Source organism: Eucalyptus grandis, chromosome 7 (assembly GCF_016545825.1).
Source record: "Eucalyptus grandis isolate ANBG69807.140 chromosome 7, ASM1654582v1, whole genome shotgun sequence".
NCBI lineage: Eukaryota > Viridiplantae > Streptophyta > Magnoliopsida > Myrtales > Myrtaceae > Eucalyptus > Eucalyptus grandis.
In genome coordinates, this window is record NC_052618.1 from 58,350,014 (window position 1) to 58,419,949 (window position 69,936).

At 40.7% G+C, this 69,936-nt stretch overlaps 7 protein-coding genes and 1 non-coding gene across 21 annotated transcripts; 1 reads left to right on the plus strand and 7 right to left on the minus strand.

Moving 5' to 3' along the window:
- Positions 1-4,492: 4,492 nt before the first annotated feature.
- LOC104454530 (nudix hydrolase 16, mitochondrial) lies at positions 4,493-10,272 on the minus strand. The gene is made up of 4 exons (XM_010069417.3): positions 9,864-10,272; positions 7,970-8,084; positions 6,529-6,612; positions 4,493-5,180 (listed from the first exon to the last, which is right to left on the minus strand). Exons 1-4 carry the CDS (start codon positions 9,932-9,934, stop codon positions 4,923-4,925), a joined length of 528 nt encoding a protein of 175 aa, XP_010067719.1. The 5' UTR covers positions 9,935-10,272; the 3' UTR covers positions 4,493-4,922.
- An 11,856-nt stretch (positions 10,273-22,128) lies between these two features.
- LOC104454532 (thioredoxin-like protein CITRX2, chloroplastic) lies at positions 22,129-24,879 on the minus strand. Its single transcript, XM_010069419.3, has 4 exons — positions 24,597-24,879; positions 24,126-24,248; positions 23,484-23,564; positions 22,129-23,102 (listed from the first exon to the last, which is right to left on the minus strand). Exons 1-4 carry the CDS (start codon positions 24,834-24,836, stop codon positions 22,986-22,988), a joined length of 561 nt encoding a protein of 186 aa, XP_010067721.2. The 5' UTR covers positions 24,837-24,879; the 3' UTR covers positions 22,129-22,985.
- A 1,244-nt stretch (positions 24,880-26,123) lies between these two features.
- LOC104454533 (trihelix transcription factor ASIL2) lies at positions 26,124-28,242 on the minus strand. Its single transcript, XM_010069420.3, has 2 exons — positions 27,397-28,242; positions 26,124-26,783 (listed from the first exon to the last, which is right to left on the minus strand). The coding sequence occupies exons 1-2, from the start codon at positions 28,012-28,014 to the stop codon at positions 26,379-26,381; spliced, it is 1,023 nt and encodes a 340-aa protein (XP_010067722.1). The 5' UTR covers positions 28,015-28,242; the 3' UTR covers positions 26,124-26,378.
- A 2,472-nt stretch (positions 28,243-30,714) lies between these two features.
- TRNAN-GUU lies at positions 30,715-30,788 on the minus strand. The gene has a single exon. It is a non-coding gene; the product is annotated as a tRNA-Asn (tRNA).
- Positions 30,789-34,128: 3,340 nt separating this feature from the next.
- On the minus strand, positions 34,129-35,751 carry LOC104454534 (U-box domain-containing protein 11). The gene is given in 2 exon segments (XM_039316462.1): positions 34,129-35,296; positions 35,299-35,751. Coding segments are annotated over 2 exon segments (975 nt in total). The 5' UTR covers positions 35,480-35,751; the 3' UTR covers positions 34,129-34,502.
- Positions 35,752-38,083: 2,332 nt separating this feature from the next.
- On the minus strand, positions 38,084-40,818 carry LOC104454535 (aspartyl protease AED3). Its single transcript, XM_010069423.3, has 3 exons — positions 40,284-40,818; positions 39,220-39,694; positions 38,084-38,773 (listed from the first exon to the last, which is right to left on the minus strand). Exons 1-3 carry the CDS (start codon positions 40,767-40,769, stop codon positions 38,415-38,417), a joined length of 1,320 nt encoding a protein of 439 aa, XP_010067725.1. The 5' UTR covers positions 40,770-40,818; the 3' UTR covers positions 38,084-38,414.
- A 16,131-nt stretch (positions 40,819-56,949) lies between these two features.
- LOC104454536 (hydroxyproline O-arabinosyltransferase RDN2) lies at positions 56,950-61,976 on the minus strand. 14 transcript variants are annotated; one of them, XM_018859765.2, is made up of 11 exons: positions 61,685-61,976; positions 61,061-61,111; positions 60,840-60,912; positions 59,977-60,536; positions 59,359-59,426; positions 59,043-59,244; positions 58,736-58,833; positions 58,537-58,606; positions 58,343-58,414; positions 58,029-58,142; positions 56,950-57,372 (listed from the first exon to the last, which is right to left on the minus strand). In XM_018859765.2, exons 4-11 carry the CDS (start codon positions 60,394-60,396, stop codon positions 57,310-57,312), a joined length of 1,107 nt encoding a protein of 368 aa, XP_018715310.2. In that variant the 5' UTR covers positions 60,397-60,536; positions 60,840-60,912; positions 61,061-61,111; positions 61,685-61,976; the 3' UTR covers positions 56,950-57,309. The 14 variants fall into 14 exon arrangements, with proteins under 14 accessions (XP_018715310.2, XP_018715308.2, XP_018715304.2 ...); XM_018859763.2 differs by lacking the exon at positions 61,685-61,976 and adding an exon at positions 61,427-61,677; XM_018859759.2 differs by lacking the exon at positions 61,685-61,976 and adding an exon at positions 61,427-61,677 and having other exon boundaries at positions 61,061-61,185.
- Positions 61,977-67,699: 5,723 nt separating this feature from the next.
- Positions 67,700-69,679, plus strand: LOC104454537 (NADPH:quinone oxidoreductase-like). The gene is made up of 3 exons (XM_010069425.3): positions 67,700-68,205; positions 68,311-68,505; positions 69,183-69,679. Exons 1-3 carry the CDS (start codon positions 68,118-68,120, stop codon positions 69,485-69,487), a joined length of 588 nt encoding a protein of 195 aa, XP_010067727.2. The 5' UTR covers positions 67,700-68,117; the 3' UTR covers positions 69,488-69,679.
- Positions 69,680-69,936: the final 257 nt, after the last annotated feature.

The window sequence follows — 69,936 nt, forward strand, 5'->3', positions numbered from 1 at the left end:
CATATCTAGATTAAAATTACAGTAAGTGACGTGATGAATGAAACGGTGTTACTTGTTAAAAAATATTTATATTTGTTGGGATGTTTAATGACCATTATGATCGTACCTGCAGTATAAGCTATATAATATTTTCTGGTTTTTGAATCTTCTTGCATGAAACCTCTTGGTGGACTTATGGTTGCCTGAAAGGCCATCGTGGCTAATAAACTCCCCCTCCCTCCCATTTTCTCCCATGAACTCCCTCATTTTCTCTGATGAGCTGCCTCTAGGAGGCCAGGTTGGGATGGGCAAGTGCTTGCACTTTCTTGTTTGTTTTTTCTCTCCTCTGCTCATGTTGCCTTTTAAATAAATTCATTTCTATGCCTATTTTACTTTTTTGTTAGTCTAATTTGAGAAAATTCATTTCTCCTTTGCTCATTTTGCTTTATTGTTTAGTAGCCATTAGGGAGACGCCGGAGAAGATTGGCCAAGGACTCCGATACGAAATTTGCGTCATCAACAACGGAGATTGGTCAGTAACACTGCAGATTTATTGGGATTCAAGTCCTATTGCCTCGGTGGCCATTCTTTATAAATGGAGAGATGATGAATGGGGAACTAAAATTAGGAAAAGAGAAACAAAGGGAAAGAGTAAGAGAGTTAGATTAGTCAAAAACTTATTTAGAATAGCCGTAGTTGCAGAAGCAAAGAGGGGAGACTAAAGTATAATGAGATCAACAGTTTATATTCCATATGAATAATACATATTTATTCAAAATAAAGATTTATGTACAATGCTTGGCATTAGGCCAATATAATTCGATAGTAACATAATCCATAACCTGACAATAATAACATTTCATAATCTCATGATAGAATGCATAAATTGGCAAAATAGGAGAACATATATCGTTGCAATCCATACGATAATCGCAATCCCGACTCTTTTATACATGGAATTCTTTTTCATCATTCAAGGTTAATACCAAAATTGGTATGTTATAAGTCGCCGTGGCAAATATTATCGCATTCCACATTATTAGGGTTGCGAATTTTGTAAATGGTCAACATTTTAAGGAGACGCCACTTATCAAGATTAAAATAATGACAAGTAACAGGATGAATGAAATAGTGTTATATGTTATGAAATATTTATATTTATCGGAATACTTAATGGTAAGTTGTATAATGTTTTCTGGTTTCTGAATCTTCTTGCGTAAAGCCTCCTGGTGGATTCATGGTTGCTTGAAAGGCCATCATGGCCAATAAAACTGCCACGACCATCAATGATGCGTATATCTTCCCCTCATTTTCTATGATGAACTTTCTCTAGGAGGCCAAGTCACGATAGAGTGCTTATGCTTTCTTGTTTATCTTTTCTCTCCTCTACTCATGTTGCCTTTTAAAGATATTCATCTCTCTGCTTGTTTTACTTTCTAGTTAGTCTACTTTGAGAAATTTATTTCTCCTCCACTCATTTTACTTTCTTGTTTAGTAATTGTTGGGGAGACGTTGGGGAAGATTGGCTAGGAGGTCCAATTCGAAATCCGTGTCGTCAACAGCGGAGATCGGCCGGTAATACTCCGTAAATTCATTGAGATTCGAGTCTGTGTCGCTTCCATGGTCATTCTTAGCAAATGGAAAGATAATGAATCGAGAACTAAAATTAGGGAAAGAGAAACCAAGGTAGGAAAGAATAAGAGAGTTGAAGTGGAAAACTTATTCAAATTGGCCGTTGTTGTGAAAGCAAAGAGGGGGAGACTAAAATATGACGAGATAATCCCTAGATAGAATGCACAGATTGGCTCACCAAAAGAATAAATATTTACTACGATTCATACGATAACTGTGATCCTGACTCTTTCATACATGAGATTCTTTTTATCATTTAAGGTCAATACCAAAATTGGTATGGCGTAAGTTGCTGCTACAAATATTATCACGATCCACCTTACTAGGATCGCGAATTTGTGAATAGTCACCATTTTAAGGAAACACCACTTATCCTAATTAAAATCACGGTAAGTGACGTGATAAATAATGCGGTATTACATGTTATAAAATATTTATATTCGTCGGGATGTTTAATAGCCATTATGGCCGTACCTGCGGTATAAGCTGTATAATGTTTTCTAGTTTCTAAATCTTCTTGCGCAAAATCTCTTGGTGGCCTCGTGACTGCCTGAAAGACCATTGTGGCCAATAAAATTGCCATAACCATCACCGATTCATACATCTCCCTCTCATTTTCTCCCATGAACTCCCTCATTTTCTCTGATGAACTCCTAGGAGGCCAGGTTCGGATGGGCAAGTGCTTATGCTTTCTTGTTTGTCTTTTGGCTCCTCCGCTCATGTTGCCTTCTAAAGAAATTCATCTCTTCGCTTATTTTGCGTTCTTGTTAGTCTAATTTGAGAAAATTTATCTCACCTCCGCTCATTTTGTTTTCTTGTTTAGTAGCCGCTAGGGAGACGCTTGGGAAGATTGATTGAGGAATTCGATTCGATTCGTATTGTCGACAACAAAGATCAGGCGTAATACTTTGCGGATTCATTGGGATTCGAGTCCGTTTTGCTTCCATGGCCATTCTCTACAAATGGAGAGATAATAAATGAGGAACTAAATTTAGGAAAAGAAAAACGAACTTATTCTAGCTGACTTTAGTTGCAGAAGCAAAGAGGAGACCAAAATATGGTAAGATCAATGGTTCATATTTTATCTGAATAATACATATTTATCAAAATAAAGATTAACGTACACTACTTGGTCTTAGGCCAGTATAATCTGATAGTAACAATCCATAACCCGACAATGATAACAGTTTATAATCTCAGGATAAAACGTATAAAATTGGCTTTCCATAAGAATAACTATTGCTATGATTCACACGATAATTGTGATCCCGACTTTTCATATGTGGAATTCTTTTTATCATTCGGGGTTAATACCAAAATTGGTATGGCATAGGTCATTGCAGCAAATATTATCGCAATCCACAATATTAAGATCACTAATTTTGTGAATAGTCGCCATTTTAAGGAGATGTCGCTTATCCCAAAGTAAGTGATGTGATGAATAAAATAGTGTTACACGTTATAAAATATTTATATTCATCGGGATGTTTAATGGCCATTGTGGTCATACCTACTCTATAAGCAGTATAATGTTTTCTGATTTCTGAATTTTTCTACGCAGAACCTCCCGATAGACTCACGGCTGCTTAAAGCCATCATGGCCAATAAAACAATCACAATTATCACCTACGCATGCAACTCTCTCTCATTTTCTATTATGAACTCCCTCTAGGAGGCCAACTCGGGATGGGCGAGTGCTTATGCTTTCTTGTCTTCTCTCCTATACTCATGTTGCCTTTTACAGAAAGTCATCTCTCCTCTGCTCATATTGTTTTCTTATTTAGTGGCCGTTGAGGAGATGCTGGGGAAGATTGGTCGAGGAGTCCAATTTGAAATCGGCGTCTTCGACAGTAGAGATCGACTGGTAATACTCCACGGATTCATTGGGATTCGAGCCCGTGTCGCTTCCGTGGCTGTTCTTTGTAAATGGAGAGTTGATGAATGGAGAGCTAAAATGAGGAAAAGAGAAACCAAGGGAGGGAAGAATAAGAGGGTTAAATTAGCGAAAAACTTATTCTAACTTACCATAGTAGTGAAGCAAAGAGGGAGAGACTAAAATACTTGGGCTGGGCTAAGGGGCCCAAGCTTCACCTTAACAAAAAATGGTTGCAAATTTTACAATGGTCCATAATCACATATAGCATGAAAAAATGAAAGGAAAATTTCAAATAAAAGCATGAAGTGCCATCATTTTCTTCAATAAGGATATGAAATAGATTTCTTTTTAAATAAGAGCCTAAAGTAACTCTTATCTATTTTAAATAAAGGCCTAATTTTTCGACTAATTAAAGGTATTCTATTCATTTATCTTTTTTTTTGAATTTTTCCCTTTATTCTTTCATTATTTTTGGTTTTTCTTTCTTCTTCATCAACTGGTGATGTCAAAAAGAGTTAGGCAAAGGTCACCTTTGCCCGATCTGGCGAGTACAACCCTTGTTGGCCACTGGAAAGGTATGACCTCGCCTTGGGGCGTCGGGGCACCCTCGCCAAATCAAGGCGACCCTTGCCCAAATCTAGGAGATGGCCTCACTTAGGCAAGGCAACCCTCCCTTTGGGGGAGGCCGCCCTCGTGGCCATCAACGAGGTCAGCCCTTGCCCTAGGGGAAGCCACCCTTGCTAGCAATCGACAAAGGTTGCCTTAGTAAGATCTAACGAGGGGGGCCTTCCTCGCGGTCGTTGAGGGTGAATAAGCCCTCACTCACGGCTGCAAGCCCTCGCCAAACCACCCCCAACCCACAAAAAAGGAAGAGAAGAATAAAAATAATTTAAAATTATAATTATAATTGGACGAAAACGCCCTTAACCGGTCTAAATAATTAACGGCCGATTACCAACGAGGGCATTATTTGGAATTTTCCCTAAAATGAAACATGCGAAATAGGATCTCCCCTCAGTAGTTATATTAATTGTATAGAGTTGTTGACTCCCACAGTCCACAAAATTAGAGTACATCGGAAAATCTAATTGACGAAGCTTCTCACTCTGAAGCTTTCACCAACTGAAAAAATGATGCTAAGCCAAAAGAAAATCGAAGATAAGAGTGAACTGCACTTGGGTGGCTATACTGCAATGACCTCTAAATGGATTGAGCAACCTGATCATCAATATGATATTTAAATGGACTCTGAATAAAGGTAATCAGACATCAGCATGAAGAGACCTATGGGATGGATTAGACCTAAAAATAGAGAGACCTTCTAAAGCAGCAGCAGCAGCGACAAAAAGATTTGCCCAAGGAATTCAAACAGATTCACCGGGTTAGAAGCCGATTTTTATGCGCCTCTACTTTTGTAAGTTAAGAAGTCAAAGGTTCAATCAAAAGCTTCCTCACTGTTCACAGCATGCCACTTCAGGAAGCCATCCACAAGTGCATCTCTCATCCATGGATACCGACAACTCTCAACAGCTTCGGGAATAGTCAGCCAGCTCCTCTGTCGGATACTTTGCTCTGGCCATGATTCAAGCTCCTCCCTTACAAACAATGCAAACATTGCTGCCTTACATAAACCTTCAGGACAAAACTCGTCTTGGTGAGTTTTACTCTTGAAGTCATAATGCCCTAAAAGATCCTGAAAACAACAGAAAGACTTGGTTGCACAATCTAAGAAAAATCATGAATATGTATCCCCTTTTCATTTGTAAAAAGAGATGATTCAGAGCACAAAACAGACACATAGCAGCTGTCTAGAAGTGCTTAACCTAAAATGAAGTCTCATTCGCAACGGATGTATGTGCACATCCATTTGCAAAGAGAAATCCACAGAACCAAAGATGCACAGGAGCAGAGTGAAGTGCCCCGCACCTACATGCTACCACATGGCCTCAAAGAGGTATTTCTCATCGAAACAGCATGAGCTAGGGGTGTGCATGGTTTGGGCGGGCAGTTCCCGACCTAGAACCGGGAACCGCCCGTTAAGGACCGGTTCCGAAAAATTGGAACCGGCGGTCCGGTCCGGTTCCCAGGTGGATCAATGGAACCGATCTTGATGCGAAACAATTTTGGTTTTCAACATAGAATGACTACGTGACATCAAAGTAAGCCAAAGAAAGAAAAACCAAATTTAAGTACGTGGAGATGCGGACGGCAGGAGAAGTAAACGCAGTGAAATGGTGATAGGATTAGGGGCCGAAGACGAAGGGAGTAAGATGAGATCTAGGGTTTCTTTTAATAATTTTTTTTTTTTTTTTAATATTAAAAGGTTCTGGTCTGGTTCGGGTGGGCAGGCGGGTGGATCCGCCCATGGGACCGGAAACCGGACCGGTACCCACCCGTTCCCATATATTGGAACCAGGAACCGGACCGGTTCCCTCAAGAACCGCTGGTTCCGGGCGATTCCCAGGTATTTTGCACACCCCTAAGCATGACCACTGCATGCATGCATATGTGTGTGTGTGTCTGTGTATGTGAGAGAGAGAGAGAGAGAGAGAGAGAGAGAGAGAGATGATAACTTTCATTGTTGTAATGGTCATTTATTTCACACCTTCACATACACCACAAAACTCCGCTTAAAAAAGATCAAGAACACTCCTTTTCCCCATCCAGGACAAGAAGAGTATGTGCAGTTAAGGATGCCAACATCCACTGTGCACAATATGAAATTTATTCATTCTATTTTTTTCGATAACTGCACTGCCTTGCAACAGTCATTGTTATCATCATAATAAAATAACGTGGAACAGACCACAAATATGTAGTGAAATTATCTCAAGCTACAGTTAAAAGTCCAATATGAGTGACCTCGACCTATTCTGCTACACAACATCTTACAAATGCAAAATGAGGAAAAAAAAATCCAAAAAGTCACATAATCTTCAGGTAACTATTAGAATCACAAAGTTGGTTTTCACGCAAAATCTTATAAAAGAAATAATGAACCGAAGATAAGAAAGATCAACAGAGTTCATAGAATTTAATACCTTCAAATCTCCTTTCACACCAGCTTCTTCAATTGCTTCCCTCACAGCAGCTGCCTCTACAGTTTCATCGTTCTCCCAGCCTCCCTTATAAAAATAAGAAAAGCTCATGAAAAAGAGCGAAAATCCGACACAAGTGAACAAGTGATGGAGCTTCGCAGGATGACGTTAAAACATATTTATTTTCATAAAGCAATAACTCACAATCCAACAGAGCTTCCATCAATTCACGACTCACGAGTAAATGAGAGCTATAATGACTTATGGTGCAAGAATTCCAATAACCAAAGAGAATTAAAGAACATGACTTCCCAGAAAACAGTATGCATGTTCAAGCTATGTTCTCGGTCTCCAGGCCTGAAAGCCCTGGAGTCACTATGTAAATTGCAAGTGTTTATCCACAAAATCATAAAGCAATTAAGGAATGAGCTGAAATCTAAGTAAATCTGTGACATGCTTGCAGACAAGTCCATTGTCCCCCAAACCGAGATGAAATCAAGTGACACAACCCATGTCCAGTCTTTTCGAAATGAACTTCTGTTTATTTTTCACTAAAAGATGTTATCGTGGATCCACAATTCATGGCTTATGAAAAAACAATCAAATAATCCAAGAATGGGATTATTTATCTCATTAAGGTGTGAGAAGTTCGTTGCTTAAGACGTAACTCCATAGTAATTCAAAACAAGGTGTTTGCATTCGAATGGCTTATCACAAATATTGGGCATGCACTCAAGAACGTCACACCAGTCATGGTACATAAAGCTATAAGTCAGAATCAACAGCATGCCCATCATATTCATCATAATACTAGTCACATAAGGTGATAGAAATGTGCATTTCCAGAATGGATTAGGAAGTCAATAAGTGATGTGTTCAGCAAATTCCAAGATTCGTGCAACTGAGGTTCTGGAGACATTCATCAAACCAGATATTAACCGGAAGGAACAACTTAAAGTAACTATGTACAACAGTAGAAGTGCTTTTCCTTGCAATAAATAGCACACTTGTGTACCTCTTGAGTAGTCCATACACATTAACAGAACGTACCAACAGAAACAAAAGAAGATGAGACTATGTATCATTTTCATTTTAGTTTACATCAGGTGCAGCAAAGAAATTTGAGAAGAAAAAATTTAAATACTTTGGTGGGATGACCATATTCAGTTCAGTGTGAGCTTAGCCATTAATGAAGCCAGAAGGCTTTAAGGTGCATTTAGCCATGTCTCCCAACTTATTGTGTCAAACAAATAAAACCTGTTCTTTCGAATGAGAAAATGTGGTCAGCAATATTCTCAGCTCCTCACTTGGAATGTTACACAACAAAAGCATCTACACAACCGACGACTGAACATTTTCTATCCAATACAAAGCTCTAGATACCCTTATCAGGATCAATACCCAGGACTGCTGTATTCAGAAACGAGTATAATTAGCAGTATACCTTTGGAAACAGAAGACCCGATCCGCTAGTTGAATTGATCATGAGCACCTCAACAATCTTTTCATCGGTGTCACTCGTACAGTCTATGGATTTTCTATATCTATAAGGAATACACCTGGAAAAGGAAGCCACTGAGTTAGTTATCCCTTCAAACTGATGCACCCATAAAATAGGAAAAATCAGAGAGGAATCTCCTCTACGTTTTCTTTTCTTCCTAAACAAAACACTGCAGAAAAATGAAGGGCGGTCATCCTAGAATTAACAGACATGCTGTAGTAAGCATATGACAATTTTGTATGATGGACATATAGTCTTGCCAAAAAGGAAAGAAGAAAATAATCAATAAAGCAGGATCCACAACTGCCCCCTAAGAATGAACCTCCTAAGTTCGATCCCACCATTATTACTTGATTGAAAGTTATGAAAGGTACAGAGTGAGTACAATCTTACATTTCCAAGTATAATTCCACATGTATGCAAGTTAAAAAATTATCATCTTTTCGCTGTTCATGCTACTTATCCACCTTCAATCCAAACTCCAGCGCCAAAAGCCCCAGTGGCAAAGAAAAAGGACAAAACAGAAGTCTTATGAAGTGCAAGAGAGGAGTTTAGGTCTCGCAAAGCAACAAACATCCACGACGGAAGAACTCATATTCAGTCATGGAGCAGTACTCTGAAGCACACTTATTATGTAACATTTAACCAACCTTCTACAGCTTCCCACATTCATCCCAGATTTTTTTCTCCTTTTGCAAACAAAGAATACCCTTTGCGTCAGTCATAAGGATGCTATTTTATGCCTAGAAAGAGCCACATTCACTTTGAAAAAGAGGTAGCACTTTCCAGTTCCCCAATATATCCTTCATCTAAGCAATAGCCCTACGACCACATTTGAAGCAGTCCATTGTTCATGATATGCGCCATAATTAAGTGGAAACAAAACCTACCATAACCATCTTTTAACTGTGTCACCAAACACTAAGATGGTCCACAGACTTGGGTATGTAGAGATTCACGCAGCCAACATTTTCGCCTTCCCAAGAGTGTCGAATTCTCAACTGGATGAACCCATGGGGGTGGACTTTGGCACTCCGATACCGAAGAAGGTTTAATATTGACCAATATACGTTTCATTGGACCTCCCTTTACAGAGTCAAAGTACATGTTAAAGTTACATAAAGGTGGAACGGCATAATAAAGAAACGCGATGCTCCAAAAACACGATGATCTTCTAATCCGCAATTGACTAAACTCGAGGATATTTTAAGATCCAATTCATGACTTACTTCACCAACAAGCTCAATTGAGCAAGCATCAGAGATCCTCAAAAAAAAAATGTCAGCATCTGTGACCACGGACGAAAGAAACCCGTTCCTCGAAGCCACGGACGCAGAAACCCGGCCAGTGTCCTTTCTCCAACTAAGAAAGGCTCGAAAGACCTTTATGACAATGACACTACCCAACATCGTCAAGCCTAGGTCTGGTATGAAGTAAAGTAATGATCGATCAAAAGGAAAGAACATCGGAAAGTCAAAAACAGACGTTGCAGGGCGCATCAAATCCAAAGAATTGAATCTCGACAAAGAAAAGATCGGGAAAAGAAAAGGGGGGAAAAACCGAAAATGACCGTCGTCGACACAATCAGGGCCCACTCATCCCCAATGAAAACGACCACGACGCCAATAACATAAACCGCGTAACCTAACGCAGCGCGTTAAACCGAAAAAAAACAATGCAAAGGACAAACATCCGTCGTCATCCAACGGAACGCGCAAAAGCTTCATCCCTCGTGCCAGATTCACGCACATCGGGAGGGGCCGGGGAGGCAAAACCGAAAATGGAGCGCGCTAGAGAGAGAGAGAGAGAGAGAGAGAGAGAGAGATTCGATGGTTACCCGGCGACAAGGCGACAACCGGCCTCGTACCGTTGCTGATGCCGACCCGTGCGCGCCACCAAATCGCACATGCTAAGGATCGAACGAACCGGAGGAGGATGAGGAGGAGGGGAGAATGACGTATCGGATCGACCGGGTGGGGGGACTTTCAGCAGCGATCCCGATTTCCGTATCTAATCGTCCGCATGCTCGCGACGAGGGGAGAACACGAGATCCCTGCGTCCGCCTCGATGGTCTCGGGCAATGCGGGCCACCAGCATTATCCAGAAGCTTCGGGCTGTCGATTCCCTCTCTAGGGTTCGTTGCTTTTGCGAACGACGCACCACCGAAAATATCAGCGAGAAGCGATAGCGATAGCGCGAGTTAGAGAGAGAGAGAGAGAGAGAGGACAAGGGGGGGCGTGGGGATTGGTCCAGAGGGAGAGGAGGAGGAGAAGAGCGCGGTCGAGCGGAGATCAGACGGTGAGGGGGGACGGTCAAAAGGCCACGTCGGGGCGAGCGATGGGCCCCAGCAAGTGGGCCCCACTTTTAGAATCCGTCGTGCGAAGGGAGAATCTCGTGCGTCGCGGCGTATCGCGTATCAGGTGAATCTCCCCCGGTATATTCACGACGCTCTCCCACGAGCCTGTGGGGTATTGCGTCGCGGCTAATACATATGGAGGTGTGCCAAGACAAAGAACTCTATCGTTATGAGATCACAAATATTCAAAATACTGACTTAAATTTTTGTTTCCATGACATGACTCGAACTTGTAATCTCATGATTATCAGTACTTTGTGAAGTACAGTACAAAAAGTTTTATTTTTATTACATATCTTCAATGAAACATAAAAATCTCAGAAAATGTGATTGCAAAAGAGGATCCACTTTTTCAGATTTTCCAGTATTTTTCTGGTTGCAAGAAAATCTTAAATCGTCTTGAGCCTTTAATTCACATAACTTGAGGGACAAACTTGATTGCTGGCCAACGTTACGAATAAAATAGATTCGGAAAAGAAGACAAGCAATCTGCTCGTGACTGAGTTGCTTGGTATTTAAGGAATAACCTTGATCACTTTTGAAGACCCGAAAGTGTCAGAGAATAGAAAGCTAGCTGTGAAATTGGGAAAAAGTGTGTCGTTTTCTTGCACATATGTCGTGTAATTACAGCCTATTTATAGCACATGAGGTCTAGATGACGAGAGGGAAAGAAAAATATATAACAAAGGAAAAAGGATTCCCTAAAAATACAATATTTTAATTTTCCATCGGTGCATCAGTCAACATCAATTAAGATCAATCAATGAGACGATATCCTTGATAGGATCAATTAGCACGGTATCTTCAATGGAAAGTCTAGGCGATGTTGTTTCTTTGACTTTTTTTTCCGGCTTGAAAGATGCTTGTTTCAACTTAATTGATCAAATTAGCCTTTTAACTTTTTCGATAAACCGGGAATACAAGTAATAAATTGTCATAAACGTGGAATTGTATATTTTTTTTTATAATGAAAAATGATTTCATCACAATTTCTTCGAAGGATCCAACAAATAGATGTAAAGATGATGTTCCTGATCCAAGCCCACTGAAGAAATGCAAATTTCAAAGATTCTGCTCATTCTTCGAAGTTGTCTATTGACGGGAAATGCTCACCTCTATTTAGACAAGGAAAGTAATCGATAGAAAAAGCATGTTTTTGACATAACGCGCAGATGAGATATCCTTGTTCTACTGGTATTCTACTAGAGTTGGTATTTGTACTTTTTGATTGATTGACTAAAGGCATTGAATGATGTTGAATGAAGGCCTGATTGAGGGATTGAATGAAGGCTTGATTGAGGGACTGAAGGAAGGACTTTCTATCACTGTATTGCCAGCCGAGTGACCTGCCAATGCTACTAAGTGAGTGCCAGCACGTAGCTGTGCTGTCAATCAGAAGGGAGCCGGCGCCTTTCGAAGCACTTTCTATTGTGCACTAACCTTTGATTGCAACTAGTGCGCTTAACTAAATAAAAATGGCTTTTCTCACTTGTTTAGTAAAGTCAAGTTTTTGGCTTTATCTTGCAAGTGATGACGATGTCGAGTTGGACTAGTTAAGGGGGTGCATGACCAACTCCAATTTTTATTCTAGAAACAAATTTTCTATTCTAGACTTGTTTCTTGAATAGAAATCCGTTTGATAAAATTATTTCATTTTTCTATTTTTAAAATAAATTTTTTTTTCTAGAAATAGGTTTGGATAAAAATCAGAAGTAAAAATTTTCTAATTTTCTATTTTTGGAACAAAAATGAGAAATAAAAATTATTCTCATCATTCGCCCTTGCTATGAATCGGTCCTCCATCCATCGCCGCTGTCCGCGGGACACCGGTCGCCGCCACTGTCCGTAGGTTGCCGGTCGCCGCCACTGGTCGCTGGTCATTTCTGGCGGTCACTTGGTCATCGCCGCGCCACTCGCCCACGCCTCCATCGCTGGTTGTCGATCTACCGCCATCCGAAATGAAGAAATTTTGTATCGTTATTAAACGAATTTCTATTTTCAGAGTAGAAATTTTATTTTGTTATCAAATGGATATTTTTACTTAGAAACTCATCTAGAAATAGAAATAAAAAAAAATTATTTTTATTCTAGAAATTAATTTCTGATCATAATGGTTATCATTCGCGCCCTAAGCTCTTTTCTTGCGGAAGTGATAAAGGGCTATTCACTCTTGGAGTAAGGGCATTAGGGTTAGGTGGAAAAGGAATGGGCTTTTTTGGGCCTTCTCTTAAGCTTAAAAACAAAGTCTTTTAGATAAAAATTTACTGATTGCCCCTTGGGATATAACTCTTTTAAGTCGCCCCTCTATCGTTGGGGGGCTTATGCACTCCATGACTTTCTTATGTTATGGGGTCTCGAGGACTGAATTTAGCTGCCAATAGATCATGGGTGGACTTCTTACGGTCGACTCGAGCATTGGTATTAAACCAATCCGGGAGAGGGGAAATTGATGTGTCTAGATCCAATCTCAGCCGTTCGGGTGGTGACTAAGGTCGCCTTTACCAAGGGCTTCGATTGGGTGGACGAATGCTGCTACGTAAACATGGAAGCAGCAAATCAATAGCGGTGCAGATTCATAAAAAGGCACCCTTTGTCTGGCCTACAGACGAACGAGATTTGTCCCCCTCAAAATAAAAAAAAAAAAGGGAAAAAAAGAAAAGAAAAGGAAAACAAGAAAATGATGAGGATATGATTACAAAGCTAAAAGCTCCGTGCAATTCTAGGATCTGTCATCTTTTTGGCTCTACAACCCTATACTCCCATAGATCAGTCCAATATTCTCTCGTGAACAATCCTCCATATTAGGTGATAGAAAATGGCAAAACTACCTAATAAAACCCCTAATTTTAGATTCAATGTCGATTATGTCCTGAAATTTTTTGTGTCTACAAAAAATTCACAAACGTTCACTTCAGTCTCAAATTAGCCTCATATCCAAAAATAACCATTGCTTTTTTCAAAACTATCAATATTGTAAAGCTGTTGTTGTTTCATATGAAGGTGAGAGTGCTGGTGAAAATGTAGTTTTGATAATGAACCTCTAAGGGGTGCATGACAATTGCCTATTTCTGTTTCAGAAACAATTTTTCTATTCCAGACCTGTTTCTGAAATAGAAATCCGCTTGATAAACTTATTCCGTTTTTCTATTTCTAGAATAGATTTCTATTCCAAAAATAGGTTTGGAATAGAAATCGAAATAAAAATTTTCTATTTTTCTATTTTTGGAACGAAATGAGAAATAAAAAATTTTCTTATCGTTTGTCAACCGGTCCTTCATTCATTGCCGCCGGCCATCGTCTGTCGATCGCCGGCCCCCACCCCAGTCGCCGCTGCCCGCCGGTCGCCGGCCGCCGCCGCCGCTAGTCGCCGTCGTCCGAAAGGAAGAAGTTTTGTGTCGTTATCAAACAAATTTCTATTTTTAGAGTAGAAATTTTGTATCGTTATCAAATGGTTATTTTTGCTTAGAAACTTTTCTAAAAATAGAAATAGAAAAATCTATTTCTGGAACAAAATGGTTATCATGTGCGCCCTAATTAGTCCTATATTGATATTCGAAGAAAATTATAGCAACTTTTGGATGCGGGGCGAATTTGTGACTAAAGTGGAAACTTGTGATTTTTTTCATACAAAACAAAGTTCGAGGGAGCATTATTATTAGACATAAAGTTGGATTTTTAAAGAAAATTAGGCCAATAAAAAAGGATGGCCCTTTTAGATAATCGAAACTCCAAATGGCCAACTAATCTTTACTTAATTAAACTCTTATTTTATTTTCGCCTTGACAAACATGCATGCTCACATGCATTTGATTCCATAAGAAATGAGAGTGACATTTGTGTAGACACGACTAATATCTTAAACCAATTTCAAGTCTTAAATAAAATTATTAGCAGTTTTTTGCTCAATATGTTTTTATTGCGAATTTATGCCTTTTAAAAAAAATATAATTGCTAATGTTAATATGAATAAATATTGTTGTCGTAATTGGATACACCAACTTAACTTTTAGAATTCCAACTCCCAAGTTCCAACCCACTTAGCTAATGAGATTTTCAGAGTTATCTGCCTGAGGTTTCTTTCATCTCGGCAAAATATCGCGTGGGCGTGCACGTGCGAGGGACCGCATTTGTTTGCGTTGTCGCTTGGAGGTAGGCCCTACCAAAACGTGGATTGGGCCTCCTTAGAAAGATAGAAAGAAAGGTGAACGTCTTTTTCCTTCCATGGCGCCCAAAGCTTGTAGTGTGGTGATATTGAGTCGACCAAAGATAATTGTTCAAAAAATTCGATCAATTTAATTATAGACCTTTTAATTACGTTTTTAATCCTAAAAATTTTGATAATTTATCAATTTAGTCTTAAACCCTTTAAATCTTTTGAAAACTTGTTAATTTGATTTAGAAGTCTGCAACGAAAATTACTTGGACTGAACAAGACCCCCGGATTTTGGGCAATTCTCAAGGGTGTCAATCTGGTTCTTAGTTCTAGGGTGAGAACTTGACCGATTGAATTGCCTAGACTGAACCGATATTGAAAGTTGCCCGCTAGCTCAAAGCCCAAATGAGCCTAGCATGAATAATAGCCCCCTCGGAAGAAAAATAAGTAGAGCCCTAGAGAGAGTAAAAACCCACAACAAAAGGAAAGTCCATGCCACTAAAAATGAAAGCCCTCTCTCTCTCTCTCTCTCGTTTGCAAGCGTGAAGCAAATAGGAGTGCATTAGTGAAGCAAATAGAAGGGAATCAAACGCACGTGGAGACAACGCTATAACATAATCCACCCTCTTTATAAGTGTTAAATCATTTAGTTGGACAAGGATTTTAGAGAGAATTGTCCAAGAAATGGATCAGATCGGGAATCGATCACCTCTAATTTAGTAATAAACTTATGGATAGTTGGCTGGAAGGAGTACATTGACGAATTGTTAAAATATTTCGGACTAAATTGACAAATTATAAAAAAAGTTTAGGATTTAATTAGCTTTTGTACGATGAGTTTAGAATTTTTTGGACACTTTTCCCGAGTAAACCTAGTTTTTAAGCAACGGGGAATTTGTATGCATTCTTAAGCAGGTTTCATGCTTCTGACAAAAAGAAAGGCAAGTTTGATGCCTTGACAATTACGTGGAAAAAAAAATCTATGGATTTACGTTGGGGTAGAGCTAACCGTTTAAATAATTTTGTATCATGAGCAAAATATAGAAGAACTAATCAGTCACTGCTAAAATTGTGTAGTGTCATGTTGGGTTGGAGTTAGCTATATTTATGGCCGGGTTCTCTGAACAAATTCCTTTAATGCTTGGGGTCATAATTTGTGTGGAAAGTTCTCGCTCTTAGCATTAGATATGTTCGAATCTCGAATTGAATAGGTGGTTGAGGAAAAAGCATACTTATAGTCCTCGCCGTGGTGGTTGAGGAATAAGCATACTTATAGTCCTTGCCGTGGACAACAAATGGCATCGAACATCACATACTAGGCAAGAAACATGACACGGGGAAAAACAAAGGGAGCATGCGAGAAACGTTGAAGAAAAGGCTACCGTGAAAGAAATAGTGCTGGAAAAGGATGTTTTTACTCATATGTTTCATCTTTTCCATGGGTTTATTTGAAGTTTAAATGATGGTTTTGCCTTTGGAGCGAATTGATTCTTGTCACATCGCATTATATTCGCATCCTGCTTGGTGTCCTATTGTCAAATCACATTCGATTCTAATAAGTAACAACAACATGAATTGGGAAACTAATCCTGGGAAGGCATAAGGGTTAAAGGGCGATTCCAAGTTTGAAATTTGGAGTAAGCAAAAGCACCACCACAAAAAAAAAAAAAAGTTGAGAAAGATGTGATAGGTCCGATGTTAATGCATCGATAGCATCTAGTTGTGTGTATCCAAGAAACACATGGGCATTTACATATAAATGTATACTCACACTATAAACATTACAAAAACAAATCATTACTAATGTTTGAATGCCTATTGATGAAGGTCATTGAGGAAAACGTTGGGTTATTTTATCACGCAGAAATAGTTACGGAGCATAACCCGGATGCTTATTAAGCATATAGTCATAGAGCATAAAGAAAGGGGGGTCTATTGTTCAAGGTCCAATATCATTTCTTAAATTTAGGTGATTCTAGTTCTCATGCACCTGCTGCTGATATCGGTGTCAAATTAGTTATGCACATTTAATTGTGAAATTTGTTTTGTTCAAGAAAATGAAAGCCGTTGCATTAAAATGGAGAAAGAATGAGCGGTAACCAAACTGGAAATTACCAAAAAAGAGGTAGCCATTAAAGATAGATTAACTCATCTAATAATTACAGTGTTCCCAATGTTAAGTGCTGTGAGGTAATTTTAGCGGTTAAGAATGGCGTTTGTGATGCGTAGATTTTCCCGAGCTCCCCTAGGTCGATTCGAACCTCTTGCAGTGAGATGGACTGCATCACAAACAACGAAATCTCCTAGGCTGCTTGGTCTCAGGACGACCCTCCAATGCATGGTGCATGGCGGCCCGGCCATGATCGTCACCCTCCCTCGAGTCGACTGCACTGGCCTGAATTCCTTTTGGTTGCGCAATCCTTATTCTTTTCTCGACGTGAATTCCTTCCAAGATCTCTCACTTCCTAAGACCTAACGATATCGACAGAGGCCCGACAAAGAGGGCAAGAATCTTGGCCACATAAAAATCTATATTTGAGGGAACTGAGAATGTGGTTTGGTCTTCTCGACACGATCCCCCATCACCACCACCCCCAAACAGTATCGAGCCGCACCGAGAATTTGATTGGCGTCTGGCGTGCGTTGGGAAGAGAGAAGCGTAGGAGCTTTGAACACATGAAAAAGAGAGGAAAAGGAAATCAAGGTACATTGCACGCCGAGCGAAGAGGAAAAAGCACGCCTAAGTGCAGAGAGTGCAATCTCGCCAACTTGCACATGTTCTTCAATTAAAGCAAAGCTACCAAATTGGCAGATATGGCCGTACCAAGCTGCTCGTATTCACTGAATTGGGACGCCACGCGAGCGCCGTCCTATCCGTGAGGATTTCTTATTCCTCTTCTCCTCTACGATTCTTGGAATTAGGGAGACAGGGAGGGCGTGAGAGTCTTTGAATCTCATTCTTTATTCCGGAATTTGACGAGCAAAAGACATCACTTGCCATTGAATAGCTGCTTTTTGGTCGACTGGCAAGAGACGGTTGCGGCCCTCTGGCCAAGTACATTGAAGTTTAAACCCTCGAGAGATGCGTTTTCCATCTCCCGCTTTTTTTTTTTTTTGGGTCAACATCTCCCGCTTGATTCACCGACCAATGGATTAGATACCCCGAAGCTCAAAATGCCGGGAAAGTCAACAGAAAAGAAAGAACGAGAGGAGAAATCAAATGCATCTGTACATAGTAAGACCACCAAGGTTTACCATTGCACGGAACACAAGTCAGTCCGATAGAATAAAACTTGAATAAAATCGATCTATAAAAGTTCGGCTGCCTACTCTTTTACAGGAAGTAATAAACGGATGGAGCGCACATGGAATTGTACATTATCTTTTTTCGCACATTCTTGCTCCTTTTCCGTTCCTTTGGAAATAGCATCCTAAGCAAGCAAGATCACAAGTTGTCATTTTTCTTCCTGATGCTCCACAAGTAGTGATCAACTTGGTACCTATTTGCACGTAATGCTAGGCTACTCCCATTTCTATAACCTCGATTAAGTCCCCGCCCCCCCCAAAAAAAAAAGAAGACCTGTATCACCTTGCTCTGGTTTTTTGTAATTTTTCTTTCTACACCATATAACATAGAAAAATATCTTTTGTCGCCATAAACAGCTCCGTCGCATCTTACGTTACTGGGACAAGGACCGGTCTCCTTTTTCTATCACCATGTTGCCGGAGAACAACTTGTCATCGCATTCTATTCTAAGGAAAAAAAAATGAGATGCCATACAGAGAAATAAGACAAAACGATAGTACCAAGTAAGAGCGGATTACATTCTCCAATGCCATGGAAGATATTATTTTTATGAGACGAGAGAATTGACAGGTAAAAATTATTGAGAACTGATGTTGATACGTTGAGGTTCTGCAACGGATCGCGATCGAGATGGATCCGTAGGGATCGTGGAGCCTGATCCTGTCCGATTCGGACCATTGCACGATGCCGGGTTTTCTGGCAATTGACGCAAACCGATGAACCTCCTCTCCTCCCTCTGGGACCCACGTCTCTCCCTTTCGCTGACCGTTGATGCGTCATTCTACCGATTTTCTTAATCAGGATTTGTTAATGACGTTTCATAAGCAATCGAATAGATAATCTCATAATTCTCGAAAAGACCATCCTTTTTAATAACAAACGGGGTGATATAAAAAAAAAAACTAAATTATTATACCATCACAATTTTATCTTAAATTAATGTTTGAATTTCAAAAATCACAAATTAATACACTTATGATATATTTATCCTCAATTTTTTTGTCAAATTTTATAGTGAAAATGCGGAGTTGGATAATAAATGAAAATAATTTAATTGAAATGATAAGTCCACAATTTGTCGCAATTATACTCATTTAGAGTTTTTAGCCTAGTATGTTTGTCACAATATATTGGTTTGAGGTTCTTTATGGTATTAATCATAATAACTCATAAGCGTAATTGCTTATTATCTCCCTAAAGATAGAAACTCTCTGTTTTGATGAATGTTGAATAAGTATCACTTGGATTCGACATGGTGTAGCAATATTAGGGGAGATACAGGGGAAAAGAAAAGTTAGGCAATTTCCCTTGAACAAGCTGCGTAAGCCGCATACTATTCCAAGGGAATTTTCCATAGGATTGGTTTAATTGGCAATAACGATGTGGTTTCCCAAGCATTGTTTGTTTGTTTGTTTTTTTTTTTTTAAAGTAAGTAATGAGAAAGTGGAGAGGAGCTACCTAGGTTAACAACCACGACTTGACTATTGGAGTTCCATTCTAAGTTCTAACTACCAAAATCCAATTTGAACTCTTAGACTTTAGGTTATGATCGAGGACAAACGAACATTGAAATTGCTGGATCAATCGTGTCAGATAATTTTAGGAAACGATTATTTATCAATATATTAACATGTCGATGATGCATCGAACCAATCTATTTTGTTTAGATTCACATCGTAATATATGATAATCAAAATTTCATATATAAGAGAGTTTCATTGATAAGTGAGGATAAAATTATATATATTATGCACCCGTCCTCTAGAATATAAACTAAAAAGACAACATCACATAAATGAGCGAGGCATGAGGCACGATGGTTACTTGCTTGCGCACGTTCTTTTGGTGACCAACAGTCAAAATATGTAGAGAAACTTAAATTCCAAGATTGGAAAAAAACCATATTTACTTTTCATGCAAAAGCGTCACGCCACCAACTATATATACCCCAAGCCAAAGCCCGTCCCACTCCCACCTTTAGAAAGGGCCGCCTTCTTCTCGTTCTTGCTTGCTCTGAAGCTTCCTCTTCCTCTTCCTCTTCCTCTTCTTCTTCTTCTTCTTCTTCTTCTTCTTGTTGCTTGCTAGTTCTTGTTCTTGTTCTTGTTCTTGATTGCTCCATCTGTCTCTCCGTCATCGACGATTTGACCCGGAAAACCGAGACTTTCGCGGACGGAGAAAGGAGGAGGGACAATTCCAGAGACGGGGCATGGTGGTCGGAGGAGCATGGTAAGGGGCGCGACAGGCTTGGAGACCGTTCTGGTACTGGCGGCCCTCGCGGCGTTCTTGGTGGTGCTGCCTCTGGTGCTGCCGCCCCTCCCTCCTCCGCCGCTGGTGCTCCTCCTCTTCCCCGTCGGCATCATGGCCGCCCTCATGTTCTTGGCCTTCTCCCCCGCCGACGTCGCCGTCCACCCTGTGGTCCGACGAACCAACCATTTTTAGGAACGCGCGTACGGCTTTGTATTCGAGAGCACGTCCTCAGCGTTTCCGCAAGCATCACGCTCGGAATCGACTCTGTTCGAGATTGACTCCACAATTTACGACGGAGAGGCTGCCGACTGCGGTTCCATTTCACTTCGTTATCGAGACCGATTGTTTTGTATCGTCTTGTAAAGAACCAAGATGGCAGAATTTTTCCTTTGCTCTTCTTATTTTTTTCTTCAGATTTATCTCCATTCCCGCTTACTCTTTTGATATTCTCATTTAAGTCCCTTTCACTTTCGATTATGGGAAGAGGCAGATGGGAGGTCCTCGTTTTCGCCCTGCGAAAAGGAAACTCGTCCCTCCCTCCCTCTCCGTTTCATCAATGGGACGGGGCTGTCCAATCAGTCAATCGATTTAAAAGGAGTGGTTTCGCATCGTTCATGCATTGGAATCGCTCCGTATTTGGTCAGATGCGGGGGCATGACGGAAGCCCCTCCGCAAACGCGAAGGGTCATAATTAAAAAAGCATCTGTCTTTTACAAGAAAGTCGAGGGGCTTCTAGGTTCGGGTACCGAATGGGAGAATAGCCACTGCATCGAGACCGAATGCGCACCGTTTCAATTAGTCCCCTTCACACTGTGAAACGTGGGGACTCCGGGAGAGAATGTGACCACATGCATGTTCCCGGGCAAAAAAGCAGCTCTTGTTCAATGAATTGGATGAGATCATCGGTTGATATTTTGCATCCGTCTGTTTCGTCTTGAAAAATGTTATTCAACAAGTTATTTTCAAAGAAAATGCCAGTATTTTAATTCTAAAATAAATTGAGGGAGTGTCCGTTTCAAAGAAAATTCCATGATTAATGGAAACATCTTTCGAGAAATTATTTTTTTCAGAAAATTTTCACTCCTTTCAGATTAGGAAATTCATTTTTCTATCTTTTACTAAGCATACTTTCTTTGACCGTAAATTGTTTTCCATTGACGATCATTTGAAGCAAACTAAGTGCGTGAACATTCAAAGAACTAATTTACGAAATTTTTCACTCAAACAAACATGCTACCGTTTGGAATGAAAACCGTTTTCTATTTCTACCAGAACTAAATAAACTATGTTTTAAACCTATAGACTAGATATCCCTTCAATTTGGACGACAATTTCCGATGGATCACCAACTCTAAAAAATACTTACAAAGTTATCTAAAAGCATCTCGTCACCTTAATTAAATGATCTACATATATTCCTCTCTTTAATTTGTTGCTTGTTATTGATGTCTCCTCTCTTTCGCGTGATGTAATTTCCTTAGCAAGGTCACGGTGATTTGGAGTCAAGTTTCTATGAGTAATTTACACAAACGTCTGGTGTGCTTAATGAGACTAGCGCAAATACCATTCCAGCTATCGTCTTAGGACTACCACCATCGAACAAACCCAGAAAATCTCCCCAAAAAGACGACGACTCAGATTGGAGACTGGAGAGAGAGGGTATTCACTGAAAAGGAAGGAGAAGCAGTAGTCACTAAGATGGAGAATAAAAGATGTGGACCAAGCAAACTCATTCGTGTCTAGGAAAGATGTTTCCGGTTTTTAATCTCAGAAGTCATTTTCCTGACTTTATAATTTGTGTTTTCCAACAGAGAGAAAACTATACCCTTGACTAACTATGCCAACAAACACAGCAAAAAGTGGATTTTTTTTTTTTTCTCTGGAAATCATTTTTCTCAAAATAAGTGGAGCTTTAGCAATTGCAGACAATACACTAATCGTGGATTCGCTCTTCCATCATTTACATGTTAATTTTCTTTTGCAACCATTCTCGTTCATTTTCCAGATCACTTGGGATAAAGAAGAGGACTTGTACAATCTCGACAACGATTTACTCCATTCATCCTATTGCAAGGAAGCACAGCATGCTTAAAGAATGAAAACTTCTTCTACCTGTCCCTACCTGATCGCCAAGAACTGGACCCATTTCTATGAACCGAAGGTACAAGTAAACCATACATCCAACAGACTCTTAAGTATGGAAATTCAATTGCACTTACACTTTGATAAGCAAGCCATTAATATCCAGCACCAGTGGTTCCTACATCAGCGTCATCAGGTCGTACACTTGCCGACATGTGCCATTTCCCTGCTCAGCATACAACTGATCTCAAGCTAGATGAGCATTCCATCTCCCCAGTCGTCCACTAATAACAACAACATTTTGAGGAACTCATATCCGCTCATTTTGAACCAGAAATTCATTTCAGTGCAAAATAAGCAGATCTAGTAGTAATGTCCTCTAACCCAGAGCCATTAACAATATTTTGGTATCTGCGGGGAATTAAACAAGCAAAACAGAGAGCATGATTTATCCGGTATCTGCCGGGATGTAAAAGCAATCTTCAAATTGCATATTAAACTATCTAAACTACCTTAAAGATTGTTGCCGTCCCTAGTTACTAAATAGATCTTAATGGCCAGATGCAAAATACAACCAACCAATATTCCGGGGCCACGCCTTCCATTGGGCTGAATGCCCAAACCTCCTAAGTTTAGGATCTAGTTCATCAAGTATAACAACAAAAGGTGGTCAACTCCAGATCAAATGGCCTTATACCTACCTTCATATTAAAAGGATATCACAGAGCAAAATCGCACATTGGATCTGGAGCAGCTGGAGCAGCTTTGTCTCTAAATCCTAGAAGACATTTTATCAATCATTTTCCTGATGCCTTCACATTTCATTGTCTAGGATATCGCGCATCATCTGAATAGGGATGAGACCTTCTGTTCGAATAGCATCTTTGTTGGGATCTGGACTGATGAAGTACAAAGTCGGCAGGCCACGTACCTGGAGTTTCAAATGAAATTCATAAGCAGCCAATTTTTTTTTTCGACTGGAGATTAACTGACCTTAGCTTGTCCTGAATCTTGATTCATCAAAATTTATATTCATTTCTGAAAAAATCTAGCAAATCATTTTTAATTCTTTTGACTTAACAGCAAAAAGGGGGAGAAAGGAGCAGTTTAATAAGAGGAGCCTCATAACCTAGCAAGGTTTTCAATGAAAAGCTGTTTCCACTTGTCATTAAACAACATTTATGGACCAAGAGATGGGTACTGACATCAAGTGTCTTATGATATCACCAGATTGATGGAGATCTCAAGCCAAGAGTTTGAATGCAACAATCATAAGAAAAGGTATCCGACTAGTATCAATGGCAATTATTACCTGCATGTCTCGGGCAAATTCATACTCATTGTCTGTATCAACTTTCACAATCATGGCATTATTCTCATACTCCACTGCAAGCTGCAATAGGAAATCAATCGAAGCATTTGGTCCTAACCTCAATGTAACTTGTAGCAAGCATCTTATAAACTATTCACTAATTTGAAGTAGCTTGGACATAAATAAGTATCTTGTCCCCAAGCCTGTCAAGGGGAGAAAAATGGGGAAGACAATACAGCAACTAGAGAAATCGAAAATGTTGCCTTACTAAGGGAAGATGTCAATCTTGAGACCGATCAAAAGCATTTATAAAAGCCAATGAACTGATATTTAATCAGCATGCCTCTCGATTCAGGTCTATCATGAATGCTTTGCGTCTGTTGAAGTGGTATATCAATAAAAGAAACTCCCAATAGAAACCAATTCATCGAAGAGCATTGCCATTCTGAGAATAGCTGGCACTAACTTGCTAAAAAATTAAAAGGCAACATACTTGTAGCATCTACAGCCATGATCTTCCCAATAATGGAACAATATATTTCCCTCCGCAAAGAACGTAAATGAGAGTAATTAATCAAAATAAAAACAGAGATGACTCGAGATTGAAATTAACCCACAACAAGACATCAGATTTGAACCTACCATTTCGAGTTCTTGTGCCATCAAAATGCAGGGTCCACACCATGTTGCATAGAAATCAATGATGAGGGGCACGTTCCTTTCTCCCCTCACAAGCTCCTGCACCTCCTGAGCCGACAATTTTTTCTTCCAAACCAAATGAAGAAGCACATCAATGTAAAAGATTGTACAGTCTGCCAAAGAACAGCCACGTAATTCGCCCCAAGCCCAAGCAAAACCAACCATACAATTTAAATGAAAACGCGGCTATATATCAGCTCACTAAAGATAATAATTTTTTCCCTTTTCATAGGCTAACAAGGGAGAAATCCCAAGTTCCAAATTCCATAATCAGATGGCTCCCCTACCTGCTCGTATTATCTTAATCCGGCATTCAAGAATTTCCACTTTTCCACCGAAAAATTCGGGATTACACATATTCATGTAAGCACTGATAGGAACAAAAGAGACCCGCAATCGAACATGGTAACGTACCACAAGATAGTCTTCTCTTACGTGCTTCCCTTGAGGTGGTGTGCAGAGCAGCTTCCTGGGTGCAGTGGATAGCGTAAAGACTCTGTCTTTAATTCCTGGAGAAGACGAAAAAAGCGAACTTTGTCCGAAATTCCGGGTGGAATCTTGGAACGGAGGAAGACGAGGCGGTTTGGAATGGGATGATGAGACCGGCTTGCTGAGAAAGACCGCGATTGGAGAGTGTATTTGGAGAAGACCCATTTCCTATGTTGGATAGAGATAGAGAAGGAGATGGAGGTTTTGGTGGGGTTTTCAGTTTTCTCATGGTTTATCCAATTGGGCGTGTTTGGTTGCGGTGTCTGGTCTATCCTACGCCAGGAAAAAGAGAAGTCCTGTCCGTCCACCTGTAGAGGTTCCTTGAATGACCAAACAAGTATAATTCTGATAATGATTAATGACTGCTGCTAATCTGATACTGGTTGTTTAGATCTAGAATAGAATAAACCGAAAGCCGTTTCTCATTATCTGGAATCAGAATACTTCGAAGATTTTTTTTCGGACTTCTCTGTAGAGACCCAGCATTTTATTTAAAAATATTTAATCTAAAGATTGCTGAGAAAATGATATTCTCAGCATTTTTTGACTCATTTGGTTTTGGTAATTGTAAATTGATGATATAATTAGGACATTGGTTTTGAGGTAATTAACAAGTCTAATTTGCCGGAACCGAGATTCAGAGCAAGATCAGTGATAGTACCGGCAGTATATTTTCTCATCAAAAACTAGCACGCCTTTTCTTTTTTCATTTTCTTTAATATATATTTGAGAAGTGTTGCATCATACAGGAACTTGTGTGGTGTCCCAGTAAGAAAGCAGAGAGCATTGGCGAAAAAGTACACTTTCCTCAGTCAAGTGCCCGGATTAAGCAAAGACACCACTTGGCACTTCAATTTCTTCAAGGAGACAGAAGGCTGAAAGGATGGCCTTTGCTCTATCTGGGGCAGTGATACTGAAATTGACTCATAAGATATGATGAAGCAGTGATCAAATCAAAAGGTGAAGGAACTCAAAATCCCTCTGCTAAAATCCATCCCGTGTATCTTTCTTCCTAATTCCCTGTTTTATAGAATGCATTTAGATCAGTATGACTAGTCAGAGACTTAGAAAGGGTTGTCACAATTTTCAATTAGGATGCTTTCTTATGAACTACGTTGCAGATAGGAGAAAAACTAGGTACTTTAGTCCTCATCTCTGTCCATCAATGGTTTAACGAGCAATCCAGAACATGCAACTCCAAGCAGATTCTCTATGAAAAGCAGGAGAATCCAAAACCAACAGAGCAAAGACGAGGAGCGAAGAAACAGAGGCGACATGTTTCATAGCAATTAGTTCAGGAAATTCGCTGTGTATCGAGCTTGTTCAGCCTTACGTGTGTATCCACGTTTGGCTCCCTCTGGCTAAATGCGCTATCTTGATTTCACATAGATGCGGGCAAAAGTATCGGAATGAAATTTCGTACTTTTTTTTTTTTGGGGGGAAGAACTTATGTAGCGTGCTTCTAAATCAGTTTGCATAGGGTCTAATATACACTGCAATATGTCGTTGAAAGAGAACATGGAAATGAGGCATAGATTTTCTTACACCAAAAGAGAGGTACGATGCTGAGATTTAGCCCATCATCACCTCATCTTCCGGTCCTCCTTGCCATTTTCACAGTGTCAGTACACAGAGTCTAGGTGATCTTTACATACATATTACCATAACACAATCATAATTATCATCATAAGCTTCAAATAGTCCACCTTAGTTTCTTCCAATTCTTAGGGAAGAATCAATCCCTTTGTTGCTCCCAGCAAAGAGCTTCGCGATTTCCAACTGGGTATTAGCGATGATCTCAGTTCTTTTGAGATCCATCTCGCCCCGCCTCGCCTCGGCCTCGATCCTCATTTTCTCCAACTCCTTCATCGTCTCCATCCTCGATTGCTCGGATCTCACAATGACTTCTGCTAACCACCGTATGCTTTCAGCAATCCCATACTCCTCTCTCTTTCGCCTCTTCTTGTTCTTTTCCATCTTCATCACCGTCTTATGCTTCTTTGACCTCGACGACTTTTGCTTATCACTGTAAAGGGCCGGCGTGCTGCTATCTGTCTCCACTGGATTCTTGTCGGACACTTGATCCGATAATTTGGTTCCAGCTCCATCTTCCTACATTGACATAAAAGACATTTCAACAAGCAATTATATTAGTCGTATATCAAAACCAACGAGCATGACTTGAATCGATTTTATTAGAGACATTGCTAGTGAAAACATTAGAGTCAATTGGGCTGATCTCAATCAACTCAAATGCCAGAATGCATATTTACTAAGAACAAGTTTCTGCTAAAGAGAAGAGCCCTCTCTTGGCGTTCCGGTACCTTAATTTATATACTTCAGGCATAAACAAATTCATTAATTTGCATATATCCAAATATTATCATAAGTACATGCTTTTACTGCAGGCCTTTTTGTCTAAACAGAAGTTTATACATTAATATGTGTGTACATGGAAACTGATCTTGTAGTTTTCCTGGGCTGGGCATTGATCCCCGTGATGAATACGCTCAAGTCAAATCAAGATAGCACTATATACCGGAAATTAAAATTTGGGTTCTATCTGTTTATTGGCCTACACATCAGTTGTTACAGAATAGTAAATCATGCAGAGACAGAATGATATTCAAGTTTCCTGGGGAGAACAGGTAAAACGATACTCGCTCAGCTATGATAAAATGAAAGGAACACATGTAAACATGAAGTGGCTTGGCACTCTTCGTACCTTGGGCAACTTGTCAACTCCATTGGATCCATGAGAATTCTGGGCATTACCAGGCGGAGGCGGTGGCGGAGGGCCTGAAAGCGGCAGCAGTTGTGGCACGGCTGCAGCAGAGGACGGCTCTAACAATATCAAAGGTGGTGGATTAGAGGCCAGCGGCTGAGAAAACGGTGGCGGGGCCAGAGGCAGCTGCGGCGGCGCGGTACCCCGGAGGAGCATATCGAGACGCGGATACAACGGCCAGGAGGACGTGTCGGCGGTAGCGGACTCCGTCCGGTACCTCTTCTTCATGGACTCGATCTTGTTCTTGCATTGCGTTTGAGTCTTGGGCGACTTCGTGGAATTGGCCCGGGAAGAGACGTGGCGCGCGACGTCCTCCCAATCATGACCCTTGAGCTTGGCCCTATTCCTGAGCACCCATTTGGTTTCGTAGGCCTCGAGGAGGCTCGAGACCGCGCCTTCGCTCCACTCATCTCTCTTCAGCCTATCGCCCCCGCCGCCGCCGCCGCCACCGCCGAGAGCACCACTAGCGGTGGCTGATTTCCTAGGGGACTCTTCCAACTTGACGGTGCTGTTGTTGGGGAGGAGAGATGGGGGTTCTTGGTTACCTTCTTTATCCATCGTCTCTCCCCATGCTAGAAATTCTCCCTCCCGTGTGTTTTTGACCTTTTACTTAGCTGCTAACATCCTGAGGTAGCGACCCCAGAAAAGCTCGAGAGAGGGGGCTTTGTATGGTAGTGGGGAATAGAGACATGAGAGACAAGAACCACTAGCATTATTAGAAGTGGGAAAAAGCGAGGCTAGCCCTAGTGGCCAACCAGAGGAGGAGAGAGAGAGAGAGAAAGAAGGAACCACTAGCATTAGAGAATGGAGGGGAGGGAGAAGGAGGAAAAGATTAGTGTGTGAGTGGGCAACCAAAGGGAAAGGGGGGGTCACTTTTGTCAAATGAGTTAATGATAGTAACCTCTTAACTTTTTCTTTCTTGCTTTATGGGGGTGCCTCTGATATTTCTCCATATTTCCCCTCCCTTTTTCTCCTTCATTTCCCCCATGTAAGGATACCTACAAAAAAATAATTTGTGTATATTGTAGATTGGAAACTTATCCAAGCAAGTGGATCTATTTGAACAATCATTGCTCGTAGAGTGATTAAAAGACAAAAATCATATATTTGATTCATAATTTCTTATTGATCTAAGAAAACCTTAATTAATTTATAAAGAATGAGTGAGAATTCACTGATATTTGGCTTTGGTGTAATATCGTGTTTCCCTGCTCACATCTGAACCCATGGTAGGCCTACAATGACAAACTAGCTTAGTAAGGCCATTGGTGTTCTGTTGACGCTTTAAACCGAACATTTTAGTAGCAATGTGAGAAAGGTCCATTATTTGTCTAAATCATTTTTCTGAAGGAAAAAAAAAAACAGTAACTCCTTTTAAACGCATTGAATGAAATTGCAGATCAATGGTCGAACTTTACACTATTCATCATTTTATATTCTAAAAGTACAACCATCTAAAATTAGGATGTAATTGCATAATTACCTTGAGATGTCAACACATAAGTACATTTACACTTTAGATGGCTCAATTGCAATTGTCTTTCTTCTCCATTTTTTACCCTTCCTTTCCTTCCCCGAGACACGCATCCGCAGTAGCTCCTTTACCTGTCCCCGCGCAATGCCACCGGCCCGTGTTGCTTTTGTCGCCCCCAGCCCTCTCTGCCTAAGCCTCAGGTTGGAGTCGCTTGAGGTTAGGCCACTGCTTGCAGTGTTCACAACCCCAGTGGTCATGAAGTCGTGGTTGCTGTGACCTCTCTCTCTCTATCTTCATTCTCCGTGTGTGCGTGTGAGAGACAAGGCACTTAGTGACGAGGCGAATAACAATGGTGGAGGCGGAGGGGGAGGAGGTGGAGGTGGAGAGAGAATTCTGACATATGTTTTTCAAAAAAAAAAAATTAGAAAAGAAAATGAGCAGGTCAATCATCTTAAAGTGATGGCATGTAACGCATTTGCCTTTTAATCACGATAGATCCATATCAAATCATTCTTTTCTAAGGCATGCTCATATTTCTTTTGTTGCAAGAAGCCATCCTTAACTTTTGCCTCTCTGTATATCTTCTTTGGCAATTTTTATAATAACAGCTTCATTTTTAATACCCTTGGACGTGAGAAGGTATGTAGATATCGAGCAAAATCTTGTTAAAGCAAAGTAAAAGTTTAATACCTTAACTTTAAGAGATCTCTTAAGGAGTGTAAGTCTAACATATGGGCTAATTAAAACATATCAATTGCTATGCACCCTTCTAATTATTCGACATTAGACTTTTCTAACATAACTCACATGTATATCTCGACATATTAAAAAATATGGTTCTTCTTCCACCAAGCTCACCGATACGAGTTGCTGGGTGAGGGTTTTAGAGAATGCGTAAATGCCACGATTTGGAGTTTTGGAATTTAAACGAGAAAGAAAAGAGAAAATAAGCACGCGGATTGCTAGAGAAAACCGAGTAACTTTTACGGTGTTGATGGTGGTGGTGGTGGGCTGGAGTTGTTTTTGGCAGTTAGCGTCGATATCAAGCGAGGGACGGATGGAAGAAGCGTTGTGGTGGCGGTGGTGGTGGTGGTGGAGGGAGGAGGTGGTGGTGGGCCACTCACGTGGGCGTGTCACCCACTCCGTCCGTCCATATCACCACCACCATCCGCCAATGCGCTGCCGCCACTGCCGCCCTTTCCCTCTCTCTCTTCCCTCCGCTGCCTTTTTCCACATCCACCCCTTTTCTTTTCTTTTCTTTTTTCTGCTCTCTCTCTCTCTCTAAGAGCTTCTGCTTTTTCGATTGCCTTTTTGGCACTTTTTGAATGCTTTTCTTCTCTTTGCCCTTTTGGTGGATTCATCGCCACTAAGGTTAACAGGACGTTTTTGGGAGTGGGAGTGGTGGCTCTCCCTCTCCTCGCCAATATCTCGGGCCGGGATTGGTTGCTTTCATCGGCCAATTGGAAAGCGCCATCTCGGCTTTACATTCTTTATAGCGAGCTTGCTTATGTTCTTCCTCAACTTTGTGTTATTTCTCTTTCTCTTTGGGACCCCAAAAGGAGGGGAAAAAAACAAAGAAACAAGTGTAGGTTCTCTTTTCCAACAGGAAAAACGCACAAAGTTTAAGTTCAATTGGATCCCCGTGGAGACGAAATTAGACATCTTTTGGTAGTAGCTCTACCTTCCATCAAAACTTTTCCCTCTTTTGGGAACAAGTTTTTGCCTGACAAACCTTGGAGTCTAAGGAAGAAGGACAGACAAAAAGGGAAATAGTGACGGGAAAACGCTAGAAGGAGGGCTTGAACCTCCGACCTTGTGGTTAACAGCCACACGCTCTAACCAACTGAGCTATTCCAGCTTTTGCTTGGTGCTTTCCTTACTGTCATATGTATCTTGAAACGCTGACCTAGAACTTATTTAACTCTCGGTGTCAATTTTCTGAAGTGAAAAGCTAAAGAAAGTAAAGTCGCACTGATTAAGCAGCTGAATAGGTTTTCCTCAAACTGTTCCTTTTCGCACGCTGCGTAGAAAAATCACAAGTCACGCTACCTGTGACTCCGAACGTGATTGGAAGTGTGAAATACGGGCATTAGCCAAAAAGATAAAGTTAGTACAACTGTCCATTCCCAGACAAAAGGAGATGGAGAATTGAATTTAGCGAGTCGGAATTGAGGATGTTGGCCTTGGTAAAGCGAGGGGGTACTTGAAAAGTCATTGAAAGGTTGTTGAAAAAAAAAGGAAAAGTGCCTTGTGGGGGCGCTCTTGATGCTGCTTCATAGTCAATAATGCAAACAAACACGAGGACTAGCAAAGGTCATGATGGGGCATCCCCTTCGTGGGGTCTCTCATTGCGAGAATGATTGATCGAGATCCCATTTACATTTTCAAGCTGTTTTGACAAGGCCAAAGGCGCACTGTATACTGCTACCGTAGGTCTTTTTCTTGTAATCTTCAGCAGCATAAAGAGGAATTCGTTTGCGGGAGAACCATTTTTGTCTACCATCTCCCGAGTTCTATCTTCAAAGGTTCCAAGAACCCGTCTCGGTTACGACTCGAAAGAGTAAAGAACACGAGTAAAGAACAGAGAACACTGGCGGTCGCTCGTTACCGTGCCGTGGGTCCAGGGAGAATCGACCGCCCGCTACGTTTGAAGGTTTCAAATTCCCGAACCAGAACATAATAATCAAAGTCAACAACGTGGCTGCCCAAATGGACAGCTCAAAGATCTAACGGCCGAATGGGCGGCCGATCTGCTGAACCTGGTGCAAGTGTTCCACTTGGGCCAAGTTGATGGATTCGGCTCCTGTTCTCTCTTTTCTGCTTTGTGCCCAGCAGTCAAGGCTGAGAAAAGTTCTAGATGGGAAACAATCTCCCCTGACTCAGCGCAACCTTTCAGTTAATATACATCTTAAATAGCCACGGGAGGAAGAATTGATAGGTAGATTAATATCGCAATCATCTTCCCAACCTTGTCTACTCATGCCACCCAAACAGCCCAGTTGACAGGACGTCGCAACTCCCAGCACTGGTTTTTCTTTTTGGAAGTTAAGTTAGCAGAACCAAATAGACGGGCCAATAAGTTGCGTACAAAGATAAGATGGGTCCATTTGCAGGAGACTAGCTGTACATAAATGTTCGATTTTCAGAAGACAATGTCCAAGCATTATGTTCTCAAAAATTTCCTCCGATATCTTCAGTAAACTGCTAAGAGGGCTGAATAATCTTATGAATAGGCTACGGATCTTCTCGTGACACACGCTTTAGTAAGCCTGAACATTATAAGCACCGGCCAAGGCTTGTAAAGTTGATGCCCGAACAAGCGCACTTGAGGCTACAGAGAAGTAAGAGCATCATCACTAAGAAAAAGAACTAAAACGGAGGACCCATTGGTGACATTCTACTTTTGGTAGACATGAACCAAGACCAACGCAAACGATTCAGATGCTGTTCCTAGTCAATACCTTCAAATATTAATAGGACAACTACTTTTCACTGCTCAATTAAAGTGGTTTTCCTCATTGTCCTTTGCTTATCACCATGAAAAGGGAGGAGAATAAAATTTCAAGGGTCCTCTCTCTTTTCATTACTAGACTTACCGATTTCTCATCTTAAACAACGCCCATCACTCGAAGAAAGTAAACCATTGACTCTAGAAAATCTTATTTTGTTGAGAATAAAGTTAGTGACCGCAATGCCATCTGCACCGCAAATGCAGAGAATATATCAGAAAGGCATCTGGTTTGCCGAAGGGATCATAAGAGACCCATAAAGTATGCCAAAATGATGCTAACCTTGACCACAGCAATGAGAAGAAGGACGAAACTAACCTGAACACTTTAACATCATAACTTTATGCTCCCGCCTGATGAATATCTTATCTCATGCAACAGGTCATACATGAAGCTGAAATTCTCTTTTAAACAGCTTTGGAACAATTAAGCAAGATAAGCTGCAAAATTTTAGAGCTTATGACATCCATATATATGAGAAATACCTCCGCCAAGTGATGAATAAAGTTCCTGTGATAAATCTCTAGCCCTGCTGCATGTTCCACGGTCAATCTTTGAGCATTTTATCACATCAAGTATGAGATATCGATGTACTGCACTGCCCTCCATCTGGCAATAAAACAAAGAATTCGTATCCACCACCTTCGTCCATGGCAAAGGAAGTACAACTCACACAAAGTTCTAATAGTAGGTTTGCCAAACCCAATCTGTGACACATTATATATGGTAACAACCAGAAATTGCAAGGGAGAGGAGGGTTGGCGGCAGGAGGGCCTTACCATATTAATCACATTGACGTATTCTGGCTTGATGATACTCCGATTAGAATTATAATCAGAAATGTAATAAGTGGAGTTCACTGTGCAAATCTTTCCCGGGTTGCAGGTACTTGAAGTAGCAACTAGCCATGGCAAGAAGGGAGTGGCCTCAGCAAATGGAGCTTTCTGGAGCCTCGTGCTCCATATTCACTTATGCTGTGGCAATGAATCCTATAATGGACCGGGCAAGGCCCGTCCCCCAAACCAAGCAAAATCTTGCTCAGTACATTTAAACAATGAAATTACCCGTAGAGAAACGGAAGTTGCACATAGTCATCTTGAAATCATTGTCATGTCATTAATTTACCCACCGTATCTATTGTGCAGATGTGCAGAAAACTAATACATTCATCAAATAATATTAAGAATTTGACTTTTGTAGTATGAAAATAAGCTTTGAAGAACAGACGTACAATTACAGATGACATTGCATCGCAAGTTGTGAGATTGGAAAAGCACTTTGATTTTGACTTGGGAATGATATTATTAGGAAGTCAAAGTCAGAATAGCGCAAATTGATTATTGAATAAACGGATGAGAACATCACAACCATAAAAAAACAAAACAAGCTTTTCAGCACTCAAGTAGATTCGAGAAGACTTCCCTGTGGTAAAACCTTCCAAATTGAACAGAACTCTACAACCACGAGCATGCATGAATACATGAATGTAATTCCTTCATGCTGCATAAAGACCTGTCGTTACCTCAGGAGGGGCTGATCTTCCAGTTTCTTTGCTGTTGAAACTTCCCCTTATCTGTTCCATCATCACTGCCTAACACAAATCAGATTAGTGCCTTGGGTGGCATGTGGTCAGTCACTACTAGACGCCTACCAGCGTCTACAGTTGATTCTAATGGCACCATTGTGACATTCAAATCGGAACATCAAGTTTCTTTATTAAAACCTTGAATGAATTACATTCATTTAAAGAGATATAACTACATTGTATCTAATCCATACAAACACAGAAAGCCCCCTATAGCCAAAGGTGGATTCAAAATCAGAGAAAAGCAAACTGGCTCAAAACTACTAAATGAATTTCATGAATTCAGTATCAGAACTATTTACAGAACGAGCCGGAGCCGAAAGCCAAGTCATCATGGTGAACACAGTTCGACAATGACACTGCTCAAGAGCCTCGAGTTTCCAGCGAACTCCACGGGCTGTGTAGATTCTCTTTTCTCCATGTGGCAAAACACACAAGCACATGGTGGCATCGCGATTCAATGGCACAAGAATCCAAATCACGAAGAATGATGCAGTAGATAGTCGAACTGCGAATCTGGAAACGAATTCTCATTGCTTCCATTGCTGCTGCCGCTAAGACCTCGAGCATCGAGCAAGTTCAACAGCGCCACGGCCTTGCTCTTCCCTTTGGCGCTCCCCTTCTCGACCACGTCGTTGATCCCATCAAACACCCCCAAACCCATCCTCCTCACATCCTCCACCACTCCCTCGCCTCCACACCTAGCCAAGTTCAACAGAGCCGATACAGAGTTCTCCTTTATTCTGATGCTCGAGCCCGTGGCGGCGTCCAACAAATCCACCAAAACCCCGACTCCCGACACCCTCCGGAAGGCCTCTTCGCTCTCTTCGCACCCCGCGATCTGCGCCACGACCGCCGTCGTGTCCTCCACCAATCCGACCCTCCCGTCCTTGAGGATCAGTCCGAACAGCGGAGGCACGATGCCGAGCTGGATCATGGTGGATCTGTTGAGCGCGTAGAGAGAGGCCCCGAAGAGCGCCTTCAGAGCGTCCTTGACGGAGCGGGGGGGCGACCTGGGGCTCTTGACGATGTCGATCAGGGCGTAGATGATGTCGCGCTTGGCGCCGATGATGGGGCGGTAGGAGTCGACGATGAGGAGGCTGTGGAGGGTGGCGGCCGCGCCCTGGACGGCGGCGTCGGGGGCGGAGCCGGCGCCGTGGTGGCGGAGGACGTGGGAGAGGGCGTCGAGGAGGCCGCGGGTGGACATGAGGGCCTCCTTGGCGTTGATGGAGAGGTTGAGGAGGGTGGCGGCGGCGTTCTCCTGGGCCTCGGGGAGGAGGAGTAGAGGGTCTCGGAGAGGTAAGGGATGGCGCCGGCGTCGGCGATGAGGGGGCGGGCGTCGGCGTCGTGCTTGGAGATGAGGCGGAGCTCGCAGAGGGCCTCGGTGCGGGTGTGCTCGGAGACGGAGCCGAGCTTCGTCACCAGGGACTCGGCCGTCCGGCGCTTGACCTCCATGCGCTCCTCCGGCCGGCGACGCAGGTTCTCTCTCTCTCTCTCTCTCTCTCTCTCTTGTGCGAGAGGTGGCGGGCGGTGAGGACGAAAGCGAGAGGACTACAGCAGGAGATGAAGAGGGAAGAAGAAGAGGTGTGAAAGGGGGGGAGACGAGGAATCAAGGCAAGGAAAATAAAAAGTCAAAGGGATAACCACCTAATCCTCGGCCTTTCTAGCCTATCGCGGCTGAAGTCGCCATTTCTCTTCTTCTTCGATTTTTCGAGCCTTTCGTTTGTTGTTTCGTCGGTGTTTTTTTTTTTTTTTTTTTTTTTTTTTTGGGGGGTTTCGGATTGAGATTGGGTTAGGAGGAGGACAGAAACGTGGGGGAGGGGGCAGGGTGTGGGGTCCAGGGGAGCCGCCGCCGCATTTTTTACTGGTTCCGTGATCGCCGAGGTTTGACTTTTGGCGCACGTGTTGCGTGGTTTTACCGCTCATTTCACGATTCAGCATCATCATCATCATTCACGCCGCGTTAATAAAGCCGATTAGACTCCGCTAAAAGGAATTGAAGATGGAGGGAGGACTCGGTAAAAACGTTAGGCCGCGTATTTTGTCCAACGATCAGGAATTGTCTATGAGTTAGAGCCTCATTCCCTTTAAAAAAAAAAAATCAATTCTAGATTTAATCTCAACTGTATTCCAAACTTTCTTTTCCCCTTAAGAAAACACCAAACTTTATATTCAGTTTCCAAATCTGCCATGGACTCTTTCTTTCGTATGAAAATTGTTCATTTTAACTTTAGTCTTAAATTTACCTCGACTTTTTTTCTTTTTTCTTTTTGTCTCAAACATAAGTCACCAATTGCCAATCTAACCTCAAATGTTGATTCAACACCAAAAAATCGCCATTAGTTGTTTGACATGATATTTTTAGGCCGATACTCATCGACAAAGTGACTTATAAAATTATTTCCGGATGAAAATCATTCTTTAATATGAAAAATTAGGAAAAACTAATGGGGATTTTTTTTTTATGGAGGCAGATTTGAGATTAGGATTAAAGTTGATGCTTTTTTAAAAATTTAAAAAATTCAGGATTGAGCTAGAATTAAATTGAAAGTTGGTTTTTATATTCATAATTTTCTTTGGAGTGCTTGCCAAAATGCTTTACCCATTAGAGAGAACCTCTATAAAAGAAACATCGCACCTGATCCCATATGTCCTCTGTGCAATCAATGGCCTCAGGACAGTTGAACAACATGTTCTCTTGATCTACAATTGGACAGCAACCATCTAGGAAGATCCGAGACCAAGTCTGCAAAATTTAGACCATCCCATCACTCGAATTGACAAATGGGTGTCACAACACTTCGACTCAGTCACAAAATTACAGTCAAATGAAGTTCTCGGGGCCATTTTATGGTTGATTTGAAAGGTGCGTAACGCCTACATCTTCCAATGACGCCGGCCAAACCCAGGTTTGATTGTTGACCGTGGAATTACTGAAACTACATGCTTCTGGAGGTGGAACTCAGGTCAGAAAAGAAAAGTCGAGCAACAGAATGTCTTACCTTCCATTTGGCAGCCACCGGCGAAAGGCGCCCTTAAGATCAACGTGGACGCGTTGAAGAAGGAGCGTTCACTGGACTGTGCAGTAGCTGGAGCGATTCACGACTGTAGGGGAACGATGTTCAAGGGTTCGTGAGATCAGTCCAAACGGAATCGGTGGTGGCATGTGAAACACTAGCTATCATGGGTGGTCGGCAACCTTTGGAGGAAGCCACTGACCATGGTGCTTTCCGTGCCGTGGAAGTACTGATGGAAAGTGATAACAGAGAGTTAATCAACTGTTTGCCGAGCGAGGATAACAGCTCATGGAATATCAAGGCTTGGGCTGAGGAATGCAAGGCACTGCTGGGCCGGCTTTGTTTTGTTTGGCTACAATATTGTCCAAGAGAAGCAAATTGTCTTGCGGTGGCGAAGGCTAAAAGGAAAAATGAACTTCCTTCTAATTGGTTGCTTTACCCCCTGCAATCTATGTTAGATATTTTATGTTTAGATGTAAACAAACTTGGTTTTAATTAATGAAATTTCTCAGTTTTCGACCAAAAAAAAGGGGGGACTAGGCCGATTGATTTTTCGACCTTTTACGATGCGTGAATGAACGAGTAACTGATCAAGCAGCAATTGGATAATGATCAAGTGATTGCTTTGAAACGGGATGGGTCGTATCAACCATGCGGCATCAGTTATTGAAACAGGGACGAATGGTGGGAGGCCCTTCTTTGTTTCGAAAGAGAAACGTCACAATTGACAAAGGGTGGCTTCGGATGGGCCTGGTCCGTGCTCATTGCCAATGGGCCGAATTGGGGGTTTTACTACCACTGGATCCGATATGATAAAAAGCCAGAATTAACCGGTCCGGTCCGATTTCCAGATTTGGATAAGGATGAATGCTCACCCTAATTGCATTGATGGATACTGTACTTTTGGTGCTCTAACTTGGTAGACCCAAATATCAGTATAAACTCAGAAACCAATTCGAAATCGAAGAAGGGAGAAGGGAACGTACTAATCTCTCCCAATTTTCATGGAGACTACTCTTTACCGAAAAAACACGAGACCCAATCCATCAACGAGCGAAGTTGATTGAGCAGGGCGAGTCGCAGATCCGATCCGTAACAATTGTGCGAACCGAGAAATGCCCCAACTGCGCCATTGTTTCCAAATCAGCACATGACCCGGAGCGGTACAGAAAGATGAAATTGGAAGCAGTCCTCGGGATGAAATTGAAACCAAATTGTTCCGATTCGAAACCCCTTCTCCGAAAACAAATAATCAATTAAACCCTAGCAAATTGGTGACCCATCCAAAAGACGCGCCCTTACATAAGACGATATCATTATGCCCGACACTTAGAGGCACATATCACCACCGCGACCTTTGGAACAAAATCTAATCAGGTACAGAGCTCGCGGGCCACTCCGAGCCTCGAGTTCGGCACGTCATAGAGCACCCTGTGGTTCTGCTGCTGCATGTTGGCGATCACGTTGAGCACAGAGTTGAGGTCCCCAGGCGATGCGGCCATGGCCAAGCACGTGATGCTGCTGGCAGTGCTGTGGATGAGCAGGTTTTCTGGGGGGAATGTCACGTTCATGCCTGAGAACATGAAGGTCATGGCCGGCGCGACAATGGGCGCGGAGTAGCAGGTGTCGAAGCCTCCGAGGGAGGTCACGGTCAATTTCGGGCCGACTCGTCTGCGGAACTCATTCCTCACGGCAATGTAGGCCGGCTGCACTAGCCGAGTGAAGACAGTACCTTCATTGAAAAGAGCGTTAGGCAGATGAAATCAGAGCAGAGAACAAGATACAGTTTAGTGCACAAGCACAGCGCAACCTAAATGATTCGTGAATCTTTATCAATCTTTCTTAAGGGTAGCTCATCATCTCGTGTCTAATGTAGATCTAATTAAACGCTAACTCCTAAATTATTTTGTACATGGAAAGTTGGTCGATTACAATGGCCAAGCCAGGGCAAAGGAACCGAACATGGATGGACCACCACTAGGTTACTTGGAAAAAAAAAAAAAACTTAAGTTCTTTTGACTTTAAGTCCAATTTTTCGTGTCCTCTTCGCTTGTCTCCAGGAGAAGACAAATGCCCAATTGGAAACATTACAGATTCGATCAGTAACATCTCAAGAATCCAATAAAAATGAACAACCTAAGGAATCCGAAATGCGGGAATGCGGGGCAATGCACATACCGGAGTCGAATATGGTCCCCGACCCGGTGGTGGGGTTGAAAGCGAACGCGCTGGGCGGAATGTCCACGGTCCTCCGGCCGACCCGGATCGCGATCAGGTTGACGTAGTAGAGGGAGGACCGCCTCGGGTTCTTGAGCAGAGGGGTGAACTTGATGCGCTGGGGCTGGCCGACCGGGCCGAGCCGCAGCGACCCGGAGAAGTTGAGGGACTTGAAGCTGGGCAAGCAGTAGGAGAAGGTGGACTTGTAGAGGTTCTGGGTCTGCGACAGCAGCGACAGCGGGCCTCGACCAAGGCCCAGTAGGCCCTGCGGCGGCACCGAACTGCCGGAGGCCTTCTGGATGCACCCGAAGGTGTAGTTCGGGATCGGGTCGGAGGCGAGGGTCAAGGTGTCCTGCGAGAGGTTCGCGGCGATGCTGGAGCTACCGTACGTCATGTTGAAAAGGCACGCGCCGCCGCCGCAGGTGGGCTTCGACACCTGAAGATACGCATGTATTCACGTGAGTACGGTTTTGGTGAGATGACGAGCGAGCGAAACACACTTCCGACTACAAATTCTACTGTCCGAAGTGACTGCAGCGCAATTATACGAAGTGCCACCCGCATTGATGTGGATTACGGACAAAGAAAATCCTAAAAGAAGAGAGTCTAGATTGTCGCGCCGATCACGGGATGTCACTCTGCTATGCCTAGTCCTAGTCCAAAGACACTGGTCTCGTCAGTCTGCTGAATGAGCAGTGAGTTTAACGTCTTTTCCCTAAACTGCAAATCCACTTAGTTTTCCATTAATAATCTCGTCTAAGAATGACTGTCCAAGTGACGTTTTCTGATTTTGTCCGGCTTAGGATACGAATCCTATTACGACGGAGGAGATACTACTTTCCCCGGAATTCATAGCGAGCTTGTCCTAACCCTTGTGGGGACGTAATAAATTCTTCCCCTGCACGCTAAGGAAGACATTTAAGGGAGCGTGTCCTGATAAGAAACAAGGGACCGAGACTTCATGTCCTGGACGTGTACATGCCAATAGTAGCCACAAGACATGACCGAAATGGGAGGTAATGTACCTGAGAGCACTGGGGAGACTTGCAAGGGAGGTTCTTGTAGGTGGTGGACTTGGCGGAAGCGAACGCGGCGGACGACGGGCAGCCGACGCAGCCGGAGCAGGGGACCCAGGCGGCGTCATTGCTGGTGTCCATGGCCATGAGCATGGTCTGAGGGGGAGTCCCGATCTTGGCCCTTAAGATGTAAGTGGGGCTCTGGATGATCTGCCTCCCCGACGCCACCGGCACCACCGACTTGCCCGCCACGAGGCTCGACAGGAACTGGAGCCTGGCCTGGTCCTCCTGCTGCATCTGGAGGACGGACTCTTCCCAGGAGAGGGACGGAGTGGGGGGCCTGAACGGAGAGCATGGGCTGTATATGTGCAGCACCTCCAGGGTCGACCCCTGGTCTTGGACGCTGCATTTTGGGTTTTGGGCAATTGAGGAGGTTGGGAGCAGGAGGAGGAGGAAGGAGAGGAGGATGGAGAGAGGAAGTTGCAGGGTTTCCATGGCTGCTTTTAGGTTTTGGGGTTTAGAGTGGGAGGAGAGTGTGCTTTCGGGTTGATATATATACATAGAAATACTTGTGAGATGACATGGCGAGCACGGCATGTATGTGAATGTGAATTATGTATCGAGCATATTTAATTGTCATTTTGAATTTTGTACCGATTATGGAGGGTACTTTATCTTTATTTTCTTCTTCTTTTTTGGATCCGTCCTCTCTCGCGTGCAGTCCCTTGTCATTCTCACGGTCTAGGGAAATGGAACTGGCGATTCTTTTGTATTGGTTTAGGTGGAGCAGTTTTGTCACTATGTAATGTACGTATGAGGTGGCGGAACATGATATGTCTCCACTTCCTCGGGCTTCATCACTCATGATGAGAATGAGGTTTACCCTTTTCCTTTTTTGGCTGAATTATTAGCTGATGCACTGTTTAATTGATTTAATATTGTCTCAGCGGTGACACCATAACATGTAACCAAAAAAAAATTCATCTGCTGCTCAAGATGTGAAATGTAGAACAGGCAATTTGCAGCAGTAGTATGAAGCATCCTGTATACAGCCAGGCCTCGATATAGCATAGAGTCGATCCCAGATGTTACTCTAGGACGAGAGAGACGAGTGAACCGTTGTTCTTCTTAAAAGCGTACAAAGTAAAATTGGCATCATGTTTCCTAGTTCTAATCATATGGGGAGAGAAACCAGGTGTAGATTCCTTCCTTTTCCTCATCGTACACAGTAAATATGCTTATGCAGGGACCAAAAGATTATATCCTCTGATACGATTTAAACATCGAATGGAAGTACATGTATGGGAATCTCACATGGTCACACTCTAATAGTAAATATCTTTCATCTGACCTGTCACGTGGTATAGAACACATGGGAATGTACTTCTGTCGGTAATGCTAAAAAAATTCGCATTATACAACCAAGGTCCATATGTGCAGTAACCCTGCAAGTCGTTCCAATGATTAGATTCCAACGAAGATTAATTAATCAAGACACAAATCTTTCATCTTTTTCAATAACATGCCTTTTTCCATTAAACAATCTTTTATGCGAGGACGAGAAGCTGCCAATCATGCATAAAGCATCTCTATGCAAGCCAGTGAAGATAAAAAGAGAGAGGCCACTAAACGAGCAACGCGCACACGTTATTAGTGTCTGCTTTCATATGTTTGCTGCTGTGCTTTGATTCTTCAGGCCTGAGTGAGATCTCGATCTCATTTCATTGATTAATTACAACAGCCGAATGGGAGGGAAAAGCAGATTCACTTTTCAGCATATATTGCTGTTCATACTGAATGGATTACGAAAAAAAAACAATTTTTAAGCTTCATGCTCAGTGGTGAACTGTGAAATACAGCGAGGAGGTGGTGGGTTATCTTGTCTCGTAGCCATGCGCATTATGTACAGGACCGGGCTCTCACGTGATCGCACCGTGTGTTGACCGGCAGAGTGACCTTTTCCCATCGTTCCTATATATGGCTACAAGCCTACAAGCCAGGGATGCCTTAACAACAGGAAACGAGGGTGAAAATTTCCATGTAGACTCAAATCAAAGGATGACCTGACCAAGGGCATCCAATGTAAAGACAAGATTCAAATCCAAATGTACATTGAGACTTTCTGTTTGCGTCATTCGGCTTGCAACGAGTGTCATCAATTTTCAGTAGCCTGCTCGATGTCAGAAATCGTATGCATTGAACCACCCAAAAAAGATCATTGAAGGGTTTGCATTTGGAGCTGCATCTCAAACTTGATGTAATGTAACCCGTCGGGTACCGTATAGAGAATCAAGTTATATTGCCGTCATCGTGTTACGTGTTTGCATGGTTGAACATACGGTTCATCCAATGTTGGGTTCCGATACATAACACACTAGACCACCATATCGATCACCGTCACCTCCAAGACGGATACGATCGAGATGCTAGCAATACACATGACTCAAGTAACCGTATGATACTCGATGGCACTTCTGTCATATGTATTGAGGAACTCGAAACTAATCTTCCTCTAAATTCATTATATAACTCTTCGAGGTAATGACTAGAATAAGCTAAGGTTGGTCCAATGAAGAACGAGGGAGGCGAAGGGAATATATGGGTGGGTACGGGTATGTATATAAAAAACAAAGGAAAAGGCTGCACATGTGGGAGGTATGCAGCGTCCAGGCTTTTGAAGCTGAGGGTTTTGTCGAGTTGTTCTTCTGACTTGATTCTCACCAACAGGAGCTTCGCTTCAGATGCGTTCTCTGCAGTGGAATGGCGTCACGGGCGATGATCTTGCACTTCTTGCTTGCTTTTTTTCTCTTTGGCCGACACACCACGTCTGGACACACCGCTCCTTCTCATTACTTTTGGTCATCATCCTCCTCATATCCGTGTTGACCCCATAGGGTGTCATATCTCAGCATCTCCATTTCCTCCTTTTCTCCAGCGAGAGAGCTTTGTATGTCTTGCTCAGTAACTTGATAGACTAGGCTTTAGAGGGGATTTGCTGTTGTAACAATTCATTGAGCGATCCCCGCGCGATAGCATTTACTTCGCGGGTCCTTGATCACTTGCTGTCTGATTAAATTTCATTGATTAATCAAGGGCATTTGATTAGGACGTCTATAATGTAAAAGCTCAAGGGATAGGATGGAGGCCACTCATCATTGTGAATTTGGGCGAGAGCGGCATACTCTTTGGAACCAAAGGAAGGGGACCGCTACCCATGACTTTAGTGCCGTTTTCGTTCCTTCATTTCCCAAGTGGTCGGACCCAACAAGGATTTCCTACCACTCTGTGCCGCAATTTACTTATATTTTTAGACGCAAACTGGCGCCCCTCGAAGCACCCATCAGTTCGTCGGTGCTCCATTTTAGCGTTACGAGAAGGCTCGACTGGCCAGTTTTCCATAAAGAGGCGTCGGTAGCGGGTCATGCCAACCCGTGACCTTTGGGGGAGAGAGAGATAGGGACGTCCATGATGGGTCGGCATCTTCTAGGTGAGAGGGACACCATAGGATCACGGGTTAGTACGAAAAGACCTAGCCTATACAACATGGGCTCTTTCATCATGAAAAAAGGAGCACGCTCCGCAACTTTTACCCTATCTTTTCGTCGCTTGTTTTTTCTTCCCAACGGCTGTGTGGCCTTTCCTGTAGGGCGGTGTCCTAAAGGGAACTTCCTAGATCTCATCAAGTACGCAGCAGGATATGCCATACGTTTTTCCGTGTTATGTTAGTCTATGACTCACTGAATATTGGAGCCTTCGAGGCAAGTGCACGTCGAAGAAACTCCTTCAGCAAGTGGATGACCCATGAATGACCCCAAGTTTTATGACTGGTCAGTGTGTCCGAAGGTCAATATCCAAGATAACAACCATCCATTCTAGCTCTCGATTCTGACCAGAAAAAGATATGTGATCACTCTTGAACTGAAAGGCCCGGCTACCATGTGAATTATTGAGATTAAAGGGAAGGCATTACCTCATCACGAGGGACAACACTTAAATAGAACTTTTGGACCACCAGTAGATAGTCCTGTAAGAGTTTTCATAATGTGGACTAAATTAATTGATATTGTAATTTACTATTTTTACGGTTACCGTAAAACAGGGTTGGTCTAAAGTAAGATAGAAGGTTTCTTAATTAGTATAGTATGGAAATTTATGGTATTAGTGGGCGAGTTGGCTGGGTAATGAGGGAGGCCTGGTGGCTCTATAAATAGTCTTCAAGTCTCATCTAAGTCTAATTCTCACGTATCATCACTTAAGGGCATTTACCTAACACTACACGTGAGGCCGCTTCATTGGTAGGCCGATACGGGAAGCGATAGAGGAGGGACTTTGTGGAATGGAATATTGTGTTTCCGCTTCCGCTTCAAGAAGAGTGAATCCCCTTGATGAGTGGGTAATCCATTTTCTGCTTCTGCTTTATATTCGATGGATCCCAAAACAGGTGCGTTAATCTTTCTACTCAATTATATATGTTCTTGTTCTACTTATGGAGATCTTGGGATTGCGCAATTTGCGTCCAACATGTGATATTAGAGCAACCATAACCTTAGAATTTGAACGCATAAAGTTTTTGCCCTAATTTGTGATTTTCAAGATTTTTTGTTTAATAAAAATAAAATTAAATCACAAATTCGGATTGGGCTCGACAAGACGAGCAAGACGGTCGGTGGCGAGTCGCCGGGGGAGGCCTCATGCGCCCCCATGTGCCGCTAGGGCGTCGGAGTCGCGCCCCACGCACGGTCACGCGATTCCATGCGCGGGGTGCGGCTTGCGCGTGTGCTCCACGCGCCGCGCACTCAAGCGGCACGTGAGGGCGCGTGGAGTGTTGGATCGGCGCGTGGCCAGTGGCGTTTGATCCGTATGGATGTCCTCTATCTTGTGGTGAATTTATTTTACATGTTTGATATTTTATGGATGTGAAAATACATACAGAACCCTAAATACGTGTATTTTTAGTGTATTTTTGTGTATTTTTCTTATATTTTCTGTGATTTTGGAAATATAAGTATTAGGTTACAAGTATGTTATCACATAAACATTACAATAGTGTGATTCATTAATAAAAATTAAATTTTATTGTGAACTGAAGCTGGCTTAATGATATACAACCATTATGGAATAGTAATTGAGCTATGTATTGAGCTGATGAGAAACAGTAAAGGTTATGAAACTTTTGTTACTCAAGCATACTCCTTAACACGTGTTAGGGAAATCCCTTATGATGTTTTGAAGATGACAAAATAAATCAAAGGCTACTAACATGTTTGATGGTTGAGTAATAGACCATGCAGATGTTAGAACATGTAAAGGATATTGGCAAAGTCGAAGACGACCAAGACCGCGTGTCAAAGTCCGAAGACCGTGTCAAAGACCGGGCCGGACTCAAGACTCATATCAGTAAAGTCTCAAGACCCAGTTGTAAAGTCTCAAGACTCATATCGTAAAGTCTCAAGACTCGAGACTTTACATCCAGTTTCGATGAATCGTAACTCAAGCCCAATCATACAACGGCTAGTGATCTGGTTTGGATTCCACATCAAGATTGATTTGATTGAAGACAAGAACTTTCTATACGAAGAAGCTTTACTTATGGAAACCAAGATTTCGTTTGTATGGGCGATCGGAATCAATTTGGATTTTACCTTTGTCACTCAACGGCTACCAAATCTTCTAGATACGGTGTCCAATGGGTATATTGGAAGACGATTCTCCGGGATGCTGTCCAACGGTAGTTTGGAAGTGGAGGAGTATTTAAGGAGATCATGGACCGATGAGCAAGTAAGAGACGGAGCGTAGAATTTATAATTCCAAAGTCTAAGCGACTTTAGATCATATACTTGTCTCTTGAGAGCTTAAACGTTTGTAATCGTGAGAGAGATACCAAGAGAGTGACTTAGTGAGATAGTGTGATCTACTAAGTGTTTGCACTCGGAGTTGTAATCTCTTGTTGATTGCATAGTGGAATCCACCAAGAAGGCTGTTATCGTGGGAGAGTGGACGTAGGCTTGGATTAAGCCGAACCACTATAAATCTCGTGTTCTTATTCTCTTCCCTAACTCCTTTATTTTGTTCATACTAGCACTCTCAATTGGTATCGAGCCAAGTGCTCGGTTTATAAAAGTGTTTTTACTTTTGAGCTAAAGATTCTTTATGGCTAGTATGTTGGCACAGGTCTTATGGAAGGGCAAAGCAACACAAGGCCACCATATTTCGATGGAAGAAAATACAAACGAGATGGCCAGAAAAGAACAAAAAGAAGAAGATGATGAGCAAAGAAATCTATGCTTGATGGCACATTCGGAATCTGAGTCTAACTCAAACATAGACTCAGAATCAAAGTCGATTAGAACCGGACTCGAATTCGATGAGGAAATCAAGGGGAGAAATCAAATCAAAAGAAAAGGAAAAGAATCGTGATCATCTCAAAAAGGCAACAAATTGAGGGGGAGCTTTGATCAATTATGGAAAAATCTTTTTTGATTGATCGTGATCTTATTATGGATGGAAGGAAAGGTAATTGTGTCAGAATTTATTCTACAAAATCCGGTTAGTGCATCTCTTATTACCTTTTGTCATTAACAAATCTTTTATGACAAAAATGGTACGTAAATTTTATGATGCATCCGTGATTTTTATTGGATATTTACTAATATAATTGAAGTGAGCTATATTGCATATCTTTGATATTCGATAAAAGCTGATTTTTGAAAATTGTGATTCATGCAAGATATTTGTTATCATTCTCTCGTGAATCCATTATCACTTTTGATTATGACAAAAGGGGAGAAGATATGAATATGCATATGTGCTGATTGGTTGATATTATCTATGGCATAATATTGAGCTGCGATTATTTTTCTATATATTCTTATGCTCAATTTATTTGCTATCTTCGATATCCTTTGATTTAAATTAATATTTTTAAAAGCATGTTTACAAATCTGCATATTCGTAGATTGTTTTGTCATCATCAAAAAGGGGAGATTGTTAGGGAAATCCCTTATGATGTTTTGAAGATGACAAAATAAATCAAAGGCTACTAACATGTTTGATGGTTGAGTAATAGACCATGCAGATGTTAGAACATGTAAAGGATATTGGCAAAGTCTGAAGACGACCCGAGAAGACGTGTCAAAGTCGAAGATCGTGTCAAAGTCTCGAAGACCGTCGGACTCAAGACTCATATTGTAAAGTCTCAAGACCCAGATTGTAAAGTCTCAAGACTCATATCGTAAAGTCTCAAGACTCGGACTTTACATCCGATTCGATGAATCGTAACTCAAGCCCAATCATACAACGGCTAGTGATCTGGTTTGGATTCCACATCAAGATTGATTTGATTGAAGACAAGAACTTTCTATACGAAGAAGCTTTACTTATGGAAACCAAGATTTCGTTTGTATGGGCGATCGGAATCAATTTGGGATTTTACCTTTGTCACTCAACGCTACCAAATCTTCTAGATACGTAGCTGTCCAATGGGTATATTGGAAGACGATTCTCCGGGATGCTGTCCAACGGTAGTTTGGAAGTGGAGGAGTATTTAAGGAGATCATGGACCGATGAGCAAGTAAGAGACGGAGCGTAGAATTTATAATTCCAAAGTCTAAGCGACTTTAGATCATATACTTGTCTCTTGAGAGCTTAAACGTTTGTAATCGTGAGAGAGATACCAAGAGAGTGACTTAGTGAGATAGTGTGATCTACTAAGTGTTTGCACTCGGAGTTGTAATCTCTTGTTGATTGCATAGTGGAATCCCGCCAAGAAGGCATGTTATCGTGGGAGAGTGGACGTAGGCTTGGATTAAGCCGAACCACTATAAATCTCGTGTTCTTATTCTCTTCCCTAACTCCTTTATTTTGTTCATACTAGCACTCTCAACACGCTGGTAATCTTTGAATGATGGACGTCTTCAGAACTCGTGACCAAACTGATTGTATTGATTAATATATCTGCTATATGTGGGTAATGCATGTCAATTAAAGTACTGCATATTGTATATGAACTTATCTAGTCACTTGTTAATGTCTATCAAGTTGAATATTTTTATGGTTAAGGAGTATGACAACATTTACACAGAGCAATAGTATCTACTATTAAATTTTGAATATTTTGTTCTCTGGTTTGACTCAATTAATAGGCCACTGGTTGATTACAATGATAATTTGTTACTTAAAAATTGGCAAATAAATCAGTTGTTGGCCTTGAAGTCATGTTTTGCCGTATGAAACTTATGTGCAATAGTTGATTAGTTATCAAACTTGTCAATCTGGAGTACCATGTATTGCTATTGATGTTAACTTGTGAGGGATCCTTTGGATCGGCATTCTTTTAATGTTGTTTTAGTAATCAGTAATCGGGGTGCACAAGATGCTTGCTTCTATGAGAATTTTCTTGTGTTACTGTGATCAGTGATCTCATTGGAATCTGTCTTTCAGGTTCGCTATATATATGTGTGTGTGTATAAATAAAGATTTTATTAATGAATAAAGCAATATAATTAGCATGATATGTGATTTTGGTAATATGTTGTCCCTATCACTAAAGTTAAAATCACATGTATATGGTATATGTGAGAAGTAAAGTTTATATTCCTGGTATGAGAGAATTTCAATGATTCAATTGAGTAGTGACCGCCAAAGTGACATGCTTGATTGGGTTTGAGAAATTTCGGTCTCGTATAATGATTGAGATGTCTCCTGGTCTAATGCGTAGTCATACTCCCAAATGAGGTGATTGTGTATTAGTTCATTGAGGGATACATGATAGTGTGGTGGAGGAGTGACTGATTCTAGTGATTCATATGTCCAAAGGTGATGAATTCACGAAGAATTGGAATATATTCTCATAACCGCTATTATATGGGGAGTGTACAACTGCATGTCATGTATTCTGCCCAAATGTAATTATATGATTATGCGTGTAACTCTCTAGATGTGTACTTGTATGTCAAATTACACAATGCTCACATGATGCTAATTATATACATTGTTTGGTTTTTAGTCACATTTTCTGTAATTAATAACTTCATTATTATTGAGGTTTTTACTGTTTCAAATTTTAAGTTGTGGACATATGATTTGTTGCTTGAGAAAAGAGTAATTGAATTTGCTTACTGTCCATGAAGCGTTCCATTCTGGAACACTTGAAAAGAGATTTGCTTGCGGACTGCACTGCTATAAGATGATGGAAGCCTTAGTTGTTTAAAATTATGTCTTGTCTGATATTGAAATTAGGACATATCTGCAAAGATTGTGTTTAAGTCCTAATGACATATACATCTCGTATATGATTAAAATGTTGTTTCCAAAAGTTTTCTATTTAAGGAAAATGACCGAGATAAAGAATAAAACAATTACAATTAGTTTTAAAAGGTTGTCAGGCTTAACAGTGGCTGTGAGTATTTTGACAAGTATGACAATGCGAAATAGCTTAAAAGGTCATTTGTCAAATACTTGGTAGATTCTAGGGTGGTAATTTAATTACTATACCTGAATATTCTGATAAAAAGATTTGGCTGAAAGGCATAAATGCACCATATTAAACATGATGATGAGTATGATTAGTAAGACTAATTTATCTGGTTTTTTGTGGGCTGATATTATAAAAGTAATTTTTTCACATACAAAATATGTCTCTTATCAAAGTTGTTTCATAAACTTCTTTTGAGTTAAAGATTGGACATAAATTACTTGAATCATATAAAATTTAGAGGTGTTATGCAAAAGTGAGATTATCTAATCCAATATTTAAGTGCGTTGGAATTCAGATACACTTGGAATTATTTTGTATCTTATTTAGATTGTTAAAGGGGTATTGATTTTATAACTCTAAAGAAGGTACAAGAATTATAGAATCACATACTCTAAAATTTCTAAAGATTGACGTAATTATAGATGATAGCTGCTCTCAGACTATTAAAGATGGAGGTTACTATGTTTTTGTCTTTACTTATAATTATGGAATCTCCTGTACCATAGACTAAACTTGTTGAGGTTCAAGGTACTATTCTTGATATAGTTTATAATGAAATTTCTTAAACCTCTCAAATGCAGAAAGAAGTGGTTGCAGCTTTATTAAGGAGATTTGTTAGGGAAAGACGATTAGTTATATCATCATACTATATAGTCTATTTATGAGAGCATGATTACAATATCCACTACATGGTTGTTTTAGCAACTTATATAAATGTTGTTTCTTGTTCTCAATTAAGTATATGATTAGATGCCATAAAATGTGGTATACAATCTGTGAAACATTATAATGTTTGAAACCAACTTACTTGTCTAAAGATCATAAGTTTATTAGTTGCAAATTGGCGTACAAAACTAAAAGAATTTCAAAGAAAGATTGTGGAATTTAAAACCAAATTGGTAACTAAAGTTTTCACTCTGAAAGAGGGATGGATTGTTTATAGTGAAGAAATAATTATTTCTTTAAATATTCTTTCAGAATGAACGTGGCATTAATAATTTATTTTGATATAAAGTTACGCCAAATAGATACAAAATCTATATTGTTCAATTGGAGAATTTTGCAATAAATGTTTCAAGTAAAGTTGTGTGTAGACTGAAAAGTCTTATTTATAGTCTTAAGCAAGTTTCCAGATAATATTATTAAAGTTTCATAGTGTTATTATTTTGTTCAATTGGGAATAAAGTAATTCAATATTTATTTTTTCACGTTTCCAGACAATATTAAGGTTAGTAGAAGGAAATTTATTTTTTCTCATACTTTATGTACATAATATTTTGCTTACAAGTTATGACCTTGAGACATCTTATATCATATGTACTGAGGTTTGTAAGGATTGTTTTTGCCATATTATATTAGATTTTCTCGGAGGACATTTGCTGGTTGTATATTGGAAATATTCAATATACATTATTACAAGCCAAGAATTGCTTCTATTGTTAAGGGTGATGGACTAAATCTATCACATTGTCCTTATTTAGATATTGAGAAAATCTAATTAAATGGAGTACCTTTTGTCAGTGCACTTAAAAGTATAATGTATGCTTGAATTTGCATTAAACTAAATGTTGTCTTTGTGATGGGACTTCTAGGCAAATATCGGTCAAATTCAGGACATGATCACTAGGTTGCTGTCAAGAAAGTTTTAAGATACTTAAAGAAGACAGTAGATTATATGCTAATTTATAGACATGTTCAATTCTTGCAGTTAGTAGAGTATTTAGATGTAAACTTTGTTGGCTATAAAAAAAAAAAAAAAAAAAAAAAAAAAAAAAAAAAAAAAACTTTGCTTGCTGTTTTGATAACATGCAATCAATAACGGAATACATATTTATGTTAGCAGTAAGTGCAATAAATAAAATTCTATGTCATATTCTACTATATAAGCAGTGTTAGTAACATTCTTTTAGGCTGTTATTTGGGCTTTTAGGCTCTAGAACTTCATGTAGGAGTTGATCGTTTTAACTTTATGGATAAATCTATACAATTGTATTGAGATAACAAATTTGTAATAGTATTTATTTACTACAGAGGTCTCAAGGAGTCTAAATATATGGTGGTCAAAATTTTTGACCAAAAGCAAACGGTACAAAAAAAGGTGTGACGTTTTAATATAATATATTTTCATAGGTAATGTGATTGTAGATCCACTTACTAAAGGCCTACGCCCGTGTGTATTTGAGTGACATATCGTTAGCATGAGCCTAGGAGCATCATGAGATGCTGTTGTTTAGTGGGAGCTATTTTGGCTTTATTCTGATAAATGTTTCATTTGTGTCCGTTACACTTTGTAACGGTTTGATATGTATCAACTTTTACATTCAATAAAATATTTTTGAATGTATTGTTATTATGTTGAATACGTATTGATAAAGTCTCAAGGGATTATATAAATCTTGAGTGAAGGCTAGAGGCATCCGAGTATCCGGTTATTAGCCTTAGGCATATGTTTTGTGATACATAAAGAAATGTTAACTATAAGGACTAGACATATGTGAGTTCATTGGAACCATAAAGCATTCTCTAGTGGCACAAGTTTTTGTAACGCTTAAGGTAAGAGAATGGTGACTGACAAATGGGATCTCTCTATGAGAGATGTTATCCATTTGCCACACTACCATATTGAACCCATATCAATAAAGTTGAAAACATTCGTAATCATGGAAGGCTCTATGTGTATACATGCAGTTACCGCCATGATTCGATGTTTAAGACTTTATGGGATATGATTGACTATTAAGAATTATCTCTGCACCAAATGTGCGCACATACAGTACGTTCAATTAATATAATCCAAGTGGGAGAATGTAAGAGTTTTCCTAATGTGGACTAAATTAATTGATATTGTAATTTATTGTTTTTACGGTTACCGTAAAACAGGGTTGGTCTAAAGTGAGATAGAAGGTCTCTTAATTAGTCTAATATGGGTTGGCTAGTGTGGGCCGAGTTGAGCTTGGCCCGTAATGAGGGGGATTGACTGGAAACTCTATAAATAGTGCTCAAGTCTCTCCTCTAATCCTAATTCTCACATGTATTCTCACCTAAGGGGCGTTTACCTAACGCTACACATGAGGGGGACCGCCTTATTGAGCCAGTGATACGGAGGGCAATAGAGGAGAAGAACTTGCGCGTAGAACATTGTGTTTCCGCTTCCGTTTCAAAAACAATGAATCCCCTTGATGAGTGGGTAATCCCTTTTTCTGCTTCCATTTTATGTTTGATGGATCTCAAAACAGGTGTATTAATCTTTATACTCAATTATATATGTTCTTATTCTAGTTATGGAGATCTTGGAGTTGCGCAATTTGCGTCCAACAAGTCCAACCTACTTAACTCCATCCAATTCATTTCGTAAATCTAAAGTACCTAAGATTGAATGGCTTTATGAGGTATCCTACTTTAATGAAGCCAAAAAGATCTCCCCAACTACTCTTCCTCTTGTGAATCCTTATGCTACTTTTGCGCTACTTTTGCCAAACATACATCCTTTTTTCTTCTCCATTAGACAATTAATTCTTCATACGCCAAAAGAGGTGAAGGAATATATATTCTCTGCCTAGTTTGATCTGTTGGAGTTATCTTATATCAATTGTAAAAGGAGCTAATGATTAGTTTATAAATGTGAGAGAAATTGTCATTCTTTTAGCTAACTTTTGACGTGAAAGAAACAAAAGACCATTTAATACTCATGTCAAAATCAAGTTATTAATAAGTTTGGACACAATATTTACGGAAGATACGAGTTGTTGTTACCCTGACTCAGGACTTGATGTGTAAAGGCAAGATTGTTGGAATTATCAGATTGTTGGAATTATCTCAATTTGTTACTGTTCATCTCCTGAATTCTTTCGACATAGATTCAGCAAAGATGCACTCATCTACATCCTTTTTGCTTTATGATTCCATGGTCGAAAAGGTCATCTTGTTGTTGTTCGTATGGCTCTTCTAGATACAAGATTTCTTTACTATCAACATGCTTGTAGTGGGACAATTGATAATACCTTAAATGTTGGAACAGTGTTTGTCACCTTATTTCTAAATTTCAATAGAGAGCTTTATGACACTCACCTTTTAACTGCCTTGAAAGTTCGACTTCGAATTGCTGGAGCCCCCAAGTAACAAATTCTGTTATTGATCCTTACACTATCAGATGGTGTATAGAGTTCAAAATCATGCAATAGATCTCTCTCCCGACATCAGAAGAAGCTCTAATGATCTTCGTGGATAATAACCATACAATATCTTATGTCCATGTTCCTAGACAAATTTCCAAAGATGAGTTGGTTAAACTTCTCTTAGAAACTTGTGTAACCAACTATGAAAAACTTCTCAGGATGTTTGTTCAATTCAATTTACTGAGCCAGAAATCATCAAAAAGAGGGATGCTAGTATAGTTATTAATCTTGATCGCACGAAACAGAAGAGTCATAAGCATCCAGCTCTATTTTCTCCACTCTTCTTTTGGTTCAACTTGCCTAGGACCACCAAAAAGATGAAGAAAATGGTTTTTAACATAAATGCCGGAGCCCCCAAGTAGCAGATTCTGTTATTGCTACCTTACACCATCAAATGGTGTATAGAGTTCATAATCATGCCATAGATCTTTCTCTTCCAGTATCAAAAGATGCTCAAATGATCTCCGTGGATAATAAACATACAATAGTGTTCCTAGACAAATTTTCAAAGATGAGTTGGTTAGACTTCTCCTAGAAATCTATGTAACCAACTATGAAAAACTTCCCAAGGATGTTCGTCCAATCCATTTTACTAAGCCAAAATTCATTAAAAGGATGGTTGGTAGTGTGGTTATAAAATTTGACCACATGGAACAGAAGACGGAAGCATCTAACGCTATTTTATCCGCTCTTCTTTCGGTCCAACCTACCCAGGACCACCAAGAAGATGAAGAAAATGGTTTCCAGCATAAATGTCGCACGGGCCCTTCGGCCCATTCTTTTGATACAAGCGGTAATCCTATTTAATACTTCAAAGACCCGATTATAGGACATTGGGATGTGGACTACTAGTGTGAATTTTGTACAACCCCTCTAGAAGAAGAAGATGATTGCCCTTCGGCAAAAAAGAAAAAGAAAAAGGTCCGAGATCCTTTCTATCAAAGAAACCTAGATGGATATTCATTAAATAGTAGAGAAATCGGTTTATGATATCTTACACAATGTCTAATCCAACTTCAATATTATCTCTAGGCTCTTCACCACCACCTTTTGACCACAAGCATAACGAACCATCAAAATGCAGGCTCATACGAAGTTAATGCAGAAGGATGCCTAAATTAAAGGGGAGCAGACCTAGCACTGAGCTCACATATGACAGAGAAATTGTTAGGATGCACGTGTGAGTGGGTTGTACTAAATAAATCTCACATTGAAGAATTAAGGTATTATCCTAGTTGACTCATAATCTATTAGCTTAAACTATTAAATGAAAGTGGATCCAACTATATATATCGACAAGCTTGTATTTGAGTTCTCTCACGATCTTCCTAAAAGAAATTATTAGAATTTTACTGTACGCTTCCAACAAGGTGGATCATGCATGACGCATTTAATAATCATTTCAGACTTTTGTTGGACAATTGTGATTAGTATTCCCGATTTCTCATATATGCCAACACGGAATCAAGGACTTACTTTGGTACACCCAGCTTTTCTTTTCTTCATTTAAGAAAATAAAGTACATATATCTACTTTTAAAACTGCCAAGTACGTACCCGAGCTTTGCCTTAGACTATTTTGCACCCTTCACATAATTATCCTTCCGTCGCTACTCATGGAAATGCCATTTTCTTTCCGAATATGCTCATTCTAGAATCCTAAATTCTCAACTTGCGCAAAACGCACAAAGCCAACAAAATAACAAGCCATACAAGCCCCTAGCAAGAAGCTAAAATGAATTCACAAGGACAATTTGATTTTTTCACTGTGAAATTTTGCCTAAAGATATGTGAACGACATTTGCGAAAATAGAGGTATGGAAGCAATCATGAGTGAAAAAGATGAGGCATGTTGTTAGTATTTTCCCTTCTTTTAAAGGGATCGCCAGCCACATATATGTAGGAAGAATTACATCCTAAGCAAGACGTTAAAAAACTTTGACATCCTGGAAAGACAGGATAGAGGCCGGGATCCGGGCTCAAGAACTATGCAAATTTTCCATATTCTCCTCTCCAACAATTTTTTAAGTTGCGATCTGGTTCCGTTTTGCCTTGGTAAAGAGAAAATCCTTACGTGATCATCGGACTGCCATATCTTGAAGCATATGCCGGGAAGAATCTTAGGGTTCATTCGTTTCGCGGAAAATGGGCCATTTCCGGAAAATATTTTCTCAGTAGTCATTTTCCAGAAAAATAACAATATTTTCTGATGTTCGACTAAAACCTGAAAATATTTCGGAAAATATTTTTCGGTGTTCGATAAGGAAAATATTTTCTAAGACTTCACCACTTAACCATGCATCACTTACCGACTTATAAATCCATCAAATATAAACTTGCCTTTAAATCCAAGCAAATTTACTTCATATTTTTGTTTCCTCGTTGTCCGTATGGATTTTAAAAAGAAGTAAAAGAGAAAAGAAGCAAAGCATATACAGCCCTCATGAGAATTTTCCAGTTGAGTGGCTTGTTCTCCCCCTATATCTTTTGTGTTCTAATAAATAAAAGAAAAAAGAAACAAAGCATATAGAATTCTTTGCTTGAGCAGGGTACAATAAATAAAGAAAATGATAAGCAAGAGTGCAGAGCGCAATATCGACGAGCTCAAGGTTCGCCTGGCAACGGCCAACGACTAGCCAAGAAAGAAAAAGATAGGAAATCAAGAAAAGAAAAAAAAAAAAAAAAAAAAGAAAAATGAAATTAAAAATAATTCCAATTAAAAAAGAAAAAATAATTAAAAATAATTCAAAAAAAAAAAAAAAAGAAGAAAAAGAGAGGGGAGGAGGAAGTGAGAATTTGTAGAGGTCTGAAATCAAGTAAGGAAAATGTTTTCCACTTTTCAAAAGTAAAAAATATTTTGTCTTAATTTAAAAGACTTTTTTCCTTTCATGAAAAACATATTCTCCAAGGAATTCATTTTCCATGAAACAAACGCCAAAAAATCCGAAAAATATTTTCTAGGAAATTATTTTCCGCGAAACGAACGGAGCCTTAATTTATTGAGGTTTTCCCATATTGATGCAGAGTTGTATCAAAGACAGGCAAATTCTATTTGTAAGACGCATTCAGAAGCCAGTATACCGAAACAAAGATAGTCTCAAGGAGTTGGCTGTTTCGAAAAAGCAAATGTGGCCTATACTAAGAAGATTTACAAAATTTGGTCAACTAAATGGTGTGATCGGCTTGTATTGAGTATGTAGACATAGTGCATACAGAATGGACAAGCTCTACTCTGCATTCTGCAATTCTTTTTGGGGAAGGCGGGGTTAGTCAACCCTCACTTCGTGTAGAATCCTTTCCAGACGCTGCAATTTGAATCAAAATTTAAAGGTGTTTCCAAAAGGAGTCTTGAGGACTTACGCTCGAATCTGCACATAACTCAGTCCTTAAGATGTATCCCAATTTGGAATATTAGCTGTAGCTTCGTTCACCATCTTGACAAGAGTGACCTGCAAAACCAGCAATGAAGAACATCTTAATGAAAGAAGTAATAACCAATGTTTCGAATTGCAACAAATTTTACCTCATGATTGGCAAAACTACCAATGCATAATCTATCAGCCCTTGTCAATTAAACTGTTTCCTTAAAAGGGTTTCTTCAAAACCTTACTAATAAGCTCTTCTTCAAAGCCCCCATATGCAAAATTCATTACTGATGCCACCTGGCACATGTTCTTAAAGAAGCACGACACACAATTATTACTTACCAAAAGTTCTGTTCATATCAGAGGAGGAGGATGATCATACCACTTTACAAAGGCCAGGCTCGTAGCAATGGCCTAAGATTCTAAAGAATAATGCAGTAGTACTGTGCACATCAGTTTTTCTTGGTTAGTAAATTTTGTCTAGAGCTCTCAAATTCCTTGAGAACAATACATGATTTCATCAGCTCAAGGTAAACATGCCTCTGTGGAAATGGTAGTTAAAGAACATTTGACATGACCTATAACATCAAATTGTGGACACAGACATTGCAAGCAACCGGGCATACAAGGGCAATGTGTGACATGAGGCATAATCATTTGAGGTGTGATGCAAAGAAATGTCTCCTCCAAAACAAATTATGACATTATCCAGGATTCTAAGGATTATCTTTAGGACATACCACACTTTCAGGAACTCCAGGTGGAGGTAGAGAGAGGTTTCTTGGTGGTGGTCCTCGAAGATGTGATCTCTTATCAAATCGCCATTCGCCTATCTTCCCATACGTTAACTCACCCTAGAAGCCTTGAAATGTCAGAGATATATAGTTGTTTTCATTTTTCAGTTCAGTTCAAATTGACAATGTGCGCATTCCAGTATCATAAACCAGAGATAGTTAACAAAGAAGCGACAGCATCACCTAAGAACGTGTGTTGTAAACTATAATAGGAGCAGCATATACTTATTACCTACTGAAGTAGATAGAAAAGGCAGTACCTTTAAGTTGTAGTCACATCCATAAGTGTAATGGATGATGAACCTCTTTCCAGTTTCCAGATCCCATGGAGGCTGAAAACAAAGAAAGAAGAGCTTTACACAAGAAAATTCGTAGGGTGCAGCATATAGTCAACATGGGAACCACAGAGAAAGAGATCAGCAGGCAAGCGTAAGAGTAGAGCAGCAGCACAGACCTGCAACATAAAGTCTTTACGTAGAATGTGCTGCACGCCATGCAAAGCAGATGCCACTGCATAAGCATACCTTAGCTCAAAGCAAAAAGCAGAATCATCAGCACATAGTAATAAAGTTGATGATTGATAACACAAACTTAAACATGGGTGACATTCATGTGTATGTCCGTGCACTCAAGCATTCATTTTCACTGCTCACATTTCTAGCACCCATCCAAACGTTTTATCAGTTTCTGGATCCTGCTTCATTCTTAGAGAGACATTCATCCATGTGGGAGCGATCTTCCCCAGTAAATCCTGCCAAGAAAGACAGGTATACTGATGAGTAGAAGTATAGATACTGAAAACTGTCAGGTGAAGGGAAACTACAATCAATCAAGATAATCACCCAATCTTCAACAGTACTTTCTAGCACATCAAGCACAACAATTGTAATTTTCAAATATCTAAGCATGAATTTACTTTGATTCAAGTCTCATAAGTAGAGCAACAGCAAGAACTCTTACTTTCCTAATAATAACAGGTGAGTTTCCAATGGGATCAATATTTGTCACAGGTCCATGCTCCTCAGGATAAAACTTCCTCACAATTTTCTCATTTTGCTCCGGCTTGATGTAGAAAAAGGGGAAGGCAGCAGGAAATCTTTCATGAGCCAGATTAGGTAAAGGTCTAATAAATATATGGTCAGGCTCTGCCATAAGTATATATCTGCAGTCAAGAAGGAAAGAAAGGGAAAAAATCTTTAAAATGTAAAACATGCTTCATTTCATGCCCATGGAAACTTTCTGGCCCAAGGAAGGAAAAAAATCCATGGAAACTCACTCTTCCTCAATTGTCGCCTTCTCCAGCCATTGTACAAAAGCCCATGGTCTGTTTAAGACGACGTATCCCTGATTACAATGTACACAAATGGCATGAGACAATCTCAAAATAATAATGAATAACCACAACTACTCATCCCGGTATATTTCTGAAAGATTGTTATATTGTGTTCAAGCGCGATGCAACTCTAAAGAATAAGTTCCGTACATGCTACAAAATTAGAATTGAATCAAGCAAAATTCTTTTAACAGTACAAATCACATATTAGTGCTGCAAGTCCAAGAATATGACACTCCATATTCATCAGTTAAAATACAAGTAAATTTTTGCAACATGCTTAGCAACCCGAAGAAATACTTGCATCTGACTCCTTGAGGGGGTAGATTACAGGTGGGTTATATCTCCTTATTGTGTGGTCAGATGACTAAGAAGAACGTATAGCTAACTAAAATTCATTTCAGAATGTCCACAATACTGAGAGAAAGCACACCATAGTTAGCACAAAAGTTTTGTATGTAATTATGGTGTGGACGTACACAAAACACAGAGCCAACAAACTAAAGTTCTAGTATCTCGAATGCATGAGCTATTGGACAATTGACATAGAAAATGACTTACCCTATCCAGGCCTGCTGGAAGAGGATCCACCACCATCGTAGGAATCTCGTCCATCAAGTTATCGGGACTTCCAGAATGCAAAATCCGAGTAAATCCTCCCATATCTGAACCTGGCAAGTCCTTTTTCTGCTTATACCAGTAATACATAATGCGACACTGCCATTTGCTGTAAGGAGCGGCTGTTGCCGTGAGGGCGATGTGGAACGGCGACTTTACATGTTTTGGTTTCTTCACATGCTCCGGCATCTCAACGATTGGATCCGATTCAAGCACACTTCTTGTATTAGCACCCACAAAATTTCTAATTGCTCTGTTGTGCCGCATCATGGCTAGGATGTTGTATGTAGCAAAGCAAAACAGTGCAGCCAAAAGAAAGAGTAAGACTGGGGATGCCCTTCTCATGGCTTTCATTCCAAACATAACTCCAGATGACAAAACAGAGGTTGATCTCGCCGATATCAATGTCCGGAGCGCCTTCCTATTTGAAGTGGATTAACAAGCTTCCACTACTCCTAGTGAATTTCTCCATCTTTCCAGGTGAATCCATGATAAGAGCCTTCCTGTGCAGTAGCCAGTAATCAAAAATCAGTTCTATTCGCGGAAGACATGACAGAGGGAGCATAACTACGGTTACACCATGCATTCATAAACTTCAAACGCCAAAGAAAGGACTGAATCACTAGCACAAGCTTCAGCCGAGTATTTAAACTTTGAAGGCACTCGGAAAAACGAAAAGAAAAGGCGGTGTTCTGTCTTGACTGTTCATCGCAAAACACAATCAAGGAGCTTGCCGGCATCTCAAGCAACATGATTCGTAAGAATGCAAGCCAAGGAATTTCTCTTTTTTTTCAGGAAAAACTGACATTGTCGCTGCATGGCTGAAGCCAGACGAACAGAAGCCGGTAACGCAGCTGCGAAATCGCATTCATCGTAATCCTATAGCAAATAATTAGATACCAGGTTCAAAGTCAAACAAGAAGCGCACGTCATACAATTAAGGTCAGAAAACAGAGAAGAAAATCGCGGGAGGAAGATGTAGTAGATTCAGACAGAGCGAATTCTCACTTCTCGGCGATTGACTCACCTCGATCTCGACTCCGGTTTCCCGCGAAGAAGCGAGCTGAAGATGCGATCTCTGCACACATTAACGAAGATATCTTAGGGATTTTCCAGACATCCAGGCACGCAGACCCACAATTCGCGCCGCCCCTGAAGGAAGTCAACGCTAATAATATTAGAAAAAAGATTAAAGAAATGCCGCTAATCATCACGCACCACCAGACCCCGAATCAAATCCATTAGCGTCGAATTAAAAGAAAAGCTCAGTGGATAAACCCGATAGAGCACGGGAAAGCGAAATTCTCAGAGAAGAGAGAGAGTGGAATTCGCCGGAGTGGAGCATCGTAAACATAATTAAAAAATAATTAAATAAAAGAAGAAGAAGAAGAACCTCCGGAAACGAAGACTTCGTCGGAGAAACTGAATTCCGGCTTCAATGCAGAGAAACGGGGACAGGGAGCGGAAGAAAGGAGGGGGGGCCGAATAGACGGGCGGTCAATGAAGAACACACACAGCGGGAAAGGCATTGCAGGAGTGCGAGTCAATCAAGGAATAAAGCGCCGACAAAGCAAAGGAAAAGTCGCCACGACAAGAGAGCCGAAATCCCATCATCGACCAGGAGGTTCAGCAAAGTGCGAAGAGAACTCACGAGATCGACGTGGCCCCAGCCCAGAATAGCGAGAGAGAGAAGGCTCGTTTCTTGGATCAGTGAAAAAGGGAGGTCGGCGGATAGAGAGAGAGAGAGTTGTTCCGAGCTTCGTCGTTTTCAGTTCTCGCTTCTCACTTCTCGCTTTTAATAACGAGAACTGCAACTCCACTGCGTACGCCACGGCTTCTCGTCCTCCTCACCGTGATCGTTCCGTCTCCAGTCACGCAAGTCCACGTCGGTTGCCACGTCATCGCGGCCCCCCGAGGCTTGTCTTTTTCCGCCTTTTTCTCTCCCTCCTCTTCTCCTCCACCTTTTACCGCGATTTCCGGGAAGGATGTGCGAGGAAAGAAGAAGGAGAGGGTCCGGTCAGGTCCTGCTGAGCCTCGATTAACGTGGGGGTTCTCGAGAATCGAGCGTGGACTTGTCGCATGAACGTTGAATCTATCTGTGATCATTCATCGCGCCCGCGATCTAACGGTCGCGTCGATTCGGTTTATGTGAATCTAGATTGAGGCCAACCCGTGCCACATGATTTTCGTAGGTTCATTAAGCCCCTACTCTGCCCAATCATCTTAAGGATAGGATCATCTACCGAATCTATCGATAAAGTTACCCGAGAAGAGAAGATAAAAAGTTAGGGATTGAAGTTGACTGTGGGGAAACTAATATTAAAGTACATCCTAGTTTTTTTTTAACAAAAAAGTACACCCTAGTTGATGCACGGATTTGACGAGAGCGCTTCCTATGGAGTGCTCGGACATCGATAGCTCGCACTAAGTTATGCACCAATTGAAAAGATTCTGTTGAGAAAGTGACTTCAAAACACTTGTTAAATATCAAAATAAAAAGAATTTATTATTTTCAATGCTTGATTTATCTCGTGCCACGCAAAACCGGGGCATTGAAAGTAGAAGCTTTTTTATTTAGTAAGGTTAATGAGTGTCTCCAGATCAATATGATAAGCATTTTGAAAATCAAATTTTCTCTTATTAAGCATGTTCAATAAATGTCTTGGTGCATTCATCAATCAATATGGCTAGTATTTGCTAATTTGACATAGAGCTTTGCTAACGGCATGATTTGAGCTACAAATATTTGAAGAAATAAACCTCATAATAATATATAATTTTTTTTTGTCCAAGAAAGCTGTTAATCCTATAGTAGATTAACGTCATTGACATAAGTATTTCTCCTTGGCATATCTATTCCCCAACATGTTTAGTTACATTTAGGTAAAATTTAATGGCCTGCTATTCATTGACTTTCCTTAAAAAAAAAACAATTTTTAAAGAAGTATGAAATAATTTCACATGACTTCAGTAGACCCAAAAAATTAGGTACAACATTTCTTTTTATGATTTGGGCATTTAGTAATATCAGATCAATTCTGGCGTTTGGTCATTTGCTAACCTGTATTTCCCTGCAACTTTCAATTGAGAGTTAGTGGGCGGACTTTGGCCATTGTTCTTGGAAAGAACAAGGGGACAAGACATTATCACGAGAATTCCTGGAATCGTGTAGAAACGTGGGGAGCAAGAAGACCAGAATCTGGTGGCGACTGCTCATGAACATATTTTGGGTAGAAAGGAGAAGAACTCGAGGAGAGGACAACTCAAATCATGCAGAAAAACCAAACAGAGTTTCTAACAATTTAAACCACCCAGTCCTACTCAACAACAGTTTCCTGAATAATTTAGATATAACAAAAAGAAGAAGTTATCTTAATGAGATAGGAAATAAAGTGATGAAATCTCAAATTAAACAATGCTATATGTTCTTTTATCATTCTCACCCACCTAAAAAAACTTGGTTCAGTCAGAGTTAAAACTCTTGAGATTCTCCCAAATAATCGGATCGGCCTAGGGAACTCGTCCTTTAGCAATCCATACGGCAGTATTACTCAAAACACTCCCTTTCACGTTAAAGGCAAAATCGTCCGGTCGACCAAAACAGTGGGTAATTTCATCTAGGTCGGATGGAAGAAAGCTTAGGCTCTTTGGGAGCAGGAACCAAGATAGGGTTACTCGTGGGGGAAACTTGCAAGCAACAATGAAGTCTTAAAGTGCTCTCTGTCAGGATCTAAGGTCTCCTTCACCAACCCAAATCTATCAACAGAATCACCCACAAAGAAAAAGATAAAAGTTAGGTATTGAAGTTAATTGTAAGGAAGCTGACATGAAGGAGACTTTAATTGATACACAAATCTGGCTAGACGGCTACTTTTTAGAGTGTCCGGACTACAGTAGCTTGTACTAAGTTGGCCATTATCGTCCAATTTAGGAGGGATTTCCTTTTCAACATGCATGATGCTAGAAAAACTTATACGGAACCAATCTTCATGAAAGTTGGACTTTAATTGATTGGGGGTTGAGGGGATAGACACCAATGAAACCACCAATTGTATTTAGTCTAATTTGCAATAAAAGAAAGATAAGATCATAATTGTCACTACGCTGCCTTTTAAGGATTCTCTTGAAGAAGTGACTTTAGAACACATGTTAAACACTCAAATAAAGAAAAATTTATTATTTCTAATGCTCAAGTTCTCGTGTTGCACATAATTGGGGGACTTTTGGTTGGCGCCAAAAATCTTTGACCATCGCTTGAGATCAGCCACTAAGAAAAAGAAAAGGAATAAGAAAATAAAATAAATTTTAAAAAAATTTTAAAAATTATTCATACAACACCGATCAAGCCACGTAGGACAACTAGCTGATCGGCTGCCATGTCAATGTTTTTTGGTCAAAATAGAGCGGAATAACTACATTGACGGATCGTTAAAATGTTTAGATTAAATTGGCATAAATGTAATAGGTTTAGTATTTTCTTTTATTTTTTTGGTAATTTTCCCTTTGGCGATTGTCCGTGAAAATTAAAAAAGAGGACACCAAATCATCACGAGAGCTACTGGAATCGCGATGGAAAGATGTGGAGCAAGAAGAGCAGAATCCGTCCGGCGGCGACTGGTCATGAGCAGCGTTCGTTGTTCTGTCTCCTCACATATAAAAATGGAAGGAGAGTCGATCGAGTGGCGCCCTCACAGCACGTGCGCGAGCAAGGGACACCAGAGAACGAGCCCAAGCCTGCTTGCCCATCTTCGGCCCCAATTCCACCTCGTGGACCGGGAGACGATGGATCGTGTGGGATCACATCCGGTCGAGGATCAAAACCGATGGGGGACGGAAGAGAGAGATGGATTGAATGTGAATTGTACTCGATCGTGCAAAGATACCCAAGTAAAAGGTGTCAAATCCAGTATCGATTTCACGCTCGATACGGAATTGGGGTCATTGACAAAAATCTGTAACTTAAGAAGTTGCCATCGCTTGATTCGTCGAACCTATCATCATTTAAATAGCAACGGCCAGCCACACGGATGTTGAGGATTCCCGAATTTTCAAAACCGTTCCCTGTCTTCTGGTAGGGGGCGGACAAATTCTCCGACGAGCAGCAAGCGAACAATTCCCCTCAGACAGGAGTGAGAGAGAGAGATAGATCGGGGCAGCTGAACCGGCCATCAACGTCGCAGCTCCTTAGGAGCAGGAAGAAAGTACGGGATCCTTAGGAGCAGGAGCCAAGACAGGGTTTACTTGTGGGGGAAACTTGCAAGCAACAATGGAGTCTCGAAGGTGCCGTCGGTCAGGATCTAGAGTCTCCTTCATCTACCTAATCTATCAATAGAGTTACCCACAAATGAGAAGATAAAAGTTAGGCATTGAAGTTAATTGTAAGGAAGCTAATATGAAGGATACTTCAATTAATACGCGGATCCAGCTAGAGCGCTTTTTTGTAGAGTGGCCGGACTAAAATAGCTCGTACTAAGTTGGCCATTATCATCAAATTTAGGAGGAATTTCATTTCGTTTCAACATGCATGATGCTAAGAAAACTTATATACGAAACCAATCTTCATGAAAATTAGAATCGGTGTAGCTTTTAGATTTTCCCTCCTCCATTTGATTAGGGGTTAAGGGGGGTAGATATTAATGAAACCACAATCGTATTTGGCCTAATTCGCAATAAAAGAAAGATAAGATCATAATCGTCACCGCCCTCATTTTGAAGAATTTTGTTGAAGAAGTGAGTTTTTTTTTTTTTTTTCATACTCTATTCCTACTCTACACTCACTCTCGGATTTTGACACGCTACTTACAGCGTGGGAATCAAAACCCATTTTCAAACTCACGCGTCCCCACCCCATCCCCTTTAGAAGGTGGGGATTTCAACCTTCACCTCCCCTTTCATGTTGGAAAGGTGGTAGAAGAAGTGACTTTAGAACACTTGTTAAACACTTAAATAAAAAAAAAATATATTATTTTTGAAGCCCAGCCACTCTCATGTTGCATGTAATCATTGAATTGAAAACCAAAGTTTTTTTCTATTGAGCATGATAAATAAGTGTTCGAGATATTCATCAATAAGATCCATATAATAAGTACTTTGAAAATTCAACTTTTCCTTACTAAAGCATGTTTAATAAAATTCCTTGAGTGCATTCATGAATCAATGTGGCCCCTTTTTTTTTGCCAACTTGACTTATCTAATCTGCGATATGTCTAGCTACTTTTAAGCAAAGTTTAATGGCGTGATATTCATTGACTTTCATTTCAAATAACTTGGAAATTATTTTGAAAACAGTTTGAAATAATTTCACATGGCTTCAGTTCAGACATAAATTATTGTTGTTTGGTTATTTGCAGACTTTGGGCCATTGTTCCTTGAAAAGAATGAAAGAGGACAAGACATCATCATGAGCATATCTGTCAAATTGGCAAGTTGGATCTCGATGGAAAATGATCCGATCTATATTGGCGTATTTAACTTATTTTGACTCATTTTTTTCGTGTAATACAAATCTAACAATCTATATGTTAGCCGGGTTCACTCCTAATGAAGGAACCCCAATGAGTTGCAAGCCCAAAAATGGCTTGAGCTCATATGATAAGTTATATAGAGAAATAGGGCTTCTCACTATCTTTTAAAGTGGTAGCTACAAAAGAAAATTGTAACAAGAGAAAAAGAAAAAGCAGAAAATCTGAGGGTTAAGACAATATCTTATTTATATCAAGCTAGCATCGGAGGTCGATTCGTGATCCAATTAAACTGAAATTTTGTCGCATGTTCATGGCGCAATTTTCTCGAATTTAAATGATTTGATTTTCATTTGAAGCTCCATACATCAGGTTTTTTGTGGATTGATCAAAATTTGTGTTTTTGGTCAAATTTATTCTTGATCTCTTGTGAAATTCATGTGTATTGCCAAGAATTATGTTCTTGAGATCTTTGTTATTATGTACCTCTAGTATTTGCTAGAGAATAACATTATTCACCCAATTTTGTTGATAGTGAAGATTTTCGGGTGAACTCCAGTCCCGTGGCTTTTAATCTTCTCACATCAAGAAGGTTTTTTCACGTAAAAAAAATTGTCTTATGTTCATGTGCTTAATATTTATTTTACTCTACTATATTGATTCATATTATGTTTACACAAGAGGGGTGATTATTTTATTCCGTGCGTTGATTCGATATTATTCGAATTGTTAGTATTCTCCCATCACTATACTCAACTCGATCCATGTACAATTTATAGCTAACTCGATTCATATTGGACGAACTTAGTGAGTGCAAAATCGAACCAAAGTGAGGGAAAGTAAAGAAAGAGTCTTAAGTGGGTTGAATCTTAATAAGTTATGAACTCGTGTAATAAACTTATTTATAATTCATTTATTGAATATAACCAATTACATAACAATCCAGCCATTAAATGTGGGTTAAGAAATGGGCCCATAACCCATATTGACACATCTAATCACAAGAACCATTGTAATCGCGATAGAAACATGTGGAGCAAGAAGAGCAGAATCCATCCGGTGGCGACTGGTCATGAACAGCATTCGTTGTTCTGTCCTTTCACATATAAAAATGCAAGGAGAGTAGATCCAGTCGGCACCCTCCCGACACATGCGCGAGCAAAGGAGCACCAGAGAATGAGTCCAAGCCTGTTTGCACATCTTCGGCCCCAATTCTGCCTCGTGGACCGAGAGATGATGGATCGTGTGGGATCACATCCGGTCGAGGAGCAAAACCGATGCGGGACGGAAGCGGGTTGGAGAGAGAGAGATGGATTGAATATGAATTGTACTCGATCGTGCAAAAATACCCAAGTAAAAAAGTGTTTGCGAATCCAGGATCGATTCCACGCTCGATGCGAAATTGGGGCCGTCGCTAAAAATTTGTAACCTAAAAAGTTGCCACCGTCGATTCGTCGAACCTATTCATCGTGCAAATAGCGACGGCCGGCCGCAGGGTCGTTGAGGATTTTCGAATTTTCAAAACCGTTCCCAGTCTGTCTTCTAGTAGCGCGGACAGATTCTCCGGGGAGCAGCAAGCGAACAATGCCCCGAAAACGGGAGTTCTAGAGAGAGAGAGAGGAGATGGGGGTAGCTAAACCGGGCATCAAAGTCGCAGCTCTCTGCGGCTCTCTTCGCAAGGCTTCCAACCACAGAGGCCTCATTCGATCAGGTGAAACCTGTGTGTCCCCGTGCGTATCTCTCGCGCTTTCTGAGACTCGTGTCGTGTCTTGAGGTGATTGGGTTCTTACGGTTGCTGTTTCGGTTACGATTGAAGCTGTGGAGATATGCAAGGAGTCCATCCCCGGCATGCAGATCGAGCACGTGGAAGTGTCGCCCCTCCCCATGATCAACACCGACCTCGAAGAAGAAGGCGGCAAGTTCCCGGCCGCGGTCGAAGAGCTCCGCCGCAAGATTTTGAGGGCCGACAGCTATCTCTTCGCCTCTCCCGAGTACAATTACTCTATTGCCCGTAAAATCACTCTGCCCTTTTCTCTCCTTTTTGCATTTGTTTGGCCTAATGAATTGCTCCCGTTACTAGCGCTGCAAGTGAGAGTAAAATCGGGTTTTATTGTGGTGGTGATAATCAAGCACTTGAACTAGTTCCTGATTCGGGCGTATAAAGTTGAAGACTTTGTTATTATGCTGGCCTTCGTTTTGGGGGGGTGAGGTTAGGTAATTTGCCTGAAATTGAGAAGACCAAGCTACATTTGAATTTCACGGCCAAGCATTTTACTGATCACCTAGTGATTGGCGGCTGCGCGGTGACAGTCCGCACCCGCTCCTTTAGCTCCTTTAGGTCAGCCAGTTTTGACAAGATTAAGAAGTCCGAAGTGTACCGCTACTGAAAACCATGAATGAGCATGGAGTGAAGTAGAGATGATTTAGGCTTTACCAATATTGGACAAGAGGGCAGCTGCGTTTTTCTTGATAAATCTCAATTTTTGCAAGTGGAGACTGTAGCTGCTGTAAATCAGCTGATCAAATGAACGTTTCTTGTTTTTTGCTGAGTTATGAAAACAAAGGACCGAATTGAAAGAGAACGAAAATCAAAGTTATGAGGGCATAAAACATATTCTCTTCAATAGAAAAACTTAGTTAATGCATGATGCGTCCCATTTTGTTGAGATAGTTCTGTTGTTGTACCAGCGCCTCTCAAGAATGCAATAGATTGGGCATCTAGAGCACCGAATGTTTGGGCGGACAAAGCTGCTGCTATAGTAAGTGCCGGAGGAAATTTTGGTGGTGGAAGAGCGCAGTATCATCTCCGACAGACAGGGGTGTACCTCGATCTTCATTTCATTAATAAACCCGAGCTTTTCGTATATGCATTTCAACCTCCTGCAAAGTTCGATGCCGATGGAAACTTGATCGATGCAGAGGTCAAGGAGAGGCTAAAGCAGGTTCTGCTTTCACTGCAAAAATTCACATTGCGACTCCGGGGTCAGTGCTGACCTGTGATTTTGGATTCTGGCATTTGAATGATGCTGGTATTGTATATCATCCATTCGTTGTCTAGTGACTTCAAGTTGATGGTAAATGCTTGATTCTGAAGTTCGGTTTAAAGCTTGTCCTGTTGTCTAACGGCCTAAGCAAACGATCAATGCATTCATGTGATTGTTACGTAAATGATGCCCTGCTGGAGACTTTCGATAGTGTTCTTTATCTTTATTCCCTTGGCTTCTCGAGACTCAATTTACATTACGCTTTCTGAGAGTGATTAGATCCAAATCAAATCAACAGGAAGTAGGAGACTCCTTTGAATTGTCTTTCCTGCATCTTGCAGGTCAGCTGCTCCACCAGAGGGGTCTTTATACCACCTCAAATCTGATATAACTTGCACTCTTGATGAACTTTTTATTTAGCCTTAATCTGATTATTATAGAGTCGAGGTTGCATTTCT

Bases quoted from the DNA above. Each gene is read 5' to 3' on its own strand.
- LOC104454530 (XM_010069417.3), bottom strand. From the start codon at position 9,934: ATGTGCGATTTGGTGGCGCGCACGGGTCGGCATCAGCAACGGTACGAG. The intron at 6,613-7,969 runs GTATACTGCTAA...TATTTTTATAAG, and splicing joins CGGGTCTTCTGTTTCCAAAG to GGAGGCTGGGAGAACGATGA. The intron at 5,181-6,528 runs GTATTAAATTCT...TGTTGTTTTCAG, and splicing joins GTGTGAAAGGAGATTTGAAG to GATCTTTTAGGGCATTATGA.
- LOC104454532 (XM_010069419.3), bottom strand. From the start codon at position 24,836: ATGGGTCTTCTCCAAATACACTCTCCAATCGCGGTCTTTCTCAGCAAG. The intron at 24,249-24,596 runs GTACGTTACCAT...TTGGTTTGGAAG, and splicing joins TAAGAGAAGACTATCTTGTG to AAAAAATTGTCGGCTCAGGA. The intron at 23,565-24,125 runs GTAGGTTCAAAT...TTCCTATTGCAG, and splicing joins TGGCACAAGAACTCGAAATG to CTTGCAGTGGAGTATGAGAA.
- LOC104454533 (XM_010069420.3), bottom strand. From the start codon at position 28,014: ATGGATAAAGAAGGTAACCAAGAACCCCCATCTCTCCTCCCCAACAAC. The intron at 26,784-27,396 runs GTACGAAGAGTG...ATGTCAATGTAG, and splicing joins GAGTTGACAAGTTGCCCAAG to GAAGATGGAGCTGGAACCAA.
- LOC104454535 (XM_010069423.3), bottom strand. From the start codon at position 40,769: ATGGAAACCCTGCAACTTCCTCTCTCCATCCTCCTCTCCTTCCTCCTC. The intron at 39,695-40,283 runs GTACATTACCTC...GCGTATCTTCAG, and splicing joins AGTCTCCCCAGTGCTCTCAG to GTGTCGAAGCCCACCTGCGG. The intron at 38,774-39,219 runs GTATGTGCATTG...TTTTCAATGAAG, and splicing joins GGGGACCATATTCGACTCCG to GTACTGTCTTCACTCGGCTA.
- LOC104454536 (XM_018859767.2), bottom strand. From the start codon at position 60,396: ATGTTTGGAATGAAAGCCATGAGAAGGGCATCCCCAGTCTTACTCTTT. The intron at 58,834-59,042 runs GTAAGAGTTCTT...CTTTCTTGGCAG, and splicing joins CACCTGTTATTATTAGGAAA to GATTTACTGGGGAAGATCGC. The intron at 58,607-58,735 runs GTGAGCAGTGAA...CTTTGAGCTAAG, and splicing joins TTTGGATGGGTGCTAGAAAT to GTATGCTTATGCAGTGGCAT.
- LOC104454537 (XM_010069425.3), top strand. From the start codon at position 68,118: ATGGGGGTAGCTAAACCGGGCATCAAAGTCGCAGCTCTCTGCGGCTCT. The intron at 68,206-68,310 runs GTGAAACCTGTG...TTACGATTGAAG, and splicing joins CAGAGGCCTCATTCGATCAG to CTGTGGAGATATGCAAGGAG. The intron at 68,506-69,182 runs GTAAAATCACTC...TTGTTGTACCAG, and splicing joins GTACAATTACTCTATTGCCC to CGCCTCTCAAGAATGCAATA.